This window comes from Thalia democratica, chromosome 4, assembly GCF_965202585.1.
Source record: "Thalia democratica chromosome 4, ktThaDemo2.hap1.1, whole genome shotgun sequence".
In the NCBI taxonomy this organism is placed as follows: Eukaryota; Metazoa; Chordata; class Thaliacea; order Salpida; family Salpidae; genus Thalia; species Thalia democratica.
In genome coordinates this window covers 1,179,403-1,251,491 of record NC_139168.1, presented here as the reverse complement: position 1 = coordinate 1,251,491, position 72,089 = coordinate 1,179,403, and the positions used below count along the sequence as shown (strand labels likewise).

The following is a 72,089-nucleotide window of genomic DNA, read 5'->3' as shown; positions in this document are numbered from 1 at the left end:
AAAATATGTCCCTGTTCTAAACAAAAAAATCTGTTTTAGTATAATTTATCACATAATTAATTTTGAAAACAAGTGTTAATATTTTTTCTAAAAAAAGTCTTGTAATATTCGTTAAGTTCCCTTTTTGTGTATCAAAATATAATTCTTTAGGATTGTTTACGATCAGCAACTAAAATAACTTAAACATAATTTGTGTCAAAACCATAACTATGCGTCTTCGTGGTTTAAATCCTTATAAGTCTAAATAAAGTTTTTTTACTTGTTTAAATCATTAATTACTTCAAATTATAAAATTAACTTTCAAAAGCATAAGAAACAATTTTAAGTAATTTATTTTTTGATAAAATGACATAATATTTGTAATCATTTCAAATTTTTCAAATTGTAAATAATTACTTAGTTTTGTACATACAAAATCTAGAATATTCACAACCTGTCATTTTTGTAACTTCAAAATTTTGGATGTACAAAACCAAGTTATTACTAACAATCTGTTTTGCAATTTAGAAGCTATGTTTAAGTAAACTTAAGGATTTTATTTTGTATAACTGTTTAAGAAAGTCATGGAAAAAGTAGGTTAAAAAATTAATTTGCATTTTGAATTTAAATAAAGTCTAAATAGTTTTCCATCAATTTTGCTTAAAATTAAAAATAAGTTAATTATGAATAAATATTTTAAAGTTAAAGTAAAATTTTTTTTTTTCTTTTACATAACAATTTTACTTTTTATTTTGTACTGTAAAGTTTTAATATTGTTATTAAAATTTACCTAAACCTCTTACAAATTTCTGTATACATAAAAATACTTAACATTTAATATTTAAAATATTATTCTATATAGTAAATATACGTTATTAAGCTTCTTGCTGTAGATAAAACACTTTTTATTTCGTGTTCGCTGTTTTAGTTTCTTTATCCGCCTGAGTTTTTTGTATAATTAATTTAAAAGTAAGTAATTAATAATAAGTTAAGTAATTTCTTGGGTAGCAACTGGTAGGGTGTTTTTTAAGTCAGTAGTTTAGTGTTATATATTCAACATAACTTAAATTTGATATCTGATATAACAAAATTATCGTATTTTAGTTTTTTTTTTTTGCATTAATATCTTTCAACCCCTTTTATCCTTACCAAAGGTTGTCGCTACGTCATTCCCTAACCCTTCATTCGTTTTCTCTAGAGCATAAGTGACAAACTAATCCAGTGTAGTTTTGCTTGATAACATGAAGCTAACTTTTTTTAATTAGCAGTCTTCGGTTTCTTTTAGGTGTTACAAGACTATTCGAATTCTTGAAAGACTAATAGGTCTTGGACCTCCAGGTGATACCTAAAACAATTTTTTGATAAATTACAGAGCTTCAAAACATACTTTAACGAGTAGCTGTCAAAATTGCACGGAAACAGTTTTAAACGGGTCGAATTATTTTTGTTATACTGTCACTCCGTAGCCTCAGTTATTACTTTATAATAATTTTTACGTTCACTGTTATTCTTACCCTCAGTCAAAAACATTTTATTGTTTTTTACTCTCGTTCAACAATTTAACTTGACCAAATTTGTCATCGTACAATTTTTCCCACTTTAACGATGTCTCCAAAACAATTAATAGTTTCGAAGAAAACACAGTAAGCATTTTTAATATACAGGTTTTTTTAATATATATATTAAACACTTAGTTGTAGCAGTTAAAAGAGTTATGTTAGTCGTGTACCTTTTATTATGAAATTCAATAGTTTTGAGTTCTTTTCAGTTTAGCTTAAGCAATTGTCATTATTTCTTTTAAAAACCAAATAACTTATAATTTTCATAATGCTGATGAATGCTTCAGTTTAAACACGAGCAAATTAGAATATTGTACATCAGTTTTAGATTGACTAGCTGTGAAATCAAGCACAAGTCTATTCATACCTAAACAAAAACAGATAGATATGTGTTTGCAGCCGATACCTAAACAAAAGTGTTTGCTAGAGTTTAGTAAAGCTTGTTAAATTGTTGATAATTATACTCCCAAAATAGCATGAGAAGTATGATGTCAAGGAAATTAATAAAAAGTTTCATATTCAAAAATTTATTAACTAAACTATTTCTGATAACTGTAAGTTAAACGCAAGACAACTTTGATTAGTAAGATTAAAACACAATTACAGTGAAACAATATACTCGTTGGTGGTAAAACCTCATTTACATGGCAAGGTACAAAATTCTTATATTGGCAGTAAACTAGGTTAAAACTAACGGGACACGTTCATAATCCACCCAGTCGAATTCGGTAACCGCTTACCGATTGACGGTTAGGGGTGATAGTGAAAGCTAATAAACAAAATTTGGGTGGATTCTGATAGTAAACCGAACTAAATAGAGTAATTAAATCTACGGATTTTAATTTTACAATACTTGTATATATCTCACTACAACTAATGTGATATACATATCTTTAGTAGGGTGGTTATTTTCTAAACTAAAATTTACTATTTTTACAACTCCAAAAATATGCTTACGTGATAGTTTTTCTAACTAGAACTTAGTGAGGACAAATAACAAACATCTGATAAGCGTTTGGTGAGAATTAGCTCTCAGATTATCAGCTCCGTTTCTTTTTATGAAAATAATAATGTTGATGTGAGAATTGAAAACAAAATGTATATTTCTATCATACAGTAAAAATTTAACAAGAATATGGATTTGGTAAGTTGTACATAAGTAGATTGTTTAAATAAGCGTCTTCAGCTCCAAACTTTCTATCTATTTTTCCTCGACATAACCAGTAGCATGGTTATTCTGTTAACTATTTACAGATTACAATGAAGATTAATCAATTTCTACTGAGTTTTTTAAATTCCATTTAAATATTTCAAGCATAAAATTTTACTCCTAGACTTTAAACATGTGTATCGTAGATGTTCTTCTTTACATGTAGAGAATATAAATAGTTTAGTTTCTTGAAGCATGTATATGTGTAACTTATCAGCTGGCGTGCCAAATAGAAAATTACTTGTCGACTAGTCACGACAGCCCATTAAAAATTATTAGCATTGTGAAGTGGTTATTTAACATGCCGATATATTGCACCAAATGTTAAGTACAAAATATTTCTTGTGGATTAGCTCAATTTTCATTGTTTGGTCGGGCATTTCCTTATTTACAGTATGATTAATTTTTACAATATGGTACTAAAATATATTAGAGAGAAAGAAAACTTTTTTATGCTTACTATATCAATCTTCAGTAAAGTAAAAAACTTTAAAAAATACTTGGTTGTTTAAATACTTAATAATAAGTTAATGTTTTTAAATAGTTTTCAGTTTTAATGTACTTAAAATTTAGTTAGTAGCTACTAAAAAAAGTTCTGAAATTGCACTGAATTTTCTAGTTCGTGATAAATTATTGCGTATTTTATAAAAAAAAAATTAAATTCTAAACGTAATCGTTTTATCTTTGTAGTACAGTGTTCCTCGATTATTACGTTCCTCGCTAATCCAGCTGAGTCTAGTCGAGAAGTAGATATGTTAATTCATAAAAAATCAGTCCTTGATTATATTTGATTACAACAACTAAGCAAAGCAGTTCAAAGTAACGTGATAGTTCTCAAAAAAAATGTTGTTATAATTTATGTTTTTGGCACTGTAGAAATACAACAATCTATACTAAACTGAAGGCATACATTATTTATTAATTACGATGAAACGAAGTTGTATTTTAAAATGTTTATCTTTAATTAAAAAAAAATCCATTGGATTGGGGTTTGACTTTTAGTGTGGGACCCCTTAATAAAATAAGTTTTGTTATCAACTTTCACTAAGCTCGAATTTAATAAAAAAATAAGAAATTTTTTTATTATCTATATTTATTTGCTAATAAATGCCGTACAAAATTTTTTTCAGCTGTGAATATTTTGTACTGTTTGGCCTTTTTACAGAATTTCTTATCCCGGAATAAGGCCAAATAAAACGAAATATTAACAGTTTGAAAAAAAATGTTGTACGGCATTTATTCACTAACAAATATTAAAAAAACAATTTTTTTTTTTTTATAAATTCGAGCTTAATAAAAGTTGATAACAAAACTCATTTTTTTCTAAAGGGTTCCACAATAAAAGTCAAACCCCAATCCAATAGAATTCTTTTAATTAAAGACGAAGAACCGTTCTTCAGAATAAAAAAATTGTTATAAATTAGCTATTAAGATAAGGAAAATGATGGGGTCTAAAGTTATGACATTTTTTTTAATTCTTGAAAAACGTTACCAAGCTAAGTTCACACTCGTCTTATTGTTCTTCTCAATTTTTTCTATTACGTTGTTGCCAAAATTTTAACATGTAGCTTAACGTTATTTTGAACTTTTTTATGAATGATATTTAGTTTTAACCAAATTTAACAAATAGATATTACATAAAACTTACTATCATTTTGAAACAAATAAAATTCTGTTTTTGACATTTGAAATTCTTTTGATATGCTTAAGTTTAGCTTTAATTTTTTGTAAAAAAACAGTCCTGATACGTTTTAAAATAGAGTATTCGCTCTACTAAAAATTTAAACTATAATCCTAACAATGTATTTTCGTATTCAAATATATACAAAAGAGTTTTTATAATATAACTTTCCAGCTCTGATAAAAATAAAATATTTAAAAGATATCTATAAGATATTACAAAGGAAACACTTAACATTAAATTTTGATAACCTTAATTTGATTTTATCTTAACAGTTTGTTTTATTGGTACATTTATTAATAACCATACATTCTTTTTACAAAATATTTTTTGTAAAATAATTTGAAATTTACAGTTTAAAACGCTGGTAACTTTTATGAGTTAATTAAAAGTTAAGCAAATTAAAATAAAAGAAAAAGAGAAAAACTAATATAGAAAATTAAAAAAGTACAGCTGAAATAGTAAAAAGTATTTTAGTTTGTATTTAAAGCATTAAGGATTTCTTACATAAAAAATAACTTTTTTTTAAATTTTGAAACTTTTTGTTGATTCTTACTTTTTGTCTAATTGGTTTACAAAAAGAAAAAAAAAACATTAAAAGCGAATGAATACAAACATTTTTATTTTCAGTTGATTTTTCTTTGTAGCTTGTAAATTATTTTTTACGTTTAAAATAATATACACTCTTTAGATATTTTTTTAAAAAAATGTTACTAAACTGTTTTAAGCACAAATTAACAAACACTTCTTTAGCAAATTAGTTTGCATAGCAATAAATAGTTTAAAAGAAATTATTCACTGTAAATTAGCTTTATTTGCAACGCTAAGTATTGTTGGTAACTTATAAGCATTTAATTTGTATTTGGCTGACACTGCTACGTTTTCGATTATAGATTACTTGAAATACGATTAGTTAAAATTTTAGTTTTTTTTTTTGTATGTGATATTTTTTTGTTTTTGCTAAGCTAACAATTTTATTAGATTTCTTAAGTAACTTAAAACTTTATTATATAGAATCACTTTAATTCTGTTAACAGTTAACAAAAAACTTCGTTTTTTTGAAAGAAGTTAATGCTTTTTTTTGCAGGTTAAAATAGTGAAAAACTTACATAGTTTATATATATTGTATTAAAATAATTAAAGAATTAGTATGTCTTGTTTTGGAATGTTTAGTAATTCAAGAGAAGAACTAATAAAAACGCTTTCTGAAATTGGGGTTAGTTTATTGTTGTGATAATAAGAATTAAAACTTTTTAATTAATTTTAAAAAATCTGAAACTTTCTGTTTGTTTTACTTCTTAAGAAACTCAACAAAAGTAAAATTAAATTTTATAAGCATACATAAATTAAACTTAAAAAATTTTAACGTCAAAATGTATATGATAAGTAATTTTCTTAAATACCTTTTTTATTACATTATTTAAAGATTTTGTGCTTTATATTTTAACTAAGCTAATCTGCGTATTAATTAAAACAAAACAAGAGTTTTTTCGAGCATTGTAAAAAGTTTCTTTCATTTTATACAGTTATTTTTAAACTTTATTCACAGAAAGCATTAGTCATATATGGAGTTTCAGAAATTTCAACTTCAGTAATTTGTTTTTCATTTTACTTCTTTGGAGTAATTTCAGACTATCATTATTTTTACATACTAGTAGTTTGTGGTGCTTATGTAAGTTAATTAGTGTTATTTCGAATGTGGCAGTAAATTTTTTATATTATTAAACAATTTATAGTTGTTCTTATAAGTATCAAACTTTTAAAACGGAACTAACAATATGATGTTCATTAAAAATTATTAAAGGTTTTGATATGGCATCATTTTAAAACTAATTTTTATTATGAAAGTATTTTAACAAGTAAAACAATTTTTTTGAATAGTTTTTGTATTATAATAACTTTTTTAACAACACTAAATATACTTATAATAAAAATTAATAAAACTAACAATTCATTTACAACGTACAACAAAAAAGTTGCCATTTGAAAACTAGTTGCACATTTAAGTGACGTTTTTATAATAGATCATATAGGTTTACTAAACACAACAAACAGATAATTACACATTTATATATATAAGCTAATAAATGTTACAACCACAGATGATTTTTACTGGATATTTGGTTTGTAAAGAGCAAAATCATCTGTCTAAAAGAAAGGTATTTAATTTTTATTAGAACAACTTATCTAAATTAAAATATATTATACGTTTAAGCATTTATTTTATCAAAAAAATATATCATGTTTATTTTTCTCTCTTTTTATGAATTAAATTATATTACTTAGTTTAAACATTAGGCTAACAAGATTTTTTATATTTTTTTAAAAAAGAAACTTTACAAAACCAGAAATAAAAAGTATACCTTAACACATTTTATAAATACAAATTGTCAGGCATAAAATTTGTTATACTTTTAGTTTTTATAAAACAAACACGTAAAAATGATTACTAAAACGCCTATAATTATGAATAAATCGACAATATTTTTTTTTTAATGATATTGAGTTAACAGAAGACTAACGTATTTGTTTGTAATATATATCAAACACATTGTTGTATTTTATTTTTTATTTTTCACCCAAGTGTTTAATGATACTGAAAGCAAAAATATTAAATAAACTTCTGAAATCTAAGTTTGTGACATGCTTAAATGTTTTACTTAACAAAAACAAAGAACTTTTGAAATATAATCGTTTCAAAACAATATTTATTCTAGATCATTCTTCATTTAGTTTTGTCGCTTGCTGCTCTAGGAGGTAACATTTATTTCATGAGAACTTTTATAAATGGATACGACATGACTCGCTCCTTTTTTAGAGTAAGTCTAATTTTATATTAAAAAGTTTATAAAATAAACTAGCAAAGCAATTTCTTAAAAAAAAACTAAAGAAATTAAGTTGTTAAAGTTCAAAATCAGTATAGTTTCTTTATAATTGTATTTTTGTTAAAATTGTGTTGATTAAAACACTAGAGTTAAAAAAAATTTCGTTCATACTTGTATTTCATTTGGACAATTTGTTTTCTCAAACTTCTTTTCAGATCATATTTTTTTAATTTCATTTATATGAAGTGTTTTTAAATGTTTCGGAGAATAGAGCATGTTTTTCATATCTTAAAAAAAACCTATTATAAGTAAAGTACGTTTTACACCTTTTTCTAACATCCTCCTGACAAATTTTAATTTGTTTAGGAATGGCACACAATAATAGCTGGCACTTGGTGGTTATTTAATCTTACAAGATTCAGCTTGTATTTGGCAAGTGTAACTTTGACATTACTTATTCTATTTTCATCTGAAAAAGTGAGTTATTTTTAACAGAGTTCAGTTGTATAACACAAAGCGATTGAGATTAATTAAAGTTTCAGTTTGTGTAGTTTTCTTCAAACTGTAAACAATCAACTTGTACTAAAAAATTTTTTAACACTTTTAATATGGTTTAAGTATTAAAAGTCAAAAAACTTTTTCTTCTATATTTTAAAGGTTTTTAGTTATATTTACTATAACATGTGACAAAATATATTTTAAGTAAAATATTTTAATAAGTTTTAAACTTTTACAAGTTATTGTGAAACTTGGTTCTCAGGTAAATTTTTAAGTACTAATTTTTGCTGTTTGCTAACACTTTGAATGTAAAACAGACTCTAATGGCTTTACAAAAGTTATAAAAGAAATATACAGAAAAAAATTGGTCGATTTAGATATAGAAAATTTTATAGCAGATATAAAAGTTTACTAACATTAGTTTTAACTAAAAAACTCATTGTTTACAAAAACTTTTACAATAAAAGTTATAATTAGCAGTAGATTAGAAGCTTACAATAAGCAAGTTAAAAACAAAAAATAAAATTTTCAACAGAAAACTGTTGATAATTACAAAGTGGAAGCAAAATTTAAGTCTGGAGATTACATAATAGAAATCAAAAGAGCTACAAAGAACAATGGTAAGTTATTAATGTCTTGATAAAATAACTAAGTAAAAATATTATTTATAGCTATAACTTAAGTTGTGTTTAACTTTAAAATACAATTAAAACTGAAACTATAATAAGTCACGGTTACAAACAAACATATACATGCTGTATAGTTGTTTTTCTTCACATAATTTGTTTAGTTTACATTTAACTTTTTTGTAATAACATTTCAAAATTTTCAGATGGAAACAGTAACATGCACTAACAACATTATTATGGTTCATGAACAATTTTTTTTTTTGATTTATAAGAAATATTTTTTACTGATCTAAGTTTGTCAGTTTTTCAATACAAAAACTTTACTTTGCTACATAGAATTTTATGTGTAAAAAATTTTAATGATATTAAATTCTTTTTTGTGATCAAGAAACTGTTAATATGCAAAGCACAGTTGATCGCTGTAAAAACTTGCTTTATATTATTGTTTCTTAATTTTAACTCAATTTTAAATCATTATTTAACAACTTCTTTTTTTTTTGAGTTCAAAGTGTTTTACACAGGTATTTAAGATGTTTCACAACTATTTATTTTTAAAAAACAAACTTTTATGAATAAGTTTTTTTGTACGAATGATGAATCTTACCATTTATTAACAGATAATGAACTAAGTATATTTTCATCAATATATTTTTTTTTATTAAATGACCGACTTATGTTAAACTTAATAAAAATATAATTTATACAAATATAGAACTTTTCAAGTATTTTCACAAATCTAAAACTAGTAGTGGACGAGTGTTTTTAACTAAAATAGAGTTTATTTAACTAAGCTAAAGTTTTAGATTTCAGAAACTTGTTATATTTTAACTGTAAAACCATAAAAGGATAAAATTACTTTATTTATTTCACATAACGAAGTTATTAAATTAATAACACAATTCGACGGAGTCTGAAACAAAATTACTTTAAAAACTCAAGATAAATATATATAAATTGTCTAATGTTATTTTAATTGTATTAACTTAACATTTAGTTATAGTTCTACTATAAAGAGCTCAACTGAAAAGGAGCAAATAAACACTAATTAGAAAATTTCAAATTGAGAGTTTTTATTCTACACAGTGTTCCACGCAAACGCAATGACCGCGACCTAAAACTCTGTAAAGTACGACAGACAAAGCCATATATACTACTATTGGATGCTACAAATCAACACTTATTATATTCTTATTAAAACTGATTAAATTAAATGAGCTTGCTAAATTAACAAAAGATTCCAAAATGCTTAATGGCCAATTATGTAGAAAAACTTATTGGGTGAAAAACTAAATAGATAAATAAATAACTAGAAAACACAAACACAAGAATTATACAATAAAAATAAAAATGCAAGCACGAATGTAACATACTTATCAAACTTGTAAATACGGACATGGCAATGATATGATTTTAAATAAAATTTAGCGAAGTGTCTGCATTTGCCAATTAACTCAGTTCTGGAGTTGAGGGATGATTTTTTGTCCGCAAATGCTATTTCCATTCTTTCTACATTGCACAGGGAGCAAATTTTGCTCGGTTTGCTTTGATTAATTTTATGCATTATCTTCCACTTGACGTTTTTCTTAATCATTTCTTTACTGAATTTGGCGGCCTGAATGAAAGAGCTAAGTTTCGTCGATTCTCTCAGATTTTTGTTTTTGAAGCTATGCATATGCTCGTTGTATCTTGTTTTAAAGTTTCTTGCGGTGGATCCAATATTATGGTGTTCTTTGTTATTGTGTGTTACCGTGGCTTTGTATAACACTTCTGGAAAGGAATTTACCTTCCACTGGGCATGATGTTTTAACTCTGCAATTGCAAGTTGTTTTATTTTTCTTCTGGTTTTTGCTTTCCTCTATGACTTTAAGATTTCATTTGCTAATTTCGGATTCTATGCTGTGCATACATGAGTAACTAATTTTGATTGTATTTCTGTTCAGAATTTTATTGAGTGTTCCGTTTTTAGGGAATTGTTTGTCTACTAACTTTAGAAATTCTTTTCCCAATTTGGTTTTTAAAGTTGAGCTAAATGGAGGGTTGTAGTATAGAATTCTTTTTTCTTCTTGTTTTTCTTTTTTTACCGGCTATGTCATCTTTTTGGTTTGAGTATTCTTGAACCTTATTAAAGCGATTGTTTTTTAACGCTTCCTCTTACGGTTCTTCGTATTTGTTAAAAATAAAATTGTTTTTTGATAGAGCAGATAATATATTTTGTATCAATTAGGTAGTTTTCTTTTGACGTTTGGTAGGTGATTAGAGTTTATATTTATGTATTTTTCTTTTGCGTTAGATTTTCTGTGGGGATGGTATATATCATTTTGAAAATCAAGTGAAATATCCAGAAAGTCTATCTTGCTGCTGTCTAATTCAATCTTAATTTTTAAGTTTTGTTCTGAAAAAACTGCTTTGGTATCCTTTCTTGTCTTTTCTATGATTCTTTTTGAACGTTCTTTAATTAACAAAAGTCCATCATCGCGGTATAACCCGAAGTTTTCTTTAGAGAAAAATTGGTTCGGTTGTTTAATAGGAACAAACCGATTAACTCGCAATCTTCAGCGCCATGGTAACTTCCTATTGGCACGTCGAATAAGTCTTCTTTTGCATTCTTTTTGATCCAAACTTCGTTGTCATGTATAAGAACTGTCTTACAAGAGTGCAGTATAATTTCTATATCTGAGTTGGTTATTTTGTGTATTTTTTTGCAAATTCGATAGATTTCAGTAACAGGTTTTTTGATATACTTGGATAGAATTCCTTTATATTAAATTTTGTAAACGTGTAACTACTTTTGTTGGTGATTTTTTTAAACCATGTTATAATATTACCGGTCTTTTTCCATTGTTGCAATTTAGTCTTTTCTTTAATTTTAGAAAACAATTTGTCTAAAATATTTTTACTGTTTACTCCAATACTTGATTTTGCTGGATTTAGGAGTCTGTATTTTAGGTTATAAGGAAAGTTTTCCTTGTGGTCCTTAAAGTAACTAATGCATTATTGTCAGTAAATTTGGTTTTAATAAAGCACAGTTTCTAATTTATAAAAAACTGTTTTTTTAAGCCTATGTACTTTGGCCAGCAATGTAGTTTTAAGCTAAAAACAGACTTTAATAAATTAGTTAATAAAAAAGATTTATAAAACAATTCACAACTAAATTCTTTTATCAAATTATTAATAATGAAAATAAATTTTTTTACAAGAAGTTAAAGGTATCCTATTCGTTCCCGTTGTGTGCGACTCGATATCCAACAAAGTCAAGTAAGTTACAATATATTAAAAAATGCAGGTCAAATACGGTTTTTTGTTAATTATACATTGAATAAAAAGAATACTAAATTTAAAAGTACACTAAACTGTATCCGTGGTGTAAGGTCGATAAAAAAAAGTTTTTTTGATACACCAGCTGTTTTTTATAGTTCAATAAACAACCATTTATCAATAAATATCCCTGGTTTTTGACATATAAGTGCTGTAAAAGTCACTTTCGTGTTAAAAGTTTGGGCGACTAGGATAAACAAGCTATCAGCTATTCAAAAATGTTAACTTACTACAGTTTAATCCACTAGTGTATTTAGTTTAATTATTAATAATTAAAAACAATAATTGTGCTTATGCAACTTAAATTTGTTACTTATTCTTTATTAGATTATAAATTCTCATTGAATATATTTAATCTAAAAACGAATAAAATTAATTAAGTTTATATGATTTTAGATGTTTTAAATAAATTAAGATTTAATTTATACTAAAATTATTTTGAATATCTATGAAATATTAAGTAGTTATAAGTCCAATTAATTTAATAGTCTTTTAACAAACCTTTTTTTAATACTTTCTTTTTGATTGTTAGAAATTAAGTTAGATGTGTCTATTTCAAGGAGAATAAATAATTATATAATTATATATATATATTAACTTTATGAAAGCTTTAGAAGTTTGATGAGTTGTTTTATAGGGATTGTGCGCATTAGGCTAAACCAGGCTAATTCAGTATTTTTTTGTAACAAGTGGCAAAATGACATAATACTTGAAAAAATACTTAAAAACTCCTAAGTGTCAGTTTTTTTCCAGTAAAAACTTTAAAATTTTGAATTCATTTTATTACATTTTAAAGTTTTGTTTTCATTTTTATGGCTTTTGAAAGTTTCTTTAAAAATGCGTGAAAAATTCTGAATTTCAAAAAAGTTAAAATTAATCTTGTTTGCTCTTGAGTAGATTTTATAAAGATGTGAATTCATTTTATAATACAATTTAAGGTTTTAAAGGCTTAATTACTGTTTGCAAAGAGGTAAATAAATTTATCAGTGAGATAGGGTTGCAAAAAACTTTGAATCCTGGAAAACCTAGAATTTAAAATTCAGGCTAAAAATAATCCAGGAAAAACCTGGAACTTTGGAAATTTTTAAAAAAACCTGGAGTTTTGAACAACTGTTACATCAGGGTTTCCCAAACTTTTTTTGCCCCCTTTTAAGAAATTTAAAAAGTCATGGCCCCCTTCAACAAGATTACTCAAAAAGTACCATTGAAAAACTTAAGACTTTTTTTTTGCTCTTCATCTGCAACTCGAGAACATCTAGTCTAAGTTTCTATCACTATCATTATAACTTTTTTTTTGTATGCTCTTCATCTGCAACTCAAGAATATCTAGTGTAAGTTTCAAATTATGACCTCATGGCCCCCTGTGGCTCCTTTACTTCATGGCCCCCTGAGTATCTGTCATGGCCCCCAAGGTTACATGTTTAGTAGTAAAATTTTAATTTGACACTAAAATCTATCATATAGTTAAACATTTTCTATCCTCATCAAAAGTTTTTTTTTACTAAAAAGCACATTTTCAAAAATTTTGAGATATCTTTTTGATGTTGCTATGCTGTTTAACACAGTTTTTTATGTTTAACTTGATTAAAATTTAAACTAAAAGTAGACACTAAAACATGTAATTTTAAAAACCTGTATAGAATTTTGAAAACTTGGAGAAAATTTTCCAAAAACATTTGGCAAGCCTGGTGAGAGGAAATTGTCTTTAATTGAATGTATCAGTGGTGGTGTAGTTAAGGTTATCATAAAGATTAAACAATAAGTGAGATTGAAAATGTTAAATATATCTGCAACAGTTACACAACAATTCAAGTTCTGAAAACTGAAAGTTTTATGATATTTTTAGGGAAAGATTCATTTTAAATAGTTTGAAGTTGAAAAATGAAAAAATGTAACAATGAGTTCTATTATTTATAAGCTACACAACTACAAATTATCTAGTATGTTATGTTGTTTCATCTGATTATAAGACCAACTGAGTGCCCCAATAAAGGTTGTCAAAAATTGTTCTCATAAATGCCCCCTTGGCAGAAGATGAAAAATAAAAACTCTTATTTTCTAGATATTGCCTCATTACTAGTTAAACACCAAATTACTACACCCCTGGTAGCCAAAATTGCTTACTATAGGAAAATGTCAGTATAAGTAGGTCTAAATTGAGAAATTTCAGCTAAAATAGTAAAATTTGACAGCTTCTGTGTATTGTTGTTAAATTATGACGTAAATCTAGTTATATAGTTTTTGTAAACTACATTATAACAGAGTCTTACCACTAACAGTTTTACCCAAATAAGTTATTAAACTAGTTTGCTAAATGTAATACTTGACAAGTTTTTTTTACATAAAAAAGGACTAGTTTTTAGTTTGACCACTTCAAAAACTGAAATACTTTAAAAGTTGATTATTTTTTGGTAAGTTAATACTTTATTATACTTATTATATTATTTTACTTATTAAGCTTTATACACTATGGTATTTTAATTGTAAGCAAAATTTGATATAGTTTTCAATCGATGACAGCTAGATTGCAGTTCTTGTTAAAAACCTTTTTTTACAAATTTACTACACATTTATTGCATATTTATGAATAATTGTAAATATACAATTGAAGATAATGTGTTAATTATCTAAATTTTAACCCAATTTATATAAAAATATAGTTTGTTGATATTTTACAATTTTGAATATTTTTAGTTGAGTCATAGTTATTGAATTAGTTATTAAGTAATATACAGGGTGGCTATTGTTGTTTTTTCACTGGAAAAAGTCAGACTGGATCAAGCACTTAAGCCTATAATTTTTTTATAAAATCTCTTCAAGATTTGCAGACATGTTGTTAAATTTCCAGTAGAGTGCTTGTAAAAAATGTGACGTCTTCAGCTGGAATTTTTTACATTGGTAATTTTCAAAAAAAAACACCTTGTGCAAAATTTAAGCTGATTCTGTAAAACCAACATAAAGCTTATTTTTGATTTTCTAAAACAACACCTGTATGGTGTTTTTGAGAAAATTGCCACAAGTAAAGCACTTTTCAACTGAAAACTTAAAGGTCACACTTTTTATAAAAATCCTAATGTACAGTTGTGAACTTGTTGTTTTTATTGTTCTAATTAAATGTATTAACAATTTTACAACCATTTGAAACTTAACCTTAAAAATCACATATATTTGTTGGGTAGGGTCTAATAACCACAAAGGAACACTTTTACACAAAGACACTTTTGCACAAACAGTCAATTTTTCACAAAGACACTTTTGCACTGGTTGAAATTTTTTAAACTTTTTTATTTATTTAACTTTTCATATTTTTTTTACATTCACTATTACCCCTAACCCTTACCCTCAAAGGGTAATTATTTTTTTTTATAATTTTTTATTTATTTAAAAAAAATCCTTTTTTTTTTTGATTAATAATTTTTATAAGGTTTTTTTTTTTATTTCTGTTACCCCTAACCCTTACCCTAGGTTGGTAACTTTTTTTAAATAATTTAATATATTATTTTTTTTTTTTGTTGTTTTTTTTTTAGAATATTATTTAGTTAATTATATTTTTTGTTATTTATTTTTACTATCACTGTTACCTTTAACCTTTACCCTCAGTCGGTATTTTTATTATTATTATTTTTTAAATGTATTGTTTTTTACTGTTATAATTTAATTAAGTTTTTTACTTTTGTGTAAAAGTGCAAAAACGTCTTTGTGCAAATTTTTTTCTGCAAAAATATCTTTATGTGCAAAATTGTATATTTGTGCATATTTGACTGGTTCCCATATTTGTCAAGTCTGTTTTTCAGGGGTAGGTGTTAAATGTACACAAAGGGACACTTTTGCACAAAGACAACTTTGTATGAAAAATCACAAAGACATTTTTGCACAAAGGGTCATTTATGCACAAAGACACTTTTGCACTGGTTAAAATTTTTTAATTTTAATTTATTTATTTATTTTAAAACTTTATTTTATTTTATTTTTACTATCACTGTCACCCCTAGCCTATCCTTACCCTTGGTCAAAAGCTTTTTTTCTTTTTTTTTTAACTAGTTAGTTTGTTTTAATATTTTCTAGTTTTTTCATTAAAGTTTTTTATTAGTTATTTTTGTTTTAGGTAATCACTATACCCCTAACCCTTACCCTTGGTTGTCAACTTTTTTTTTTTTTTCTTTTTTAATTTATCTTTTTTTTTCAATATATATATATTTTTATTTTTACTTTTGTGCAAAAATGACCTTTTGTGCAAAAGTGTCTTTGTGCATGTTTGACCTGTTGCCGTTTTTCAGAGTTGCCAAAAGTCCTGGATTTTGACAATTTAGTAAAAATAACTTTCAAAACTTGGAACTTTGATTAAAATCACTAAAATCCTGGAAAAATCTTGAATTTTATAATATTTTTACATGTAAAGTAATGAAAGTTTGATTAGGTATCAAATTCTAAGTATTTCCTATTTTTAATTGCAAGAATTTTCAAAATCCAGGTTATTCCATTATATTCCAGGATTCCAGGTTAAGTAGCCACCCTGATTATAACATAAAAGTTAAGAACTTAATAAAAGTTTCTAAAGTATAACAACAAATAAAAAACTGCAACAGATAAAACAAAGTTAGCAACAGTTTAAACAAAGGTTATGAATTAATGTACTTATAAATCATTTTTATGTTAAGTTTAAGTGACATGTTTGCCCTTTTCAAAGAGTACCTTTTTTTGTATAGTTAAATGTTTTTATGGATTGTAACTTTTGCTCAATTAGTCTTTTTTAGCTAATAACTATTACCTTAAGACCTCAACATAAAGTCCCAAAATGTAAATTTAAAACTAGATAATTTATAACAAAACTAGTATAAGTTTATCAACTTGTTTAAAATGTTAATAGTTAAAAGTGTAATATTGTAATAATTATCATATGTTTTTTAAATGATTAGTAACGTTTGAATATTTTGAACCAGTAGTTTCTTGATTTTCATGTAAGTGGTGATTTTCATGTGACTATTTAGAGATTCTACCAAGCTACACCTCATATTTAATTTATTGTGCATATTCAAAATGTCAAAGTGACCTAACGTGCAAAAGTGATGTCATTTAATTTTGAGCTAACAAGATTTGTCACACTTCTGGAAAAATATCTCTTATAGGAATTGTTAAGTTTCTAACTAAAAACACATTAAAATAATAAACAAAAAAGTAAAAACATTTTAAGTATTGGCTGTAAAGATTTTGTTTTGAAATTTAAAAAAAATCATTGCAAGAATCATTACTTTAAAATTTATGTTTTTTTTTTCAAAAAACGTAGGAGGAGATAGAATTTTAGTTAAATAGTTTTTGTTAGTTTGCTCCTCCTTCAAGGACTCTATTGTACTCTCCAACTTTGACTGGTTGTATCTCAAAAATTTGTTTGAGTATAAACATCTGTAAAAATCAACTTGTAGCATATTTAAAACTCAAGAATAAGATCAAGTTTACTCCCCTTTGCCCTTAAGAAACCTGATTTTCTCTTATGATTGTTATGTTGTTTATTGTGCAATGTTGGACTCAGGCATCAAAACCTGAGCCACTTAAACAGGACACACAAAAAGAGAAAAAGAAAATAAACTTATTTTCAAAACTTTAAGATAAATTATAGATATATATATATATATAAACATAATTTAAATATATTATATTATAATATATAAATACAATTATAACATATTAAATTGAAAAAGTATGAAATAAAATGTAATTAAAAGTATCTGTACTGTTTTAAAAATTATGAAAAGTTAAGTTGTATAAAATTTTATCATCACTAAACTTTTCAAGCTAAGTTTTATCTGTTAATTTAATAAACACTTAAACATAACTTCTTAAGGATAACAAATTGTTCACAAAAGTTTTAAGCTTTTTAACATAAAATGTCAACACGCCACAATCCAAAACGTAGGAGTGGAAGACCTCAGAATATGGAGGATGAAACCCTCAATCAGATTGCTAAAGAGGTATAAAATATTAATATTAATTGAAAATTTATTTGGGTATTGTCTATTGTTTTTCACAAAGGCTTTTGGTATAAACTTTATAATCTTATTAAGTGATAAATTATGTTGAAGTGATAATCAAAGTTTTTTGTTCTAATTGTGATGTATTAGTTTTTTTTTTACTTTTTGGCTTTGACTTGTTTACTAAAATGCGTTTAAGTTCAAAGGTTGTTTACTTGTTTACAGCTTAGAACATATACACTGTTTACTGGTTTAATTTTGACAAGTAGTTTATCGAAGTAGCCTGAATTCAGTTAAAAAGATGAATATTTTATTAAATAATGTTTAAAAACCTTATTCTTATAAAGATGGTCAAATTGTTTTTGTAACACAGGTATAATTTTGAACTTAAAAATTATCAAAATGTTTTTAATTTTGAATAAAATGTTCATGATATGTTGGTCAGTTAAAACATAAAGTACATTAATTTGCACTCAATTAAAGTATATTTAATATTTTTTATTGGAATTTTTTTTAAGGTGGGTCATCCTTACTTTTTAAATGAAGATATTCTACACAATATGTTTTTTTTATATATTTTGCTTAAATTTAGTACAAGTTTCACAATTATTGACAGCTTGGTTTCATGAAAAATTTGTTTTATCTGGTAAAAGTTAGGTGCAGCTTAGCAAAGATTTAAATGTTTAAAAAAGTTTAAGACTATATTTATAATTTTGTTCACTTTAAAAAAAATTTATTAGTAGTACAATATACTACTAGCTTGTCTTAAGTCTAGGTAAATTATAAAAAACAAGTTGTATGTTTGATAACAATATAAGTTTGTGAACATATTTTTTGGACTGTAGTTTTACTGTTAAAAAACTCTAAATAGTTTCTTAAGGTATTTATTTTAATTTGATAGATATATATGTATATAGTTGTGGAACTAATTCAGTATGTTTAAACTCATTATCAAGAAAGATTGCATTTTTTCACATTTTGTTGCTATCATTTTTCAAAACTGTTATTGAAGTATATTATTTAACTCATGCTGAAGCATGACTTGCAATCAAACGTGCAGCAAGAGTTACATAATAAATTAATAAATAACATTAATAAGTTAGTACACCTAATATAAGTAAAAGTTAATTAAATTAATATAACGTTATTTATTACACACAGGCCGAAGCGCGACTTGCAATGAAAAGAGCAGCGCGAATTGAAGCAAGAGAAATCAGAATGAGGGAGTTGGAAAGACAACAGAGAGAGGTAATAAATAAATAATAATGATAAAATGTAGTATTGTAGTATATGACAGAATTATGTATACAAAATGAAATATAATCTTGACAAGGTTATATTATGTTGTATCTAGAACATATACTAAAACATATACAGTAATCATATTGCATTTTTAAAAGGCAACCGTAAGAGTTTGTTGTTTATTATTGGTAATACAATGTAAGTATATTAAAGTGCAGAATACCAATCTTATTGTGTAGTATTATTAAGTAGTTTATTGATAGTAAATAGGTAGTATGCTTGAACGTTTAAACTAACCGTCAAAAGAAAAATACAACGAAAAATGATAGATTCTTAAAAGTTTATTAGTTATTGTTCATATTAAGTAGTTGAATGTTTCTTTTCCAATTCATCAGCACTAGTTTGATGTTACTAGTCCGTTTATTTTTATCAATACAATTACTATGTAGTAAATATGATTTATATTTATTTTCTAAGAATATGATGTTTATTACTTTCTAAAACTACTATTTTTAAATATCTAATGTGTTATTTATGGAATTATTAGCGCTAATTAGATATATAAGTCTTGTTAATTTTTTTTATAATATGTAAAAAGCGAAACTCAGTTATTTGCTAATAGATTGTAGTAAATACTTGTATATCTACATGGCATAAAGTAAAATGTAATATAATACTTCCTAAAACAAAAATGATTTAATTGATGTGTATTAAAGTTCTGATATTTTTTATTGTATGTTATTCAAAAATTTAAGTTTATTAATACAAAGGCTTTTATTGTAAGGATAAACTTATAAGAAATTTAGTATATAAACTAGGGAGTCAAAATTCTATATTGTTTATTTATTTTCAATTTTTATACTTTATAAACGCTCACAAACCTTTTATAAGTTGTATATTTGTGTGATAAGCGCATAAAAAATTGATGAAAAGTAGAATGTTCCAAGATATTTTAGAATCTCTGTTAAGAAAGTTTACTTTTTTGTGGAATTATAAGGTTAGAATTAACTTTAAAAATATTTTTAAATAGTATTTTATATTATTAAAACTTTTTGCTTTAAGATTAAGTTTAGTTCTTATCCTCATTAATAATTTTGATATAGTTTTTATTGAACTTAAAAAGTGATTTATATATTTTTGTATGCTACTAAATTCAGCCACATGACAAACAAAAGTTGGTTAATTGTTTCAATTTGTAAGCTTACTTTTCAAATTGTTTCGACTAACTTATGAATACAGATGTCTTATTCAATTTTGAAACAAAACAAAACTTAATAAAATTTATTTATCAGGCAATAATCTATATATTAAGCCTCATTAGTGCTATTTAAATTAAGCTTGTTTGAAAAATATTTTAACTCCCACGGTATTTATTAATTAGTTTTGAGAAAAACAATTTAAATCAGTCATTAATAAAGAAGTTTAAATTAAAAAAATAATATAGGTTAGTAGTGTTATACAAAGTTTTCTTTTGAAGTAAATTTGTTCACTTTTATTTTACAAGTTTTTAGATACAAGTATGTAAAAATAAAATAACAGCTTAAAACTTATTAAATTTTTTTCAATTAAATGCTTTTGTGGTTTTCAAGTGTTGGAATAAAAAAGTACTTCAAGTTTAATTTAGGACTTTAGGAATTTTATTTGATTAGTCTTCATCAAAATTATCAATTATATAAAAAATAACTCAAAAAAAAAAAGGATAATACAACAGTGTAAAATTCTTTATGAATTAATTTCTGTATAAATCTTTTAATATTTGAGAGCTTCAATTTATTTTATTCAGTACTTTTATTTTAGTAACTTGCATATCTATAAAAGCTTGCTTTGTTATTTTTGAAATAACAACCATTATGCTATTATTTTAAAGAATTTATTTTTAATTTAGATATTTTTAATAAAATCAAACGTTGATTTAAATTTAATTAATTCCTTAACCAACAAAATCTTTAAATTTTCAGTAAAAATAGAAATAACTTGTATGATAAATTATATGTAAATAGTAAAATTTTTATGAAGTAATTAGTAACATTTTGATTTTTTTCAGGATGTTTGAATATAGATTAAATTTATAAAACGTTTTTGAATTACTTAAAAGATTATTTAGTTTTTCATATGTATGTTTTATTTATATGCAAATATTTTAAATATTTTGTTAAATCTGACAAAAATAATAAATAACTGCTTTCACAATATTTTTAAGTTCTTAAAAATAGGAGATTTAATTTTAAGCACAAATTTAAAATTGCTACATTACACTTCATTATGGTACCACAAACTACTTTTGATTTCATTAGCTAGGTCATAAAGTATTGGAAAAATTTAAGTTACCTTTAAGAAATACTATAAGTGAGTGCATTTAAAGGTGATCAAGTGTTTTTATTAAAAGTTCTTTGTATTTTAAACTTTTTTTTTACTTTTAGTAGTTTACAGTAACAATATTGTAATATGTAAATTGTTTTTTTGTGATTCTTTTTTGTTTTATCTTAATACTATACATATCAAAATTATATTTCAAAAAAATTTACAAGGTTTTTATTTTATAGTTATATTGTTTGGAGTACTATCAAGTTCTTTTAGTAGTTTTAAATAAAAAACTAATACTTTACTTTAATTACTTTTTTTGCTCAAGTTTCATACTTTACAATACTTTTCAAATTTTATAATTTATCAGCGTTGTTAGATTTTATCACCATCAAATATTTATTCAACATTTTGCTTAATCATAAAGTTTAATCCATATATAAATACCTTTACTTTTGTAACATTGTTTAAAAATATAGATAAGGATAGTCATTTACAAAACGTTTAAGTTAGTAGTTTTATTTGCAAGTAAAGTTAATTAATGAAACAAACATGAATGTAATGTTGCAGTAGTTATAAAAACTAGAAAAAAAGTTTATAACTATTAGATTTTAAATAAATAATTTTCATTAAACAAAACTTTTAAAAATCGGCTTTATTTATACAACAACTTTATTTAGGTTTCAAAATTTTAAGGTCCTAAATAATTTTTTAGTATCATTTAAAACTTTAATGGTAACGAATTACTTAATATAATGTTTACTTAGTATTTACTTTATGAACAGCCTTTTGAGATAAATAACTTATTTTAAAGTTTCAAACAGTTTTATAAAAGCAAATAATACTATAAATGATACATAAATACAAAGATGATAAGAGTTTTAAACTAGCAACCAAATGTTTTTGTTTGTTTAAGCACTCTCCTTTCGAAAGCTGAGATAAATGATATCTTTGTTTTGAAATATTTGAACACCTTTGTATTGGAGATGTTGTACAAATAAAAGTTGCTTTTGATTTCAACAATTTGTTGTTTTGTTTACTTTTACTTACGTGATAAAGGAGCTTTATGTGTGTGTTAAACTTTTGACATCATTTTAAAGATTTAAACATTCTTAATTTAATTATCAGCTAAGGAATTTTTATGTGCTGGTTGTAAATTTTTCACAATTTTGTTATAAAATAATAAATACAAACTCGTGATTTATACACTGTTTGATTTTTGTGTTTTTGAAATGAAATAAAGTTTTAAATAAAAATATATCCAGTTAATGTACTTAAAATTTCGGGAGTTAAAAAAAAGAGTATTTTATTAGACTGCACTTAGTATACATTTTACTATCATTCTTTTTTGTTTCATATCTTTTAATAGTTTGTTTTAGGACTGTTGTGAATGTTTGATAATTGAAATAAATTTTTGTCATTTAATTATGATACTGTAAAAATAATTAAAAAAAACATAAAATATTTATGTTGTGTTTATTTAAATAAGTTTTCATGTACTAAGTCTGGCTTGTAAATTTAAAAATACTCTTTTTTGCTTATACCTTTTATCTATTTGCTTTCCAACAATTCTTAAGTCAATATACATAAATAATGCACATACATAAATCAATAAAAATTATGTTTATTTTTCTTACTTTGTGACTGTTTAAACATTTTACGACATTTTTTTATACATAGGTCACGTTGAAAAATTTATGTGTTTATTTTTACACTTGATAAATAGTTATAATGAAAAGAAGTTTTTGTCCATATTTAAATTGCATTAATCAATGTTGTTTTATAAACAACTAAAGTATTATATACAAGTTATACTTGTAGACAAAAAATATTTATGTTATTTATCTGCAATAGTTACAATGCTCAAAGTTCAGACGGTTAATCTATTTTCAGACAAAATAATTTAAATCTAATCAGAAAAAAAAATCAATAACCCTTAAAGTATCTACTAAATAATAATATATATTTTTATCATAGTTAACAACTATGAACTATGAATGTTCTTTTGACTTAGCAAAAAGTTCACAATTCTTCAGATGTTAGTTCCAGAATAAATTGCTTTTTACAATATTATGACTTTTCATTGTAAATTTATGCTTGTTCATGTTCTTACACGTATTTAAAACAAAACTGACATTATCTTGTTTTGAAAGTATGATTTTTTGTTTGCTGAAAAGAAACACGATTAAGTTGTAAATTAAAACGTGAAAGTTTATATGTTTAAACATTTCTTATTATTGATAATACTTTATAATTTATTTTTGTGAAAAAAAATACACTAAATTTATACATTTAGTTTGAAAATGTTTTCTTATTACTACGAGTTTATATAATTACATGCAATTAAATATTTTTAACAGCAATAAATTTGACATAATTTCAAGTTTTGTGTAAAAATTATTAAACCTTTATATGAAACTGCCCATGGCAAAATGTGTTCAAATTACAAGAAACATTTCTCATTTTATTATTACATCATCTTGTGATTACTTCAGACAAAACACTAAGAATTTCTGCTGTTGTTGTGAAAAATTTATCACAAAAACTTGTACCTTGAATGGGTTTAGAAAAATTAGATAATAAAAAAGAAAGTGAAATTTAATTAAATCTTTAAAAGTTTGTTTTCCATTAGCAAACTTATCTATACTGAGCTCTACTATTTAAGTTTTGATTCTAAAATTGCTGCTCGTATTTTAAATTGATAAATTTTCTAGTTTTATAAATTCCTTTTTTTTATGTTACACTACTCTACTGTCATAAATTACTTAGCGTCACAAATTTTGTGACTTTAGGAATAAATGTTAAACTATTTCTGAATTTAAGTCATTACTTTTGGGTTGTGTCCAAAAGCGTAAAAATTACTGAAAAATTTAAACAATTTGTGATACAATAGGTCGAAGAAGTTACTTTTAGAACAAAAATAGTTTTATTTGCAATAAGTGTTTAATGTATAAAGCTTTATTTTAGAAGTTTTTTTTTAGCTAAAAAGTTTGTAAATTTTGAATTAAACCTAGATAAAAATTTTATATCAAATATATAACTGAATTTTATAATTTAACGGTTTTTAATTAAATTTAATAGGTTTTTTTCAAGTCATTTATTATACTCATATGCTAAAAGCTTTTAATCTGAATTCAAAAACAAAGTTGTGCATAATAAATACCGATACTTATAAAATATTTACTGCTCAATAAATCAATAATTTTAAGTAGATTGAGTGTTTTATAAGAGGATTTCCGCATTAAAATGTATCTCGAAAGTCTATTACGATATCATGTCATTGATGAAGTTTTTTACATCAAAAAATATGTATATTTCATTCGACTTAATATGCAGACTATAAAATCTTTTTAAAGAAAAAAAAAACTTAATTAAATCGTTCAGTTGGCATTGATAAGCTTTTAAAGTTTTATTTCTGTAAACTTTATCACAAAAAAAAAATTGGCAACAAAATTTTAAAGTCCGTTTTTTTCTACAGTTAAGTTTAAATGCAGTGTTGAAAATGACCAATGCAGTTTTAATAAGGTCATTTTAAATGTTATCGTGATTGAATGAAAATTATCGATAAATTCGTGACATTAATTTCGAACGATACAATGTAGCACTAATACCTACACGATTTTACAAACATTATGTTTTAGTAATAAAAAAATAGAAAGTTAGATTAAGATTATTATTGTATTTAGCATTATAATGTTGATACAAAACTGTTCATTGTGTATGTACACTTGTACAGTTTTGTATTACATATCTGTTGTTGTATTTTAAAGATTTAGTTTTATTATATCAAAAAACGTTAAAGCGCTAATTAGATTTTATGTTAATTAGTTTATTTATAATATAAATACTAATAGAAATATTTTACTTAAATTGGAACTAAATAACTTGAAATAGTTTGTTTAAAAAAACCTTTATGTACTTATCATATTTTTTGCTACAAAAAAACACTAATCGGGTACCCACGTTTATAAAACTATTTTATAATTTCCAACTGGTTATTCATGTAAGCTTAAAAACAGTATTCAAATTGTAATTATTAAACTATTAACTTTTTTTTTTTTAAATTATTTATCTTGTAAAAGTATTATGTTTAATTTAAATTTTTTGTAACGTAGTACCAATTAAAATTCCTTGTAAGTTTTTCTTGATATATATTTAGTTTATTATTCAAATTTTGAGCTTATCACAATACTTACATTGCTACATAGTTTAACTTTTATACCATTTTGCAAGTCATAATAAATTATGCGTAAATCGAAAATGCATCTTTCATTTACAAACTTTTACTGTATTGTAATCCTTACAAGTCAAATGTGGTATACTAGTAAGCTCAAAAAGATTTCAAATAAAATATAGAAAATATTGTTTATTATATTGTTGATCATGTCTTGATATTAAAACTAGTATAGGAAACTTGTTTCTTTAAAATAAAAGCTTCTAGAATTGCAAATTAGTTTCAAATTCTTAAAAATCACAAATTAAAATGTTAAACAAAGTATGAATGTCTTACTTGGTAGTTAATCTTAGATAAAATTGTTTCAATTCTTCGTAAAGAAGACTTGATTTGTCTATTCAGATATGATTTATATGTTTGTAATGCTACTGAAAGCTTACAAATGTAAAGAAGCTTATAAAAAATTAATCTCACAATTGAAGCTTAATAAGCCTATCTGTTGTAATATGATATTTTTCAAAAATATATAGTTTGAATTACATTGTTTATAAGTTGTATTATATTATGTCACATTATGTACTTATGTAAAAATTGTCTTTTTGTAAACAACAAATTGTTATTACTGACATAACTAGGTTCTAAGCGTTTTTAAAAACCAGTTTTAACCTTGCAATTGATACCGGATAAGCTGGTATGATAGTATTGAAATACAAGTTTGTATAAACACATTATATTGTATAAAAATCCGAATTTTGACGTAATTATATGCTGTATGTTTAGGGAGGGATTTTTGTACGTTTAAATTATGTAGTAAAAAAACGTAAGAAAAAATTATAGTTTGTATACCCTATTTATTATCATTAGTATTTTATATGCTTGTTTGACAACTGATATGAACTCATTATATTGAGTAGTATTTTCCTACACATTATACATTGTATAGAAAAATATGCGTTCATATTGCGTAGTATGGATGTATTTATACAAACTCATTGTATTTCGTTTACTGTGTGTAAGTTAAGGGGAAGAATTTCATAATCATAAAGTAAGTAATACAAATACAAATTTCGAACATAATACTTAGACTAATAATTCATGTTTACTATTAGTTTGTAATATCAAAATTAAAGTTTTTAAATTTTTCTTAAATTTATTATAAAAAGTGAACCTATTATATGAGGTAAACTGTATATTTAAGATTGAACAAAGTAATTTGGGTTATAAATTATGCGTAAGTAGGTTAAAATGTAAGTTAACTTATATTTAGCTCAGTTAACGTAAAGTTTATGTTGTAAACCTATAATATAAATTTATTATATTGAAACAAATATTTGTTTCTGCTGCATTTTCAATGTTTGCCTGTCAATTTTTAAACAGCCTGTCAGTATTTTAAAGCATAAAAATGAATTAAAGATGTTTGTGTATTTTTTGCTTTGAGTATTTTAAAAAGCGTCTCACACTTTGAATGTTTAAGCAAGTACACAATTTTTTTTTATAGAGAGAGATTATAAAAATCTATGTGACATTTAAAAAAATTAAAGTGCAGTCAAAGTTTTCTGTAAATTAGGGTGTTGAAATATTTTATAAAGCTGAATTTTTAGTATGACGTCAACTAAATACCAGTATCTTAATGCCATGGCTTGATGCTACAAATTTAAGTGTATTTTATTTCAAATAGTTTATAAAGCATTAAAAGCTGTAATTTCAGTTTTAAGTTTACAGAATTTGCAATTATAAACCTTAAATTATTATAGACAAAACATTATAATTTATATTGACATCATTTTAAGTTTACAAGTGAAAAAAAATCAATTTTAGATATAACCCTTAGATACCAACATATTAGATTTAATATTTTATCTATATAAGTTAAACTTTTGCATAGATATAAGTTAAACTAAGAAAGTTTCTCAAAAACTTTTATCTATACTGCTTAAAAAAATATTAAAGTCTGACGTAAAAATTATACTAACTAACTATAACACTTTTAAAAAATTCCTAATACTTACTTTTTACATAATTATTACATTATTGTTGCAATTGTTATGTACAAATTTTCACTTTGTAACTAGAAAAATAAAATATATTAGCATTGACTTAATTTATCAACTACATTTTGTTGGTTTAAATAACTAGTTTTGATAATTATACATATGTAGAAATTTATGCTCATTTAAACTTTGTTCTGGTCATAAAAAATGCAATTTTTCTTGAAATGCTTAATTTAAGAACAGATACTTTTAAGTTTTTATAGTATGTTGTCTTTATAAAATTAAGGTGTTATAAATATTTTAATTTTCAAAAATCTCACAATAATTATTAGTTAAAGTTATTACGTCACATAAGTAACAAAGTTAACAAGTTCAAGTAGTTTTAATTATATAGTTTATGAGTTTATATTAATCATTAATTTATATAGTATAACAAATATTTTCACTCTATTTTTAAAGGAGTATCATCCTTAAAAGACAAAAAACAATGTACATAGAAATTAACAACATATTTATAGACAAATATTAGTTACTTTATTTTAAAGCATATAATATTAAAATAAATTTTAACAAAAACATATACTTTGCAGTTTGACAGGAAGGTAAGTATAAATGTTGTGGTTTTTATTTTATTTTTTGTTTATACACTTTTTTTTGCTTATTTTTGTGATTTTTGCTGTCTTTAGTTCCACCTTATGTATTTAGCTTCCAAATGCTATTTTACTATGGTTATTTATAAATTTAAGTTTATATCTTCTTAAGTTAATTTAGTTTACATGATTTAGATTTATACTATTTAATATATTTTCTTATATGTCTTTGATGTTAATTAAAATTATAGCTTCTACCTGTATTTTAATATTGTCAAATTTTCTTTTAGTTCAAGAAATTATAAATATGATTATGTTACATATATTTTTATCAAAAGCACAAACAAAATATTTCTTGTAAAATAAAAAAAATATTGTATATGTTTTACTTGTGTAATGTTGTTGTATGTTTTGATACTCTAGCTTTTTGTACAATTAAGATAGCTGAATTATTTAATTAAAAAAATGTTATTTTACAGTTTGTGATAGCTAATGGTAGGTTTTGAAACTCACAGAATTGTATATATTCAGTTATTTATTAACAAATACTGCATGTATGTTCATGTGAATAGTAAATAATATTATTTGTTTTTCAGCTAAATATTATGTAAATATAAACAGTTTATTCTAGTATCTAAAATAAGGATTTTGTTAGTTTTTGAAGAGCATCATAGGAATTTATAAATAAAATTACTTTTAATACAGAACTAAGTTAAAATTTAAACATAAACATACATTATGTTTAAACTTTTTCTCCACTTAGTTCTATAAGCCGACTGCTAATCTTTCAACTAGCATCATGTTTTTTATAAAAGATTAAATTATTTATTACATAAGGTAAATTTATTTTAAAATCCTCAACAAGACAGATGTATCATAGTAACCTGATGTCACCAGCTAATTAATTATTAATTTCCCACTAAGTAACGTCTGGAAATCTTTTGTAATGAGAATTAAAAAAAATCTGAAATTTTATCCAGTGGTTTTTAAGTGGCCATTAAAATAAGTTTTGATTAATTGTTGCTATTTTTAACATAAGTTTTATGTGGCTTTTGTGTGACAATTTATCATTTAAAAAGAATATTTATTGAAAATTTATAGTTACATCTACATGAACAAGTATAAAACACAAACAATTATGATATAAACTAAAAAACTTTTCCATTAAGCTCGTTTTCAATTGTAAAAACTCCAAATAAAATTTTTTCACAAAATTTATATTTTAAACGAGTTTTTAATACTCTTTCAAGCCCACTTATGAAAACAATTTTTTATTGTTGTTATTTCCCACAAAAATAAATAATTAGCTATATCAACAAAATTTTAAATGTTTTCCGAGCCAACTTGACAACTTTTAAGTTAAAATATTTTACCTTAAGTGTATTTATATCCGAATATAATAAAAGCTATAAAAAATTATTAAAAAAAAAAGTTTTAAACAAACCCCAACTAGTATTTAAGTTACACTAAAAAACTAACGTTTTAATTTTTTTCAACAAACCTTTTTTCCATATATAATCCACTTTTATCTTTAAATTGCCGTTGGACTGACTTAATTTAACATAATTTTATCCTATAATTGTTCTACAGGAAATTTTACATAAGCTAAATTTTAATATTTATGTTTGTTTTTACATTATAGTTTTTATCCTACTAACACTGAAATATTCTACACTATCAGTAAGTTATTTTTTTACATTATGTTTACTAAAATGTATATAACTAAAGCATACTTTATTTGCTTGCTTTAATATTTTGTTTATTTTTTATTAAAAATATGAACATATCTAGTATAGTGTCATAAATTTATAATATTTTGTCGAATTTATTAATACATAGTTAAATAACATAAACTTATAACAAGTTATAAGTAAGATATCCTAATTAATATAAAAAACTCGTTACATTTTTTAAATAAGGAAGCTTTCATTATATGCAAAACTAAATTTTTACTAGTTTACTCACTAAATATTATAGTATGCCTAGTTTAATACCTTTGAGTAGTTATTTTTGATAATTCTGTATAATTTTTTAACTTTTCCTTTTGACTTATTTTTAGCTTAGAATTAAAAGAAGACAGGTTTGTTTAAAAAAAAAACCACTTAATAGATTTATTTTAGTTTCATGATTAATGCTTCTGAGTTAATTTTTGGTTTATCTAATCTTTCAATTATGATACTTTTTCTTAAATGGTTTATATGCTTTTGGTTTTGTTAATTAAGTACTATTTTTGTTTTTAATCACTTTAAAATTGTGTTGCATTTAAATTTTTAGCATTGCCTTTTGAATATATAAAAATCCAGGTATTTGTTTCTTTACTTATGCTTGATTCCATGTGTAATTTTTATTTTAAATACACCAATTTACATTTATCTAGATTTTATTTAAATTTTTTTATCCAGAACGAAGTTGAACATTTGAACTGTTTTTTAAATTAAGAGTTTGATGATATTAGCTTTAACTCAAGCTTTAGGTGAATCCTAAGTAATTTGTTTAGTATAAGTTGTATTTTTCTTAATTAAGAGTTTTTTTGCTCTTGTATTTTGCAACGTGTATTGAAGATTATGGTATTATAATATATGTTATAAAGGTAAATTATTGATCTTAAATGTTGATATAGAAGGTAAAAAGTTTTCTTTAATCTAAATTATCTATTTTTTACTCTTTTCCAAACAAAAGATTATTTGTGAAAAATTTATACCGTATTTTTTTCAAGTGTATTGTCGTTTACTGAATGAAAACTAAAAAATATTTTGCAAAATACAACGGCAGTTATTTCCTTTACAAGCATATAAAACTCTTTGATGAATAATCTCTTTTGTTTTATATTTTATTGTTTGTTGGAAACTTTACAAAGTTTTAATCCCACTCGTATTAGTTTATATGTAAAAGTTGTTCTCACTATTGTGACTTTCTCCATTGCTTAATACTTAACCGTTGTTTTAATATGATTGTTTGATATAAGTTTAATGTTTCAGTATAAAAAGTTATTGAAATGTTTAACATAATAACTATTTTAAGTAAAAAGTGGATTAGTTTTATAAAATTGTATAAAAAGGCTTTAAGCTTATCAGTTTTTTAGATGATAGACTAAATATAAAAAACCATATATAATACAAAAACTCATTTGAAATAAATTTCTATGTAAGTTCTCAATATACTTAATTTTTAGTTTTTTGATAAAACAAAGTCAACTGATTTAATTTCATTTAGAATTAAAAAGTAATGAAAACATTTTATACCTTAGTTTGATCTAGCAATTTTAACTTATTTCAAAAAAAACTGTTTTCTAACATGTTTTAATTACTGAATCACAGTTTGTTAAATATATAAAAACTATTTTAAGCTAATTAAATAGTTTTTTTTATTTTGTAAATAGTTATTTTAATTTCCAGAACTGATTAAGGGCATAGGGGGGGTCCACCTTGATTTTTACAAATTGATCTTACTTTGTAGAGTTTTATCTGAGCTATCAGTCATCTTTAACCGCTTGAAAAAACTCAAAGTATTTTTTGAGATATGAGCGATCAAAGTCGGTGACCTCAATAAGTCCCTAATGGAAGGCGCAAACTAAAAATGCGAAAAAAGACCATTTCACTAAAAATCTATCTCCTCTTTCATTTAAAAGCAATCTTCTTCAAATTTTCACAGAAAGTGTATTATAAAATTTTAAAAAGATTGAATGCAATTTTTTTAATTTTGAAAAATAAATTTTTTATTAAAAAAAAACCACCTATTTTTTTGTTTTTTTTATCTAAAATTTTTATTTTAAATATTTTTAAAATTCCAACATTCAAAGTTTTCTAAATTACAAAAGGAACATTTCCTGAAAGTTTGAGGTCTCTAGCTCAAAAAATGAAGGAGAAGATAGATTTTTAGTGATTTTTAAAATTTTTGAGAAAATTGACGTTGAAAAATTTGCGGTCCATACATTTGTATCGGAGGCTTTTGATAAAAATTACAATATCTCCAAAGTTAAATAATATTTTCTAATTCTATAAAAACTGAATTGTAGTTTGTACTTTAAGCTTTCATATAAGATACAATGTCATTTTTAGTAAAAAAATGTCGGACCTCCCCCCTATGCCTTAATCTTTCTAATATGATTAAATGTTTCAATAATTCGTTATTAGATTTTACTTAAGTCAAAAAGTATTAAAATTGCAGTTTTTCTAGCATTTTTGTAATTATAATTAATGTTACGTCGTATAATCGAACATATTTTTCCTTGTCTTTCTAACTATGTGGAGATTAAACATACTCAGGTGAGAATATTTGTAAATTCATTGTACACGATTGTTTTTGTAAAAAATGCACTTTTACACTTTGCGTTGATGTTGTATTAGAAGTTTTTGTTTATTTTTATTGGTTACAATTTATCTTATTCAACAAAATTATCATTTTGTTGTTTTAATTTACCTTTTTTCTTTTTAAGGTTTGCACATTGTATTTTGTATAACAGCACTTAGTGTTATGTTTGTTTTAATGTAATCCTTTATTTTTTAATTATTTTTTAATTATTTTTTATTGTTGATTTTTATTTACTACCTGAGTTTTTCATTACTGACAAAACTACCTAAAAAATTATTTTTTTTTGGCAAAAATAAAATTTTGACTTTTGTTTTATGTGATTTTAATAACTTATTTTTTATACAACTAGTTTTTGTTGTTGTATTTGTGTTGTTGTATATGTGTTTTTAGATCGATTTGAAACACCTTTGTATTTTTTTCTAAATTTGTTGTTTTTGATTGTTTTTTTACATAGTTAAATTAAAATATTATTACAAGCTCTTTTTTAATTTAAGCTGTCTTTATAATTTGAAAAAAATAACTTTGATACATAACATATTTGATAGTTAGGTCATACATTCATTGACAATAATTTAAAAGTATTATTAAGTAACAGAAGAATATACTAATAAATAGTATTTTAAAGCTTTTATTTTTCTTTTGTTTACTTAAAAATGGAACGATTTTGAACATTTTTAAATATGTTTCCAATTCACTTTTTATGATATAGATAATATTTGTTGTAATTTATTATATACACTTGTATTAGTTGTATTCCCTTCTAATATAAAAAGAATATATTTATACACCACTTTTTTTTTGTTGCTTATTTTCAGAATACTAGATTAGATAATATCTTCACAATTGAAATGAATGTTAAAATTCCTGGATAAAATAATTTTCAAACCACTTTTATTTTGGTTTCTAATTAATTTATTTTAATTTATTTTGTTTTTACACAAGGCTTAAGTTTCACATGAACTAACTACTAACCACTTATGAGTTATTTCTATCTGAGTAAATTGCCTTTGTAAATTTATTATTGTTTATCATTAAAATTAGTTCATAAAGTAGTAATAATATCTTTTAGCTAAACTATATATGATTTTAATTAAGAGATTGAAAAATAAAATATTTTTTGTAATTTAAATTGAGTGTACTAATTTCTTATTAAATATTATTAATTTTCTAGAGTCAAGAAAACCAGAACACATTTACAGAAATAAAAACTGCAAGTCTTTCTAAAGCGGTTTGTTTGCTTCTATAATTATATTAATATAAAATAACAAGTAGTAGTTTTAAATTTACAAAATTAGCTTATAGTATACATTCTAAGATTGAAAAAAAAAAGAATTAGTAACTTTAAATAGTTCAGTGTCTCCAATGATAGTACGTAATTTTACTTTTGTAATTGTCTTCTAATTTGTTCGTGCTTAAAATAAAAACAATTTACAAACAATTTTTCTTAGCATTTTGAAGTTATGTATAGTCTTGTTGATTTGTACGTTGTGTCTATCGATGATTATATTTCCTTGATAGTTGTTGTTTAGTTGTTAGAGTAACTTTCTTTTTATTTTCAAAAGAGGACTTGTTAATACTTCTTTCACAAAAGGGATTATGGTAAGATTAGTATTGTTTTATTAGTCTAACGAACTTGATTTTTTATAAATGTATATCTGTGTATTTTATTTATTGTTCTTATTATACGTTAAAATATTACGTCAATGCTATTTGCATAAGTATTTTAAAGACATCAATAGAAAAGTTACAAATAAGTTTTGTATATATAAACAGGCTTTTAACATTAAAATTTGTATAATTAGAATGTAAAGCATTCCTTACTTTTATAGTCATACTAATTATGTATGATATATGAGACGTCGATGTTTTATTGATCTCATTTAAAAAAGAATTATGTGTAAATAAATCTCAATAAACTTAATCAAACTTATTTAATACATTAAAATACAACAATTAATATGTGAAATAAAATATCCGCTAGAAGTCAGCAGAGAGGTTCACTAAACCAAATCTTAAATAAAACATGAGACAAATTTGCGATGAAAAAATTCATAATTCATCGCGTTTCTACAAAAAATTGGAAAAAAAAGCTCGACAAATACTTGTCTTTGTTTGTTTTTGTTATAACAAGTGTTGTTGAAAAAAAGGTGTTTTGTGTGCACATTATTAACTAAATTAAAAAAAAATCACGTTTTTTTATTAGCTTGAGTTTGCTTTAGTATTGAAATCAAGTTTATATCAATATTATAAATAGTTTCAGTGAGGTTTTTAAGCTGAAGATAAATAAATCTATTTATTACTTTAGAAATATAAGCTTTATTTATGTTTTTTTCTGTCAGAAAAATAGTTCAGTCCAATTTTTACTGAACTTATTACTGATAGTCAAATTTGTTTTGTTTATAAGTTCAAAAAAAATTTAGTTCTTATCTAAAAATAGTAAAAAGTTAAAACAAATGTTATTTAACACATTTAAAAAAAATATTTTTTGTTTAAGACTTGAAAGCAAATTGAGTGCTGTGCTTGAAAAATAATTATTTCTAAGTACCAAATTTTAAGTATCGAGTTTGATATTTACGATAAACAAAGTTTTAAGTATCAAGTTTATCATATTAGTTTTGTCACTTTTCAGTCAAAGAATAAATTTACTCAATAAATTTTCCCCTTATGCGTCAGTATTGTTAGTTTAGATTGAATATATATTTGTTTTTGTTATGCTTAGTAGTACAAGCACATGTTAAGTATAAAGTAAATGCTGACACTAAAAAGTGTGACATTTTAGATAAAATAAAGTCACAAGATTTTATTTGCAGAACTTTTAAAAAGTCCTTGCAACGTTGTTGCTTATTGAGAAATATAGATTTGTATAAGTAACTTACGCAGAATTTATATTAGGTTAATATCTGGATAGTTAAACATCAAATAAAAAATATAAAACTATTAACGGTTTTAACACTTTTCACAAACTTTAACTTTTCTGACAATAAATCATTCTGATATGAAAATTTAAAAAGTTAAATTATAGTTCTTCTAGTCAAATAAGTACTTAAAAATCTAATTTTCAAATAAACACTTGAACGAGTTTTATTGAAAAGTATTTTTTCGCGAGTTCAATTTAACTCTCAAGATTTAATTTGAACAGTTTAGTTCAAGAGAAAAACTCACAAGTTGAAGTATTTAATTTAAACTGTAAACCAAATTCTCCGAAATAAAACTTCTCTGAATGAAACGTCACAACTAACTTGGTTTATTTGATTTATTTAAATTTCTGCCTGTGTCACTTGTTTACAAACATTTAAAATTGATAAGTAAGCTGATTTCAAAATACATATTATATTCAAATACCAAAGCATGATAAATAATCCATAATCAACTTGATCTATTCAATTTAATTGAATTTATATAAACTCGTGTTATTCTTGTTTATAAACATGTCTGGATAAATAAGCTAAATTTTGAAAAGCTTTTTGTGTTTATTCACCAAAACATCATGGATAAGTCACAAACAGAATCAAGTTTAATGTATTTAATATCGCAAGGGAAAAGCAGAGTATCCACTGGCTTAAAGTCTGATGTTTATATTGAAAAGTTTTTGAAATATAAGATAATTGAAAAATCTACGCTTTAAGTTTTTAAATCAATTATTTATGTTGTGACTAGAACTTCATGCCAACAAATGCAATTTTTTTTCTTGAAGTTTATCCAACATAATTTTCACTTCAAGTAGTAAACTTTTTCTTACTTGCTAGAAAAATGCACCCATTTTAAATTCACCAAAATATATTTTGTTCTTAAAATTTTTACTTACAAATAAAAGTATAAAAGCTTTATCTTATACAGTGTTTGAAAGAAGTACCTTAAATACAATTAAATCTGTATGTTATTTTTCAAATTTTAATTTTAAGCGAAAATGTGATTGTGACGTCGTAGGAAATGACGTATTTTTATAGCATGTTGTCAGGGAAAGTATATTCAAAAAGTTTATATGATTAGTTTGGAAAAGTTAAGTTATATGAGAAAATAGTTGGTATTTAGTTTGAGTTTTAGAATATAAAAGTTGTTTATGCTAGCTTGGACATCTTTATGCAAGTAATATCTAAGAAGAAATAAAAAGTGAAAATAAACTTTACACATAAGTTTTATTATTTATGATAAAACTTATTTATAATTGTATTTTTTAATGTATTTAAAAGTAATATAATTATAGTTGGAAGTTTTCAAAAATCAGAATGGTATTAGAATATAAAAATATATATCATACTTAACAGCTTCAGTTTCATATTTTTTGTTAAAGTTTATTTATTATTGAAATTTTAGTTTATTGCTGTATATTTAATAAGAATTGTAATTAATACAAATTAAGTTTTATAATTTTTATATCTAGGTTGAAAAGTTATGGATTTTTATTTTTAGTTTTCATTAGTTATTAGTACTTATTTTTAAGTTTTGTGTTCAATTTTTGTAAAAAAAGTATGTTTAGAAAGATAAGCAAATTAAATTACATTGCGAAAAACTTATTGACCCCTCAAAGTTAATAATATATATAATTGCTGTCTAGTAACATTCCTTTTTTCCTGCATTCAAACATTTCACCGATGCGCTTGAACGATTTTTCACTTACCTATGTACAGTGCTACATTTGAGTTTTATTTGAAATAAATTTCTTTGTGCTGTATAATATGAGTACTTTTTGTTACCATTGTTTATTGTGGTTTTATTAAGCTTTTTTATGATAGTATTGTTTAAATAATTTTTGGTAAGCTGTATTTCCGATTATTTTATTAGTTAGTTTTAAGATGAGGTTTGTTAAAATATTTTTTTTGGTTTTTTGTTAATATAACAGTTTGTATTATTTTCATATGTAAGTTTTGCATTTATTTAGGTTATTTTTATTTTTTAAACATAAAGAATAAGTAAACATTTTAGCCAATGTAAGTTATATAATATTAAAGTTAAGATAATGTTTGAATACATACTTTGTGTGCTAATTTGTGTAAAGTACAACAAGATTAGTTGATATATACAACAAAGAAGTTGTTTTCTAAGTTTAAGTATTTACAAAAAAAAAATGTATTTAGTTGTAAGTAAAAAAAATATCATTATTTATCAGATTAAGCAGAACATACACTCAATGCTAATTTGTGTAAGAAAATAATATATTTTGTACAATATTTACAATATAATAATAATACAAGGTAATTGTTTGACTTATATGTTTTATAGTTACTGTTTTTTATATAAAACAAAAATTAAAGTGTTTTTTATATCGTTACTAACTAAGTAAATTTTCGCTATTTATCTGTTTAAATTGAAATTATTGAATTTCAAACAATAACTAAATGTAATTATATACGGTAGTTAAGCACAGTAAATGTTTAGTAATTAAGATGAGTCAGTTTAACTTTTAGTAATTTGAAACACTAATCTGTTTTTATTAAGTTGTTTTAAACATTTTAGTTTTAAAGCTAATTTATAGCAACATTACAGAAAATTTTAGCCAAAATTTTTTATTTGAGTATAATTAAAGTCAGTTAATTTTATAGTTATTTTAACAAACAGTTGTTTATGCTGGTTAGGTATTTTAAATTTTTAAAGTAAAAAAAAAACATCTGGCTAGCAGGCAGTAGCAAATTAGAAACATCTTGTTCAAACAGTTTATTTGAAACTTGTGCTTTTAGTCGAACTTAATTTAGCTATTTAGTATATAACTGTTGACCACATTTTAATGGGTTATACTACTTGAATAAGATAAATAGTTTAACGTATTAAAATAATTTGAGTATATTATAAAAGCTCAAACATAAACATAATAGGTAAATATTAAAAAAAACTGTAGTGTCAGCAAAGTTGCCTCAATAAGGAAATTTAACAATTGTTTGTTTACGAAAAACAATATTTTTTTATTCATTAAGGAATGTGCTCACATTGAAAGTATTTAAATTCAAAGTATAGTGAGAAACGATATTCAAATTAGAACCTTTAGCAAACAATTGTTTAAACTAAGTTGAACATAACAGCTTTTAAAAATAAAATACTTGTAAAATATAGCTTAAATTTACAAATATTTATTTTTAACATTTTCCTTGAGCATAAAAATAAAACTTTATTTTATCAAAATACATATAAGGTGTATATATTACTATGAATAATTATAACTTATATATATTTTTCTGAAGAATTTTAAAAAAGTTGTAGTTTTATTTCTCTCAAAGCTTTTATCTATAAGCTAGTTATTCCATTTTAATAAAAATAAACTTTTTCTTATATTTTTATGTCTTACACATTAGTTCTTCTACTGAAATTTGAACAAAAGTATTATAACAGAGCATGTTTTATTAGCGATTTGTTAAGCCGACGTCAACTAAATAAAAAGTTACAAAAGGAAATAAAAGCGTATTAAGGTCTCCTAGTTGTTCAATATAAATAACACCAACAAAAACGTAAGTTATATAAACAAAACTAGAGTTAAAAAATTTCAATATATCGTCAGCTATAATAAAAGTAACAAATGGGAAACGAGAACAGCAGACACAACAGCAGCTCGTCACTGAAACAAAACAACAAAAAGAAGAAAAACAACAAGAACCACGACAGTAAGCAGGACACCCAGTCGCTTCACACCTACGGGGAATTCCCCAGACGAAACCTGCGAACTATCAGGAGGAACCAGAGCTTCGGCAGGGTGGAGCAGCAGAAGCGGGACGAGCTTTTGAGGAGGATCAGGATAAGCAGGAACAGGAGTTTGAACAACCTGGTCGAGGAAACGGGTTGCAATCAGGAGGTTTTGGGTGAGAAAAGCAGGAAGCTGAGCAGGAGTGAGGGTGACGTCATCGGGTGTGATCATGAGAGCGATCAAAATATTTTCGGGTTGTATCGGAATGTGGGTGATGATTCTGAAGTTTTGAATTCGTTGCAGACTCCCGAATACACTGAAGATTCGTTGCTGAGTGGTAATATCAACACCGAAGAGAACACACTGGATCTTGAAGGTGATGAGAATGAGGTGCAAGATCTACCTGAGGATGTGAGTGATGCACAAATTGAAAGCTCTGTAAAAGAAACTCTGCCAATGGAAATTCCAGTACCTTCAGCTTTGAACGAGGAAGAAAAACAAGCCATAAAAAGTCTTTCGAACTCCCTGGACAAACTGAAAGCGGAACTTGATGACAGTTTTGAAAATTTCGCACCAACTGAATCTCTGAGCTTGTTGAAAGAAACTAGAAATGATGGGAGTTTTGATGAAGATCCTAAAACTGAGCAAGTTTCTAAAGATTTGTCGAAAGATGAAAATATGTCCGTGTGCAAGTTAGAAGATGTTAAAACTAATGATGAAAGTTTACACGAATATAAAAGCCATTCAGAAGAAAATTTGTCTTTGAATAAACTAGAAGAAGTTGAAACAGAAGAAAAAAGCAAAAGTTCCGATGAAAATACGAGCAATGAAGATTTTTGTGAAGGTGTAGGAGAAAATACAGAAAATAAGTTCACTGTTTGCAAGTTGGGAGAAAACTTGATGCGCACCTCTCTTGCGACACCCAGCGAGTGTTGGTCCACCGATGCTCTTTGTGACGTCACCAGTTGCAAAAGCGAACCGAATTGTGATGTCACATCAAACTGCGACCTGCAGGACAAATCCCCCTTTGAAACAAACCATTTATTTGAAAAATATTCTGATTTCGCTGACAAGTTGCTGTCACAATGCTTCGATGACGCAATAAAGCAATTCGAAAGCACACCCGACTGTGACGTAACAAAGGAGATAGGCTCCGGTGTTTGCCCAGCAAACAATTTGAACATGAAGTTAAACATTAATCCGAGCTTCCACCAACAAGTAGTAGCAGCAGCAGAGTGTAATTCAAGCGAAGGCAGCTTCAACACTTGCAACAATTTTGTCAGTTGCAAGTCAACTCCAGACGCTGAGTTCAGGTTGCTGGTTGGAAGTAGCAAGGAGTTTGTTGACAGCAGTTGCTCGAGTTCAGTGAGCAACAGTTACGTTTTGAGCGATAATTTCGATGACAGCGATTCGGAGTATAAGGACGCGTTACTTGAAACTGAGGTTGAAGTAAAGTGCGTTATTGAAGAAATTATTGAAGAAATTGTTAGAAAGCCCAGTGTTGAAGTGATTGCAGAGGATATTATCAAGAAAGGTTTGAACGAAGCAGCAGTGATTATGAGCAATCACAGGAACACTGATGAGAAGTCGGTTCAAACTTCTAGCTGTACTGAAGATAAAGGAGTTCAGTCTTATTACGAATACGAGATGTACAGTGAAAATATCGTGAAGAAGGCTTTGCAGACAGCTCTTGAAAGTACTAAGATGTTAAGCGGCGTGGAAACTATGAATAGTTCTAAAATTCAGTCTCAAGTTGAAACTAATAGTGGTGGTTTCACTAAAGTTATACCAACTGTGCTTCAACAAAATGTTGAAGTTGTTAATGATTGCACAAATATTGATTTCTATTCAGAGGCAAACTTGAACAGTTCTGATGCTCAAAATGATCCAAGTCCAGTTGCAACAGATACTTGTAAAGAAATTGTAGAACAACCACGGAAAGCTGTAGAAGAACGACTGACTCCCATGATTGAAACCCCACCGGACAGCACTAAAGAATTTCACACTGAAGACAGTTCGACACCTAGCAAAACTGGTGTCAATTTACCAGGTGACACAACAGAAGGTTTGGAAGGTGAAAAAATAGACACAGAAAGCGATAATAGTCACATTGATGACAAAACTTCAGTGGAAAAAGACACAAGCGACAATTCTACAGATGAATGTGACACTAAAGACAAAGTGTCGCTGATAAGAGCTCGGTTGAGGTACGAGCAAGCGTTGGAGGAAATTGTGGAGGAGAGGAGGAACATGTTGAATGTCATGAGGGGTTTTATGCTGGCTAATAAGAGGGAGGAGGAAATTAGGAAGGGTAAAAAGTGGGCCGCTAAACAGAGGGTTAGTTTGTAATTGAATATATTATATAAATGTTTATTATTATTAAACAAGAAACTAGAAAGGATTAAAAATGGGCTGTTAAAAAGAGTTTGTTTGTAAAGTTAAATGGTTAGTTTCAAATACTTTACCAAAGTTAATAAAAATTGGATTAAATTCAGATATTTGTTATAGTTAGATAACTAATCAATAATAAATTTTAAATCTTATTAAACAAAAAAAATTTTCACTCGTTTAAAGACGAGATCTTCAGTTGTTTAAATTCTTATTCAAATAGAATAATAATTAAAATTTAAAATTTATTATTGATCAATCTCCTTTTATTTTATTCAAGTTGAGAACTTTAATTGCCACCTTTAAAGTATAAAGTACGCAATAGTTAGATAACAAATAATTTTAAAAAGTTTTGAAATAACATACTATGTTACATAGAAAGTTCATAAATGTAAATAAGACTAGTTATAACTAAAAATATAGAACTAAGAGTTATTACACATTGTTGAAAATAGTGTACACAAGTATAAAGTTCAAAATAAAATACTAATGTAAGTAAATTGTTGTCAGAAACTAAGCAACTAAGTAGATTTTAGTAAGTGAAACTGTAGTTTTTTAAGTAAATAATATAGATATGATCTCATTGATAATTAATTTCAGAGTACTTAGGTTTTTGAAAGAAAAGCTTAAAAGTATTATTTGGTACAAAGCTTGAAAAATCAAATGGTGTGATGAATATGTTTTTCATCATTGTTATTACAAACAAATATTACTTTTATTTTATTATAATTCTTTGATAAAAAGAGAGTCAATAGAAAATTGTAAATCTATGATTAAATAAGTTATGGTTTTTGTTTATGTAAAATTATTTGTTTTGTTGAAAATTTCAACAAAAATAAATTGAATACTTTTGAAATGTCGTAAATATTTAACTAGTTAATTGATATGTATGTTGTGTTATTTGTCATTGAACTTTCAGATTATTAGTAAATATTTACAAATTAGTAAACAATTACTTTGCTTTGTGTACTTATTGCATTCTTTTCAAAATGAATAAATAGTTTTTTCTTACAGAAGTTTGTTGTTATTTTTTCGTTTCTTTATATTTGTTCTTAATACTTATGCAATACATTATCTGTAGTGTGCAGTGAAATGTGACTGTAATTAAGGTTTTGGTATTTTCGTTTTATAATACTACTTATAGCATTTTGAACTTGTTTTGTATTTATAAAATAATTTATCCAACTTAGTGGAATATACATGTTCAGTACATATGTTTACATGTGTAATACATGAATTACGTACACATTAAATTTACTTCAAATTTGTTTTGTTAATAATATACAACTTTGTTATTTACACTTTATTATATTTATATTACGTTCAATTTACTAAATATTTTTATTTTGCGCTTTTTGCACGATATTCAATACTTAATTTACAATATTAATAAATTTTGCAATATTTTGAGGTTTTACCTTGAAAAAAACCAATGACATCACAAAACTTTTTATAACTTCAGCTCTCGATAAATTATTAAAAGCAAAATTACTGAACGCAAGTTCGCCAGATGCTACTTTAGAATACCAGTTTTCGGTTGCTTAGAGTTGTTTTATTAATGTTTATGAAATTATTCTTTCAATAATTTATTTTACAAACTAAGTTTTGGTCAAAGACCTCGTCAGTGCAAAAATAAATCTTATTCAAATAGAATGTTTATATGAACTTTAAATTGACATAGCGTCTTTAGAAAACATTTTAATGAGATACAGAAAAAAAATATGTTTTTTTGCAACAATCTATGTATATTACAAGTATAGATTCATTTTGACCTAGCTTTTAAAAAATACTGTTTTAATACGATATAAAAGATTATGATTTCATAATTAACAACAGAGCTCAATAAAGTCGACATCATCAATCCAGCATTCAATCAGTTCTTCAAATTCTTACAAAATTGACGGGAACATCTCGAATATCAACACTGACAATGCCACAGAGAGCGAACTCAGGGTTGGTTGTTTTTAAAAGTATTTAAAAATATTAAAAAGTAAAAAAAAATTAAAAATGGTAAGAAGTATCTGAGACTAAGCTTAGAGCTGGCAGTTTTTAAATATTTAAGTGTATATTAGTAGTTGGTTAAAAACTTGTACAAAGTTAAATAAAATAAAATAAATTTGTAAAGTAAGTTAACTTACCCATGTAAAATAATCTTTAAGTAGTTTAAGTTTAAATTAGCAAGTGTGAATTGATTTTTGGAGTGTTTTTAATCTGTTGGAGTTCCTCAAGTTATGAAACACTCAAAGATCAAGTTTAAATTATAATTTCTGATAGATTTAATAGTTGTCATTATTATATCGTCTGAAATTTTATTATACAGCTTTAGTCTTAGCCGCAGTTTTCTTAATTATTTTAACAGTTAACTTTATGATTGCTATTGTTATACAAAATAATTAAATACTTTCTTTATTCATGTTGATAAACTTAGTTATTTTATAAAATGTTTTAATTTTTTGTAAGTAATTTTCAAGTGTGATCTTGACCTTTACGTAAAATAAAAGATGTAAACAATATCTACCACGTACTATGAAAACACACCTTGAAATAATAAAACGACCTTTTATAATGTCACTTTTGCATTTTACTACTGTATTTGTTTTTAGTGCTGAAAAATGTGTGTTAAAAATTAGTTAAAGTTAAAAAACTGCTTACACATTCAAACATTTGACTTACAGCTATAACCTGCTAGTTATTTTAAATATTAACGTTTTGAATACAACGAAACAATCGCTTCTAATAAAAGTAAAGTTTATATTTTTAGTTTTATGACACTTAAATTTCTTCTATTGAAACGGCATCATTCCAAAATTAAAAGAAAAGTTTATTTTTAAATATAAATTGGGAGTTACTAAAATGAATATAAGGTATATTTGAAGAGTATTCCTTTAAAACAAAAATTGTTTCGGAGACAATACTAATACTAATTAATTTAGTACTAAAATTAATATACAACAATTTCTTTCAATGTAAAACTAAAACTTCATACTTTGTTTAAGTTTATTTTATCAAAGTACGTCATTGAAAACTAATTGTGTTTTTATTCAAACTCGGTGAGTAATTTTTATAATGGAAAAACTGAGCAAAGTGGTTTTGAATTATTTATAAATTTCAGATTTAAAATAAAATCGTTTTTACGTTCAAAGTTTTACGTTTAAAGGTTTAAAAAAAAGCTGTTTTTCAAGTTAAAATCTTCTAAAGCAAATATATAAATGATTTATAGTGTTCCTAGTTGTTTATTTTAGATTTAACTTTTATAATAATTGGTGTTTTTACTTTTAACGCGTCTATTAAAACTATAAAAGCTTATAAAATTATACACAATGATCTTTTATTTATAGTTTTTACAATATAACATGGTTATATTGTCAAGGTTTTGTGTTTTATAGTTTTTGTAAAAACTATAAATTTACAATGTTTTTATATCTGCCATAATTTTTCTTAAATTTTCACAAAAAAAAAACTGTTGTTTAACATTAAAAAGGCAGACTTGTTTTTATTTCTTACATGGTTGTTATTTCCATTAATATTTAATTTGTTTTCAGCTTGGCAAAAAGAATATTAAAAATTCTTGATCAAACTAAGGTCTTGTCTTTTCTAGAATATTTATAACATTTTTACATTTGGTGAACTATTTTGTTTTTTAGTGTTAACATAACGAATTTAACATATCATTATTTTACTATTATAAAAAATAATTTCCTAAAACCAGTATAATATTTGTAAATTTTGATGAGTATATATTTATAGCTTTAAAATAGTTGAAAGTTTAAGTTTTTCATAAACAACATGTATAAAATAATCCCTAATCCTCTATTTGTGATATTAACTTAAAACTATTTGACTATTATAAAATACAAGTGGTTTCGTTTTGTTAATTACAAAAATATTTTGCTATGATTTTAATTTTTTACAGAAATTTAAAAAATAGTTTTGGTATATAATTTTTCGGTATTTACAGAGAACAACATTAAAAAATTGTTTTTAGATTTATATGTCGTTTATAAAGTCCATAACAACTTATCGTTAACATACAAACTATTGTTGTTTACAAATAAAAAGAAACAAAATTTTATAATACTGAACGTTTGCATTGTTTTTAAATGTCACAAAGTTTTATTTGATTTACATTGACATTTTAAAATTTGACGCAGTAGATAAACAAACAGTAGATTTATTGTTTCAATTTCAGTAAATTCGTTTAATATAATGTCACGTCATATAAAAACAGGAGGTTTTTACGTGAAATATTGTTAAACTGTTTTTAGTAAGTTAATGCAGAATTTAAAACTTAAACATTTTAAAATTAATAAATGATTTAACTATGGTTATTTTTATAATGACTTAGGAATTTTAATTTGTTTTATTTTAATGTTTTGTTTACTTATTTTTAATTGTAGTTGTTTAATTTAAATAATCAAACAAAAAATGTTAACTTTAATATAATATATACTGGTAAAATTATAAAATGTTATAGAAGTAATTAGCTTTTGTAAATTGTTGTTTTAAGTATTTTTGTTTTAAGTACAGAACTGAACAAGATAAACTGAGATAAAACCACAAATAAATATCATAACTTATTGCTTCAAACATTATATTGATAGTTATTAAATAAAGCTGTTTATTTTTAATTTAGTAAAAAATTTCAAGTAAAATGTTTTCATTAAATTTGTTGAATACAAACGTAATAGTTTGTCATATAAAAGTTACCTTCATGTTAGACCAGCTTAAATAAAACCCTTAAATTACTCAATATATTTTCAAAACTATATTTTTAAATCACAAATCAAAGTTATATAAGTGTAGTTTGTTTTTCTTGTTGAGAGCTTTTTGCGGCTTTGTTCGTAATATAAACGTCATTGTATAATTCTGCTGTATTAAATAATTTATACTTGTTTAAACAACAGTTTATTCAAAAAAAAAAACTCCTAGGTTATATTGATGTGGAACGTCTAATTTTTTTGTTATTAGTTTCTAATTTTACAAAATAACTATTCAGCATTTAAGGGTTTTAAAATTTGTTTGATTAATTTTTATTTTAAAATATTAAATTGTTATAACCAAAAAAAAAAAATGCAGAAAAAAATAAAACTGTGTACCAAAATGAATCAATTGATTTAAAATAAAATATTTTATTATTATTTTGTTATTACTTTTGATTTAAAAATTAAATCAATAGTCTGTAAAATTTCCTAATAATTTTTTTAATTTGTTTTACGTTGCATAGTCTTGCCTATTAGCTTAAATATGTTAATTCAGTTTGCTGTACTGTACTGTAGATATGTTAATTATTTATTTTCAAATTGTTAAACGATTTCTTGATCTTAACTGGTTACGATTATAAGTGACTTATGCAATTGGATACAAAGTGTATTTTGATTTTTTTAAAACTTGTTTATTGTATTTGTAAAAGTATAACCTATAAAAATTGTTGTAAGTTGTTACAAAAAATCTTTAAGTATTTTTTTTAGGTTTTCTTTACTTAAGTTTCTATGTAAATTTATATTAAAAGCTATTAGCAAATATTAGTAAAAGGTTTTTAAAGCATAAAACATTGTTTGCGGCTATTATATTCCATTAATAGACACACTCTTTGAAAATATAATTAATTTTACGCTTTGATTTTCAAGCTTTTACATTTTCTGTATGAAAGTAGTTATCAAAATGATTTTTTTAAACAGTGTCTACAACTTAACTGTATTAACCATGTGCATAAGACTAAGAAACACTGACATATATTTTTTTCACATAAATTTATCATTACTTTATATAAATTAAATAACATATTAAGTTGTTATGTTAGTTGTCAAAAAGTAATTTAATTTATTAGTAATATAGAAAAACATAAATTATACCATCTTCATAAATTAGCATTATTTACAAAATTTCGTTGGGCTGAAGAATAGTTCAAGTATATCAATTGTTGTTTTACATAAGTATGGAATTCACTACTGGTAAAGCGGTCTGGCACTAATACATAAATGTCTGGTAAGATAATATATAGATTTTTAAGTTAATTGAAATAACTGTTTAACTAGATGCATATATCACTATTCAACCGCTTACCTTTAGGGCTGTATGCTAGTTACAAAGTATAAAGGCTAAAAACATAATTTAATAAAAAATGGCACAATTTTAATGTAAGACAAACTAAACTAATTATTTACAAAATTTATGGAATAATTTTTTTTTTTAATAATTTTTTTGCTTTTGATGTAGTCGTTTACACTGACTTTTTTTTAAACTTTTATGTGTTTGTTACTATATAACATATTGCACAAAAAATAAAATAAGTTTTGTATAAATTCAAAACACAAATGTATAGTCGGTGGTTTGGCGGCTTTGTAATCACGTGTATTGTCTGGGAAGTTTTTAGAAGTTTGTTAATTGTTTTACTTTGATATAATGTGGAATTTCCGCGTTTCTATATATAGACGTCTGCTATATTTGATTTTACTTTATTGAGAGAAAAAGTTGCTACCATAAAAATTAAAATTGTAGTTTTCATTATCTTATTTGAGTACAAATAACTGTTTTTTTTAAGTTTTTTAATTTTAATTACTTGTATAATATTAATGATGATAAATAATTTTTATGTTTACTTTTACTATATTTAATTATATTGATATTAAATTTCAAAAAAATAAACAAAGTTTAAACTGAAACGATTTGGTTATTAATAAATCTGCCTAAAACTCTGAATGAAAGTTAGGTCCAGTTTGTTAATAAATAAAATTATCTTTTTAAATATTGTGATATAAAGTATTTCTTAAACTTTCCCTCAAAAATAATATTCTCATGTGAACTTACAAAAGTTATATAAAAGTTTAATAGATCAATTCAATAACAATATATAAGTTAATAAGTCTCACAATATTCCAATGTGTGAAAATATAGTAAGTTTTTAATAAGGGAGTTTTTTACTTCATATTCTGTTTGAATATTATTAAGCATATAAAAAGAAGTTTGTTTAGAATTTTTTTTATTTAACTTTAAAAACAATGTTTGTCCATGAACTAAATAAGTTTTATTATATTTCCTTTAAAGATGTTTTTATTATTTTAGTCAAATAATAACTTTAAATATTAAAAAAATGTTTTTGTAAAGTTTTGTATAGTTAAATGCATTTTTAGTTTAATGTAATGTTATTACTTATGTAAGAATTTTCATCTAGTTGTCTAAATAAACACGATTTATGAAAATAAAACATGTTATTTTTAGTATACTTTACGTTATTCAAGCTGAAAAATTATTAATTTATTTTTGTAATGTATAAAATACTGCCAGCTCAGCAAAATATAAAAAATATGTTTGGTAGTAAGTACTAAATATTATACTATATTCTAGGTATGTTACATTGTATTTTAAACTGAACAAAACAAAATATTATGAAATTTTTTAGCTAACCGTATCTATGATACTAAATTAAAGATTAAAATTTCAATTTTAATTATAAAGTAATTTATTCTATTGTTCTAACTTTTAGTATATTTTTTATATTTAAAAAACACAATTATATAAATAAAAATGTTTCAGTAAACTTAACTAAATCTATAAGATTTTAAGTATTCCACAACAAAAATATTTATTAATAGCTAAGATTTTAAGTATATAAACACCATCCAAAAACTATATCAGATAAATTTTAAGGGATAAAAAACACCAAACCACAGTGGGTTATTATTTTTTAGTTTTTATGATTAAAAGTAAAAGACAGAATTATGCATTTGTAGCTATCTAATAAAGATTATTGAAGTGTTAAAATAATTAAACAAGTACTTTTTTGTAAACTAATATTTTACTCTTACAGGAAGCTCTTTCCTTATTGGAGGATAAATATAAGAAATCAATGATGCAGAACGCCTCTCTTGACAACGAGAAACAGCAACTTGTTTATCAGGTTTATCTAATTAATAAAAAAAAATTAATAAAAACAATAAAAGTATTTCATATTTACAAGATAAGCTTATGTGGTTTTGTGATGATTATAGATAGTTAAAACTTTTTAAGTGTATAAATTTCATGTATTAGAATAATAAATTAAGTTTTACGATAATACATATATACAATAAATGTATTCAAAATTATTTAAAGAGGTTTTTATGGTTAGCAATAAAAAAATAAATAAAAATAATAGTTATTTAAAATAGTAAAAGTTATTCATATTTATAAGATAAGCTTAGGTGATTTTTGTGGTGAGTATAGAAGGTTAAATCTGTTTATCATAAAAATTTATTTTATAAAAGTAATTAATTATGTTTTATGATAATATATATAGAATAAATGTATTCAAAGTTATTTAAAGTGGTTCGTATGGTTAGTATGAATAATTAAATCTTTTATGTGGTGTTGTTTATAAGTGTTTTGTCAATATATTATTATGATATAAATCATTTAAAAACATAAAATTCCAATTTGTATATCAAGTTAAAAGAATAAATACAATTTTACCAAAATAATAAAGTTTATTATAACAATCCTAGTTTTAAAGCGTTGTAAGTGTACAATATAAATAAAAGTGAATTTATCTTTTTTTTAGGTGAATCAATTAAAAGATTTTATTGAAGAGCATGACGATGAAATGTACTTACTAAAAAGTGAACACAAGAAAAAATGTCATGTTAGTTTTTATTTTATTAATGTTTTATAATTTGACATCTAACTACATTTTGTTAGCTATAATGTAACACACTATAATCAAAACCCTAAGTTGTTTTAGTTTTCTAAATTAAAACAACTTTAGCTTCATTTCCTTATAATTTTCTTATTAATTAAGTTCTAAAGCTTTGTGTTTAAGTATTTTTTCTAAAATTGATATACTTTAAAAAATGTTTTCAACAAAAAAAATGTATGCTATAGTTAATTTTTTTTTTTTAATTTTATAATAATTTTCATTTTTTAGTCTAAAATAGTACTTAATTATCCTAGTTAATAAAGAATTTTTGTAACTTTCAATAAATTCATTTAAAATTCTTTGAAAATTTCCAATAAAAATTACTTGTAACACTTTATTTTAAAAGAAAAATTATTAAATACATAAGTGCCAACTTTTTCCAAAATCGTGAAGCGACTATAAAGACACGGTAGAATAGTTTTAATTAATAATTTTTTTTGTCAGTATAAATTTTTAGTAAAAATTTTGTAATTATTGTTAATTTAAAGAGTTGCCAAAAAATCTGAAATCCTGGAAAAACCTGGAATTTGACATTTTAGGGAAAAAAAGCTTGGAAAAACATGTAATTTTAGGAGTTCTGAAAAAAAAAACTTGAATTTTAGACTAAAATCAGTAAAAATTTTTAAGCTACGAAATTTTAAGCTATTTTTACATTTGAAGAATAAAATTTTGATTAGACACAAAAAAATTGTCATGTAGATGATTTATTTTATCATTAAAATTTTTTTTACTAAAAAACACATTTAAAGTAGCTTTTCAGTAATTTTTCAATGTTGTTATACTATTAAAGACAGTTATTAACCTTAAACTAATTTTGAACAAAAAGTAAACCAAAAAGCTTGTACTTAAGTAAATCTGAAAGAAATTAAGAAAACCTGGAAATAATTTATAAAAGTTCTTTGGCAACCCTGGATTGAACGCTTCCATAGTTTTTTTTCAACTTTAAGAAAAAATACGTTGTATACTAAAAACTTTTTAATAATGTAAAAACGTGTTGAAACTACTGTTAATGAAATTTAATTCTTTTTGTTGTTTCCTATGTTAACATATTTTTATTTTTCAGTTTGTGTATTGGTACAAACACAACTTTGTTATATCAATATACTAAACGTTTAAATTTTACATTATACACGTCCTCAATAAATATACAGTGTAAACTTAAAAAAATATCGGTTTATTTTGTGTTGGTATTTTAGTAAGACGTGATAGTAATTTGTTAAGTTGTATCAATATTTCAAATTTTTATATTCAATAAATACAACATTTTTTAAAATTATATATAACCTTTTTTGTATTTAGTTTGTGTATTTAAAATTTTTTAAAGCTCATAGACGTGATGTTTCTTGAATATATATAAATTTAATTTTAATTTGTTCATTCTGTTATTATACTAAACCTCAAAGATTTTAATAAAAAGTTTTTTTGTTGAACTTGTCAAAACATGGTGTGTATTGGAAAATTTATTTTCACATAATTGAATATTTTAACAATTTTTATTCAACAATTTTGATTGTTTTAAAATTCTCAAAATTTCTTAAGTGAAAGTATATATTATACTTCAGGATTTATGCAAAAATAAGATTTATTTTCAGACAGTCTATATTTTCAAACATAAAAATTTTGTACATCTAATTTCCAATAGTTTTATTGTTTTGTTTATATTTAACTCTGAAAATAGTACTACATAATTTTTTATTTTTATATTTTTTGTTAACAACATGTGGTTATTTTGCGACAATTTATATGTGATGTAAAAATAAGATAATTAAAATGACTTTCTCTTTAGAACTATTACTGCTTTTTATTTGTTGTTGTAAAATTTATAAAGTTAACGCCTGAAGTTTAAACATTTATTGAAAATGTTTTATTTGTTTGCTGTTAAAATATTATCTTATCAAACAATTTTTTTTTAATTTTAAGGTTTTGAAATAAGTTAACTTTATCAACTTACAGTCAGAAGTTTATTTTTTTTTAATGAGGTGTCATTATTACCAAACAAAAACTATAATCTATTCAGGTAATGCAAAACGCATGATTTTTTCAATTTATTTTTTTCTTAAACTATTTGTTAGTATACAATCAGTTTACAGCAAAAAAAGATCTGTTCAGTAATACATAGCTTAAAAGTTTAATATTATGTTTTAAAATTAATTGGATAAGCAAACAATTAAATTGTACCACAACTTTATGTTTTAATTCTTTTTTGATATGATATACAATAAAATTGTTTACGATTGTAAATGAATATTTAATTGGCTATGTAATCACCTGAAATTAAATGAAAATTTAATTTTCTGAGCAATTATCTGTCATAGGGTGTTATGATAAAAAATAGTTCTTATCTTTTATTTCACACGCGTTTGTTTATTGATAACCTTTTTTACATTTAAAACATTACGTTATTGATTTAAAAGATTTATATGTCTTATGTTTTTAACCTTAAAATCAGATTTAGTTGGTTTTAGTATACAAAGTATGTGTTTTCCTCTTTTATTTTTGTTGTGACTATATTTGAATATAATTTTTCTTGTAATAAATTTGGTAATTTAAATTAAAAATTGTTTAAGTTATTTCTCTGGGGAAACAAAACAATAAGTGAATTAGTTTGAATGTAAATTCTGTTACCAAATAGTCATGCTGGGAAATTTTTTAGTTTTTTCGTATTTGTATAGTTTATTTAGATTTAAAATTATAGAAATAGTTTACACAGTTATGAGTTTTATTACAGACATGTTTTTTTTGATGAGATAAATTCGATCAAACTGTATCATACAATGTAATATATTTATAAAATTATTCGCTCAAAACTACTACTGATGTTTTATAATATAATTTGAAAAAAATTCCTTAAAAGGTTTTTGATTATTTAGTTATTAAGTACTCACTTTAGATAATTGTATTTTATGTAATTTAGGAATTAGAAAAACAAAAGAGAATGGTTGGTACATTGAGGAAAAGAAATGCTGATTTGAAACATGCTCTTCAACAAAGAGACGAAATTATTCAGGTGTTTATTATATATATACAAATTTTTAACAAATTTAATGTGTGTTAAACAGTAATTATATTACTGTTTCACAATAGTTTAATGTTAAACTGGTATCATAGTGTTGAACAAGTAGTAAATAAAGTATATTTAGAAATGTAGATGCATTCTTCAATAAAAAGCTTAAATCATTGACAGTTGTAGGATTAAATCTAAATTAAAAAAATTCAGTAAAAATGATTAGTTTAAAATAATAAAATAAGTTTAAATTCTAAACTTGAACTCCAAATAGTCTTAACACATTAAAACGTATAAAGTTTTGTAAAAAATTGTATAGAAAAAAAAAACATATTATTTCTGTGTATTAAAAAATTCTATTTATAAAAGTTAAACAAATTAAGTTTTCACTTCATATTTGATTTTTAAGAAACAAACTATTATATAAGTTGTTTTGTTTTCACACTACAAACAAAACTTGGCGTGAAAAATTACATCTCAAATATCACAACTTTTCACAAAAACATCAAAGCGAAAAAGTTTTCATTTTCAAAACTTCGATATTTCTTTTTTACGTCACAAGTAAAACAGAACGAATTTGTTTGAAATTTGTTTAATCAATTTCTTCCGAGCGTTTAATTTAATTTTTTAACGTTTTTTTGTAAATTTTTAAAAGTTTTTAAAAATTCTTATTTAGTTTAGAAAATTTAAATTAGATCAATTACCTTTAACGTTGTTTTTTAATTTGTTTTATTTTTAGAAGTAAGTTTATTAGTCTTAAAACTTAAGCATATAATGAAATTAAAAATGATTCGTATACAAATAGAAGTCTCTACATTAATTATTTTTTGAATTTTTTTTTCAGTACGTTAACTAAGTTGCTTTATATTCATTGCTTATAGTTTCATCCTAAGACTTTTTGCTGTGCACATATAACATTGTGTTAAATATTCAATTAGTATTAATTGTTCTCAAATAATTTAGCTCAAGTTATAGCTGAAATTACTATGTATATCGAATATTTTTTCTATAAAACATTTTGTCATTAACAAAAAAAATTTAAGAGGTTATATAGTATTAAATAAATACATTTAAATTCAATCAAATTTTAACTAAGATATTTTTTTACATAATTTAGCTTAATCTCATGTATGAATTAATTTTTAACATTTATTAAAATGAAAGACTATGCACTCTCCTTTTTTTTAATAAAACATGTTGATTTTGAAAACCATATTGTTATTACATGTTGACATAAACTCAATAAATTTCCAGACAACGTTTTATTTCTCATCTGAATTTTCACACATGATAATGTCAGTATGTCGTCATAATGCTATAAATGCACCAGACACAACAAAAATATAAAATTTGACGTTTGCTTTTCATTTTTAAGTCTCATTTTTTTGTTTTTTTATATGTCTTATCTTATTTAAAGGGAGTTTTTATTTTTAATGCCAACTTGAAATATTGAATTGAAAATTGGATGCCCAAGAAAATGAAAAATTGCAACCGAAAAATATATACAAAAAAACCTTACACAAACAGTTATGATGAAAGTTTTTCAAAAGATGTATTAAACATTAAAATACTTTTTAAGTAGATGGCTTAAAAACTTATTTATTACAAAGTATACCTGTGGACCAAAGTTATAATCATAATTAAACAGTAGTGAACAAACTCAAAACAGCAACAAGGAATCAAGATGATAGGACAGGACGAAATAACTGAGGAAAATGAAAATGCTCAGGAAAACAATCAGAACAGTCAGGAATTATCGGAGAGGACCACGTACGCTATTGTCAACCACAAAGCTGCTAGACTGTTGGAACACGCTGGTGATGGACCATTAGGTTTGTGTTGAATAGTAATAAATATTATAAAACAATATAAAGTTTCCAAAATGCTAGAACACGCTGGAGATGGTTCTTTAGGTAAAAATTATTGTTGAGATGCATTTCAATAATGTTTTTTTTGAAAGTATCGTATTAATTAAATTGTGGTTATTATAACTGTAAATGGCGTGAAAAATTGTTGAAAAATATTCAAAGGGCTTTAGATGGGCTAAAAAGGTGTAAATTATTAATATTAAGTATTTTAGAATTATTTTTCACTTGAAAACCACAGGTCGTTGTGAGTGTTTATTATTCTAATTTATAACTTTTTATATAAAAATGTTAAATGTTTTTTTAAGCTGTCACTTTATTATCATATGTGCTCGTAATATTTTTTTTTTTTAAGAAGCCAAGTATAATTAAAAACTGATTAACATTTTTTTTTTGTTTTATTAAAAAGGTAATAAAGTATGATTAATTTTAAATTATTTTCAGGATGTTAAAATTCTTTTAAAAACTCTACCAAAATAGTTTTGTAAGTTTCAAGTGTTTTGCTAAATCAACTTTATTTTTAAATTATTTACAGTTTTTAAAAATAAAATCATGCTATAGAATACTTACATATGACTAAACATTAAAAATTTAATAAACAGATGAACGTTTACAGAATATTGCAAAAGAAAAAGACAATCTAATTGATCAAGTTTGTTTGTTTTAATTAAGTTTTTTTTTTACTTTAACGCAAGAAATTATAAAAAAAATATTTATTAGCTTACATTATTTTACTTTATACTATTAAAAAGTATGTAAAGTTTTACCTTAGTATTAAACATAATTGTGTTTTTAAATAATTAAATAATAGTATGTGAAACATACTCGTATGGAATTTTTTAAATTGTCATTGAAATTTAATATAGTAATCAAAAATAAATCACTTTATCAGTAAAGTTGTATAAAAATGTTTAATGTTAAAATCTGCCGCACTTAGTTTAACAAAACACTTTATAAAAACAATTTGAGAGTTCATTATCTAACCTAAAACAAAACTTGTGATAAAGTTTAAATGTAACATGATATAGTACATTGTTAATTTGAAGTATTGTTACCACAGAATTGATTATATTGGCAATAAATTTATATTAAAAAAGCAACAAATCAAACTTAATTAAAAAATTTTTTACTTATTTTCCCAGATTTTTTGTAATTGCGTTTTCTTAAGCAAAAATTTGCAAAATTATAAAAGCAACCTATAATGTTAAACTGCGAAAAAATGTTTAAACTAAATTTTTGCAAAAGCTATTATCACAAAGTAAGTATCAATTATTTTTAGTTGTATTAAAATTAAAGCAAATAAATATGTTTACTTTGCTACCATTAAAAACAGCTAAATCTTTTCTCAAAAGAACCCAAAAGTATGAAAATAATATTATATATAATTAAAAAATTTTAGCAACTAATTTTATTCTAAAATTGTATATCGACGTGACAGACAGAGTAAATTAATTTAAAGTGTATGTTGAATAAACATTAAAATTATTTTTTTCACAATAAATTAATGTCAATAATTATATAAACAGATAAAACAACTGAGAAGAGACTTGAATGAAAAAGAAAGAAGTGAACTTTTGGTGAATGGAGGTAAAAATGAACATCAAATTGAAATGGAAATTATCGAAATTCAGCGTTAGTTTGAAACTTTTGATGTTTATAAGTTATTGTAAAATTAATTGATACATTATTAGTTTATTAGTGTTTTAATTAATGGAGAAACTTTCAATGTTTATACATTATGGTTTCACAAACTTTTTCAAAAGGCCCCCTCCTAAAAGATTTCTCAAAAAATTACAATTAAAAACACCTAAAACCTTTTTTTTGCTCTTCTTCATCAAATCCAGAATATCTGAGATAAGTTTCAATTTATGACCTCATGCCCCCTGTGGCCCCTTTACTGCTCATGGCCCCCTAAAATTCTGTGATGGACCCCAAGGGGTCCTGTTTGGGAAACCCTGTTATACATTTGTTAAATTATTCAGCACATCATTAGCTTATTAGTATTTGAATCAATGCAGAGTAGTAGGTTGTTTTTTTTTTGGAATAAATTATTTAGTGTATTTTTAGTTATATCATTAAGTAAAAGAATTCAGATATACTTTTTGTACAGTTGTAAGTAAAAAAGTATTTAACAATTTGATTTGCTATTTTAAAGATAGTAAACTTTTTGATGTTTTTGTAAGTAAATTGTATGAGGTTCAAAATATAAATTTATCTTTTTAAACTTTTTAATAAAATAAGTTTTACGTAACAAAAATGACTTTGAAAATGTCTTATAAACAGAATTTTCACGCTGTTTATTAACAGGATTACTTGATAGGATTTAAATTATAATTTAAAATAAATTGAGTGTGCTCTTTACTGTTGACTAGCGAATGTTTTTATTCAAATTTTTAGTAGTTGTTTTTTAAGAAGTCAAACTGTATATTTGTTATAAATTGTTCACTGCAATGCTGTTACTTTTCAGTATTATCTGTTGATACTTTTTGAAACAAGCAATTTATTTTTTTTTGTTTTATGTTTTAATAGTACATTTTCAAACGTATTTTGTACACATATTCTGTATAACTTTGTCTTAGTATAATTTAAATACGGCCATATAAGTTGGTGTGAAGGGTTTTACAAAGCAATTGTTGATTTTTCATGTTAGATAAAATCAAAAGCCATTTTCTGTTTTAAATTTTTAAAACTTCAAAAGCGTACATTCAACTGTATAAAGTCTATATCAGAGTTTCCCAAAATGGTTCGTTTCAGAAATTTAGGGGACCATAAGCTGCCAAGGGGGTGTGGCGTGATTAATAAAGGGGCCTAAATAGGGGAGGGGGCTTAAAGCCATAATTTGAAGCTTACACTAGATGTTCTGAAGAGCAAAATAATTGGGCTTCGGCGTGTTTAAGATTAGTTTTTTGTGAACTACTTAGAGGGTGTCATAGCTTTTTAATTTTTTTAAAGGGTCGTTTTGCAAAACTTTGAGAAACCCTGTTTTGAATAAAAAGCTAATTTTTGTCTAAATTTTTTGACTTGAAATTGTAAATACTTACTAATATGTGTGATTTTTACAAACAGGCGAAGCAAATAAAACAATTGGTGAATACAAAATAAAGTTACAAAATTGCGAACAAACCCAACATGTTCTACAAACCAGTGTTAGTTTATTTTTTATATATACAACAATCTACATTCTAAAAACAAATTAATACATTTATATCTAATTTAAAATATATCTTATTTTAGAATTAAAACTCAGTTATGTTAACTTTAATTATTTGTATTGTTGCTTTAAGTGTTATGAAAATGAAACTGTTATAAACTTCAAGGTTTTTAATTTACACGATACAGAATTGCCACTCCTTGAAGCTAGCTTATTTATTTAAATTTAAAATTGAATAAAAATAGTCTAAAACATAGTTTATCAATTATATCATTCCCTAAATTTGAACTAAACTTTTAATCTTTTTTAGTGTTGTTTTTCTTGCACCTAATGTAGCAATTTCTAAGAAAAACTATATACAAAAAATAAGAGGCATATAATTAATTAAAAGCTTTATACTGTTTTTTTTTTTGTTACAGAAATTTTTGTTTTTTAGCAATTTTCAAGGCTACCCAGAAATTCAGACCAATAACTAAAAGAATGGCAACTCAAATAATAATTGGGGTATGCAGGGTTGTCTCACATTCAGGCTGACTCGGAAAAGTTTTTTTTTTAATTTCAGGACAGCTTATTTATATACTTTAAATCAGATTTGATTCATTCAGCTTTAATATTTTATTATTTTATATCCAAATCTGTTTAAGGACTTGAATTTATTAATTTTTTGAAAATTTGAAAAAACTCAGGATAACTCGGGGCAGTTTTGGTTCTTCTGGATTGTTTTCTCACTCAAAGAGTGGCAACCCTGCATCTGAACGTTTTATACAGTATCTTACTTTTTTTATATGAATCAATGTTTGATTTCAAACAAAACACACTAGGAGATTGTTTTAGTACATCAAATGATACCACTAACTCAGTGTTATGCTATGAAAGTTAGTTATCAAATGTGGAGTTTTTTATCACTGATTTTAAATTATAATAATTTGATATAGTTGTCAAGATGTGAGGTGCAATTAGCAAGAAACAAACAAATTTGTGAAAATCTCGAAAAAAATGAAGATGAAATGCGTGCTGAAAAGAGAAGACTTCAGAGAGATGTAATTAAAAATAAATATTTTACTAAAAAAATAAATAACATTGAAAAACTATTGTAATACTAAGCTTGTCATACAGTCTTTGATAAAGTGTTTTTTTTTTAAGTATTACATGACCAGCATTTTTTAAAGCTTGAACTAAACTCGAAATTAGTATAACTTATTGAATAAGTCTTTAGTAGTTAATCTTACTGTGTGCTTTCATATATTTTTTTTTAACTTTTACATTTTGTAAGATTTTTTGTAAATTTATTTTATTCAAACAGCTGAGAACAGCTCTTGATCGAATTGAAGAAAACGAGCTACAAATCAACCATCTCGAAAAAAGACTGAATAGAGCCAGGGCCAACAGATAACAACTGATTGGAATATTTTACAGCTTGCTAGCTACGTCTAGCGGATAAAGTTTACAAGCGATTGTTGCAAACTAGTATATAGACAATTTTATAAGGGCTACACTTTTTTATAAATTATTTAGTTTTGTGGCTGATTTTTTTTTTTGGTTTGCTTTTTTAACAGCGATAAAATAGCAAATATGACTAATTTTTTTATAAGTTATTTAGTTTTTATAATAACTTTCTTTTATGAAGTTTTTGTCAAAATATCTTTTTTACCTTTTTTTTACTTCAGCCTTATTTAAAAGGTTTTGGTATTTGTTTCAAGAAGACTTTCTGACTAACTAATGTTTACTTTTTAAATATTGTGATTTTGATTATTTAAATCAAAAACTTATTCCATAACATTTGATAAAAGCTTCATATATAACTTCTACTATAAAAAAATTCAAAATATAAAATCGTACTTTTTTTTCTTTATTACTGAAATATATTCGAAGCATTTTTGGTACTTTTTATTTAATTTTCTTAATTTAGACTATTTTTATGCATTTTCATAATAATTAAGCTCTAATTGACTACTTTCTAATTTTGTTTAAATTTTTGTTAAATCTTGTTTCTTGTCTATTTTTCATCCTTAATATTCTTGTTAAAATTCGTAATATTTTTTATAAATTAAATTATCAAAATAACCTGTAGCAAGGTTTATACGACATTTAAGAGAAAAATGATTTAAAAATTTTTATAAACAATAACTTTTTGCTGATATTTTTTAGTAATGTAATGAAAAATACTTAAAGTTTATTACAACATACTTTAGTATCTAAAATACAGACAACTTATCATATAGACTGCGGCACTTAAAGAAATTTTCACTTAAAAACATACCTTTTTTTAATGACAACTTTGTAATGAAAACTAGACTCTTAAATCGATACTTACCAACTAATAGTAGTTTCTGGTTTATTAACCTTTGTGGTATAACATAGTTTTTTGACTACTGTAAGAAATTTTACTAGTAAAAGTTATCTTTGCTTGCAAAAGGCTGCCGACCCCTGATATAATCATATAACTATTTATGATTTCTGATAAAATTCTTTAGCTGCTTCACGCTAACTGAAATGTGTGCACACTAAGTTTAAATAAAATATGTGCACCCCAAGCATATAACTGACTTTTTTGCTCTCCAGAATATCTATCTCGAATTTCCCATGAAATGTACTTAAGACCTTTTTTTGCTCCAAACCATAAATTCCGGAGTATGTTATGTAAAACTCAAAATTAATTTTGGCACCTCTACAATCTCTTTACCCCTCATTTTGTTTACCCCAATCTCTTCGTACACACCGTGAAGACCTAAAATAATAAACAACGCTACAAATTTCACAAAATAGAAATTATGTTAAAAAAAACACCTCTATAGCTTAAAAATGTTTAATTCGTGGTTTATAGTATTAATTAAAAAGTGGCCCCGAAAACACACAATCTATTATTACAAGCTCATGCAAATCTTGCAAAGTATCGTTGGAAAAATCTTGAAGTATGCGAAATAGTAAAAATATAGATAAAAAAATTAACTACAACATTAATACTTTTACGGGTTCGATAAATTTTAGATTTTTAAACCAATTGGATTTGATAAAAATCATTTTTTATCTTTAAAGCTGCAGTCACTCAATAAACATATTATTATAAATCCAGTTTTTGAAGACATTAGTCAAAAAAGGTCGTTTAGTTTGTAAGTTGTACAATAAGTAAATTTTCGCAAACAGTTTATACACCTTTATGAAGTTTAATTAGTTATAATTAAATTCTACCCAATGTTCTTATTAACTATAAATTTGATACAGCAAATATGCAAAAAACTTTTTTGACAAAACTAAGCTATCTACCAAAACTAATTACTAAAAAGTTACTTAAATAATCTTAAACTGTCGTCAATGTTTAGTTTTCATTAATTTTAAAACTCCTAAAGACACGTTTAGGAACCTATTTTAAAGAAAGTTTCTGTTGTTTAGAAATATAAAGTTTAAAAACATGTAAATTTTTATAGTTATTTAAACCAAAAAAAAGTGTAATCACTAACTCTGAAACCACTACTAGAGTTTGTGAGGTTTTCAAATGTACTGAAAATTTTCGATGTTTATTAAGGCAATCGTTTTTTACCTAAGTTGATTTAAATAACAAGTTAAAATCAAGCATCGTCTTTAAAGAATTTAATCATAAATATTGTCCAAAAACAAAATATCAAAACCGACAATGAAGTTTCTACTACAAAAAATTATTGCAAAAATATACTTAAAACGACTTTGGCTTCTTGGCCTTCAAATTTTTGACTAATACTTGTTTTAAAATAAATACTTTTTAAAACCAATACTTTTGGTAAAAAAGTTATTTTTAATTTAATGATGTTATTAAAGATTTTTGCATTCACGCTACTTCGAGTTCTAAGTATTTAAATGCAGTACAGTCTTTTTGACAAAAAAATTAAAGTTTAGCTTCTTAATCTTGTTTATAAGAGAAAATATACCTACGTGAAAAAAACAGAAAATTTCCAACTATGTAGTTTTTTTTATGTAGGAAAAAAAATACAAGTTTACTATTTACAGTGACAAAGGTTAATTAAAATTTAGCAACAAACAAGTTTATAATACTTGAAAACAAAAACTGTATTAGTCAATATAAAGTATTCTGCTTTTTTTTTTGTTTGACCCTTTTAATAAATACTTTTGTTCATTTCTTGTCATGTATTTATTATTGTTTGTATGATATTTTAAGATGAACCAATCATCACTGATATACAAATTATAACTTAAAACTCAACAACTGGAGTTAGTCTCAAAAAATTAAAAATTTTCCTCTTCTTGCTACGTATTTTATATTACTTGTGCAGTTTTTTTCAATAAGTAATTACAACTTATTTTTGAAGATCTAATCTTAAAAATAATATAAGCCTTCTAAATTCAATGGTTCGTTTTTTTATGACAAGTTACTTTCTTGTAGCAAAATAAGACGGTTGAAACTTATGCAAATAACTCACTTTGTTATTTTATAATTACATAGTTCTGTTTTATTTTAGCTACATATATCATTAAAACACGAATACATTTATTATATCAGTTAAAAAATAACTAGCTTAATTGATTATTTTTTGAAACATTGACACAAAAATAAAATATATAACTTTCAAAAATAAATTAATCTGTTTTTTACATGAAATATCTCTAACAGATCAAAAACATTTTAAAACTTGTATAAAATTCAAAAACTTGTGTTAGCTTTGTTTATTTAAAATTTTGAACAAAAAGTTTATGATTCAGTTTAATAAAATGCTGTGATTTTGAAATTTTTCTAGTTGAAACTTTTAAAAACAAAAACAATAATTCTTTAAAAAGTGAAAACTAATTAGTTTAAGGAATTATAGTTTTTCTGATTGCTTGGGTCTCCGTTCTCGAAATCAACAAGGGGAACGTCATTTGAAGATCCTGAAAATGATAGAGTTTTAATAAATACAAAATAATACAAAAAATAACCTGAAAATCAAGTTAGTTATAACAAATTAAAAGGTACATTTTTGCAAACTGATATTCAAAATGTAAAAATATAAACATCAAATACAAAAACCAACTCAGTACAAACGCGAATCCAGGCTGGATTCTGTCCTCCTTGAAACTGATGCTTGGTCTGAATACCACGTGACACTTCTGCCTGACAACGTGCACGATTGCTGCCATGGCAACCAGGAAGAAGGTCCCGCTCACCACCCCTGCCGCTATGGCTGCTTGTCGCAAGTGGGCGCCATCTTACAGTAAATTGTTTGAGTTAAAAAGTGAATTTTTATTTTCATTGATGAAAATGTTTTTAGGCTATAAAATGTTCAAGTAAGTTTGTAACATTTCTACAGTCTAAAAAGAAAGAAGAATTTTATTTTCAATACATGCTTGTTGAGAACTTATCCAGCAAGTTTTATGAATACAAGTTTTAATACAAAATATAACAGTCCTTACAACGCTAAAGACTAAAAGCCCATTTTAAAAACAACGTTATAAATTTATACACACAAGTCCCCATTACAATCAAAAAGTTTAAAAAAACTTAATCAAGTTTTTCATTGTTTAAGCAACACTTAGGCTTATATATACTTCATTACATACATGATGATAAATCAGAACTTTAACTAAACTTTAACTAAACAGAGTAAAAAAATCAACCTTGTTCAGTTGAATTCAAGTTTCTGTTATATTCAAGAGTCTCTGCAATTTCCTCATCATTGTGAGATTTCACCTCGCTAAAAATCCCAGTAAGATCCAGAAAGTAGGGTCCGTACGAAAGTTGAAAATCTGAATGTTGGTACGATGTCGTGTTTGAGCACGTTTGGTTGTTCTGTAAGGATTAGTATTTTTACAAAATTTATATGCCATATTAACTCGTTTTTTTTTTCTTCAAAGTTTTTTTTTACAGAAGTTTATTTAACTTAGAGTTTGAAGATAGACTTACTTAAAAGATTCAGCAGGTTTGACTTGTTTGAATGTAAATAATCAGTTTTTAAGTATTTAAAAAATCATACTCTAATCATAGTTCTAAAATATTCCAATGGATAACGCGCATATAAGTTTGTTCTAAACAATAAAAACTTACTATAGTTTCAGCGCATTCTCCAGCGGTTTCACATGACGTCATGATACAAGTGATGTAATTGACTCTTGTGACGTAATACTTGAACTTGAACATGTCAAATTTCCATCTGTAGTGATCCTGTATATTCTCAACAAGTTCCACTGTTGCGTCATTATCGCTGGTGCAACTGGAAATATTTTAACTTATTAATTTATTGCATAGATAACTAATGATTTTTAACTTCTTTAATTTATGTTCTTAGTATGCTTATATTCCTGATATCACTAAAATTACTTCGTTAAAATCTTTGACAAGCTTGCTAAAACTGCGTTGAATTGTATTATCAGTTTAACACTTAAGAACAAAAAGTACAAAAAAAATAGGTACTTTAATAAGTGTGCTATTAGAATTAAACTTAAAAAGAAGGTTTATAGCTGTAGTTAAGAGAATTAAAATTATGCTCTTACTATGAAAAAAAAGTAGTACTGCAAACACTTATTTATTATGTAAAATATATATACCTGGTTTTTGTAAATGTTATTGCAAGTCTTTTAGTTAGTACCATGCATAAAATTAAACTTATGTATAATAAAATGTACTAGTAAACATACGTTACTTAGGTAACTATTCAAGTTTTAAAATACTGTTAATTATCAAAGCTTAGAAAATTGTTTATCCATTTGAACATAGTATTTTTATCATTTTAGAAGAAAACTAAAAATTGAATGAAACTAAACTGGTACTATTAACCAAAAACTACTAACTATGATTTTAAAGTTCTTAAATTACAAATAACATAAAACAAAAACCGCAAAAAATATTGATAATTTAGCAAGGAAGTCATACCTATTGTCAAAGAAAGTATGATTTTCAAACGGACTGGATGCATAACATTTGTCAACTCTAATCTGGTTTACAAAATCCAGTCTTGGTTCGAACTTAATTTGAACGTAGGCTGGAAATTTGTTCTGAAATTTTTCAATGTTGTTTTAGATATATTTTATTTATTTATAGTTTGTACACGTAATAATTCTTATCAGCACTATTAAGTTAGAAATATATAAGACTTTAATATTAGTGTTTAGTTTAAAGCACTGTCAAATAAATGTAAAAAATAACTAGTGTATATAACTATTCTAAATAATCTAATTAAGGTAAGAAAGTGTATTATGGAAGTATGTTTTTTAAATAGATAAATGTATTAATGTTTAAAATGTTACAAAAGTTTAACAAAAGTTAACTTAGTACAAATATAAATATCTAAACTGTTATAAATTATATAGTCTTTTACATATTTAATTTTACACAAATAGTTCAAATACTTTTATGAGTAAGTTTTTTAAAACGATATCTTATTGATAAAAGTAATACTGGTAAATCATGTAAACAAGCTCATTAAAACTAATTTTAGTTGTCAAGTTTTAGTAACAACAACAATTAAACTTTCTTTATACATGCACAAAAACCACATCTGTATTTACATAAAAAACAATACTTAATACAGGTATAAAAATATATAAACTGGTTTTACTTTTTTTTACAAAGTTACTAAGAAAAATATTATTTTGGTAACTGAAACAAATGTCTTAATATAAATTATACTGTAAGTCTTACCAACACGTAAAATTGTACAAACTTAATCTTTATTTTTGCCAAGAACAAAGATGAAAATCAACATTATTTATTAAGATTTTCAACTTTGTTTACACACATTTAATGCTTTTTGTTGTGTTTTTCAAAACTGAAGAAATTTCTAACATAAATTTGAAAATTTAAAAAGTTGTGTTACTTAAACAAAATAAGAAAACTTATGTACTAAACACACAATAGTTCAACTATTTATGCAAATTTGTAATTTTCTTTTTAGTAAAAATTTAAACTTGCTTTCAAAGATGGAAATGCCATGAGATTGATATTTGTCAAGTCTGAATAAAACGGACCCCTGAAAATCTGAAGAGACGCTTTGTGACCAGCTCGTGTTTCATGTGAACTGTATTGAAAATTGACTTTCTTTACATTAAATAAAATGTAAGCTTACGATTTTAACAACTTTTAAGATTTAAATTTTTTGCCTGACAGTAAGAAAATCTTTGTAAAAACAAACATCGCTTAAAATTATTATTTAACTTTATTTCTGTTAAAATACGGCTTGTGATATTAACATATTAATTATGTTATTCATTATATATGAAACAAATCAAGTCTTAAAATAAAACTATCATAAATCCTACATTTAAAAAATTTAACTGTAATAAATAAGTTTATTGCTTATGTATTGTAAATCTCTAAAAAATTTTTAATTTATTTACGTTTCATCATTTATTGGTTTAAGCAAAACATAACTTTATAACTAAAACTTTATCACTTTTTAAACATTCATTTGAAAAATAGTAACTATAAAAATGATAAACCAAAAACAAGTTTATAAACAGTGTTAATAACCTTTTAAAATATTTTTGTTAAAAGTAATAAAAAAAGTGTTATTTTGTAGCCACACGAGCAATTATTTTTAAACATTTTCTAAAACATTAAGTAAATAAACATTTTAAGCTTTACTACAGTTCTATTTTGATACTTTTAAGTAACAAACATATTTCATTATTTATATTTTGAGTATTAAAAAAACATCATAGGACAAATGTACGTAATTTTTGTAGAACCTTGTGATTTTATCAATTTAGATTAATTTAAAATAAATACTTTACTTGAGTTTCGTGTAAATAAAAGTTAATGACGTCAAAAAATTGTAAAGTTTATAAGAACAAACCACTATTTATTTTTTAAAACATATGTTTACACATTATATACAGTTTTTTTAACTTTAAACAAATTTAAAAAATAAAAAGTTTTTATATGTTCTTGTATAGCTTGGTTATGAATAAAATTTCTACATAGGATGTTTGATGAAGTAATAATAAATGGTTTGAACCGTTTAGTATAGCTTGAATTATCTAACCTTAAGTACCTGAGCGTAAATAAAACTTAAATCAACCTATAAATTTACTAGGATGATTTACTAGGGAGATAACAGCTTAAATATCATTCAAAAACAGGATAAAATATTATAAAATTGATCTAAACAAAACTAACAAATATGTTTCAATTTTTATCAAAATTCTAAACAAAACAGTATAATCTATTTAACAGGTTAAAGACAGTTTAAGTTTCTTAAAACTTACTTTACTTATTGTAACTAAATAGTTGGTAAAAAATTATGTTTGGGCAAAACTTTAACAAAATTAAATGTAAAAATAACACAAATGGTGAAATTATGTAAATTCATATAAAAAATTTAACTTAAATTTAAAAAAAACTATAAACTGTTTATAATAAAAGTCTTAAATGATAACCAATTGTTATTGACGGAAAATAAGTTAGAAGTTGAATTTTAAAAATCAGTTTCAAAACAATTCTATTAAACAGACAACAAAAATTACAATAATATTCTTCAAATATAAGTTTCAACTCACGATTTATGAGAAGAAATAACCTCAAAACTTTCAGCTCCATTGTACAAACAAGTTATATTTTTTATTAAAGTAATTTCATCTTTCAATGTACTATAGAAATATATTGTGTTTTCGTACTTTCTTAATTTTTCCGATGTCTGTAAAAGTTATTAATCAGAAAAAAGTTACTTTTTTAAAGTAGGAGGCCAAGACATTAAAAGGTATCCGTTGTGTACGACCCGATAACCGAAAGGTTCTTTCTTATACCATGTCCTTAGAAAACAAATTTTATAAGCGCATTTTTTGTCGTTTAATAAACCAATATACTAGACCAAGTTAGCAATAATGACTATCTTTGCACTAAAATATTAGAAGAGGTTGAAAGAAACTTGTATTAACAACAGAACTAGTAGAATTACATTAACTAGTAGAATAACTTGTCTCATGTTCTTAAAGTTTTACTTTTTACTTTAAAAATAATTAGAAGCAAAAATAATCAAGTTGAAGTTTTTTGACAACAAAACTAACATGTTTAAGAGTACCACAATCAGTTTCGCTGTCTAAAATCAAACTCATTTTGAAATCATTATATCCGCTGGGTTGCGCCACACAGGAATCCCCTGTCTTGTTACTGAAGAAGAAGTGTTTGTGGTACGGATTCTTATCGTAGTTCTTTATGACGTCATAGGGTAGTATTACGTCGATTGTTTCCGGTTTACACGTCACACATATTTCGTCGGTGGCACATTCTCCTGATAGAAAAATGTTTCTATTGTATTGATTTTAAGTGTTTGTGTAAGTTTTTAAGAAAAACAAAAACTAAAAACTTTAATCATGAAAATACTTAGAGTATTATTGTGTAATGATTATCCTGAGAAGTAAAAGACTTTTTAAATTACTGATACTATTTTACAAAGCAAAAACTAATTTAAAAGTTTTAACAGTAAAAGTAGTCAACACTATTGTATAGTTATGTTGTTTATATACTTCAACAATTTTAATACAGTAAACATTAAGAAATAATAAAATTGAGAAAATACACAGTTTATATTTTTCTCCATACCAACATATCAGCTATTATTATAACATATTATCTTTTTTTAAATAAAGCAGTTAAATTAAGACAGTTTGTGTTTTATAATAAGCTATTTATTACTAGTTGAGTCTATGCTTTTCAAAATGAGATTACAAATTTGTAATAGTTGACTTAAAAATGTTTATTTGAGTCTTTTAGTTATACAGAGTCTTATAAATGTAAACTAGCTGATTCGTTAATCCGACAAATAAAAGCATTCTTAGGTTTTGTGACTATAGTTACTCAAAAACTTAATGATAAGTTGTTTTATTATAATTGTCATTTTTAACTATTATGATTATACAGAGCTTTTTAAAAAGTTGTAAATAAACCTTCTAACAAGAATTAGTTTTCAATTAAGCATTAAACTTTTAATAAATACAATTAGAGCATTTACAATTGTACTTTAATGGACATGATAATGAAATTGGCGCTCAAAAATGGTCAAACAGTCTAAATAAGTATTTAGAATAAAGGATATTAAATAATAAAACAGATGTGTAGCTTAAAAATCAATTCTAAACTAACTTTTTCTATTTGGAATGTGAGCAGTTTTTTATTTTAAAGTTTTCAAAGTTAAAAAAGAAATGAAGTTATACTTGATTAATGTTTAAAAAAAGATAAAAATATCAAAACTATGTTTTATACTTTTTTGAAGTTAAACTTATATCACTTTTGACCAAAATCTTAACCACAAAATATTTTAATTTTAGTGTAAGTTTCAAATTTATTAAAATAAGTTATAAAATTGTAAATGCTTTTCAATAAACTCAAACGGCTATATTTTTTTAATTCTAATCGTACTCTGTAATTGTCTAAATGATCTAAATTTATAAGCAGATAGTTTTTTTTTTAAACTTTTGTATATCTTAGATAAATAAATGTTTTTTATACATCAAAATAAACAAATATAAAAATCTCAATTTTACTAAACTACATTACAGCAAATAAAATTACTAGTAAAAATATACTTTAGATAAAACTTTAAAGACTTTTCTAACTTACCTCAACTTTCAAATCTTATTAATAATTACCACAACAGCTTAAGCAACGGCTTAAAATTATATTAAAAAATATACTTACTTAGACTTAAACAAGTAAAAAAAAAACGTCTTAGCAACAAATATGTTGTAATAAAAAAAATTAGAACGTAAACAAATAACAATTTAACTAAACATAATTATTTACAAAACTAACCTTTTATAGAATCTATTCGAAAAAACAAAACAAATAAAACACACAAAAATTTTGATAAAACCTTAAGCACCATTTACTTTCTACATTCACATAACTTTCCAATAAACATCACTTTAATTTCAATTGAAACGTATACAATTCTACAGCATGTGATGTGCTTACTAAAAGCACGTTACAACTGATAAGTTTTTCTCAAATGACCTAAGGCGAAACTTGTAGATAAAATTACAGCTGACTGGAGAAACTTGTATATCATGAAGATTTCATGAATTGTGCTTTTTAATGGGAGTTTGTTTTGTTTCGGAATTTGTAAACATAAATAAAATGATTACCTAGTGTTTTTACTTATCTATGAAGTTGATAGATTAATTGTACTTAAAGAACAAAAAATGTTTAAAATATGACTAAACATGTTACTAAAAAGTGTTTAAAAGCCATAGACCAGCTCTATAAACTTATGCGTTGAAAATAAATATCTAAACTATTTTGAATCTATTTATTGCTAAATGGTCTTCAATTGAACATGTTCAAATTACGAATACGTTTAAAACAGGGTGCATAACATTTTTTATTGTTCACAAAAGTTATAGCGGTAATAAACTTAATTTTGCAACACTTGTATACTTGATTGTTATAACATATAACTTTTATCTTTACTTAGTTTTCGATTACAAACAATATACTTCTAAACTAACGATCGGATTTTAAATATAATACTAGTAGTTATTAGGTATTTACATTGTAACTGAAAAAAAATAGTTAGTTATGGTTTATTGGTGTATAAAAATAATTTTGAAAACATGATTTATTTATTTAATCTATTAGCAAATGGATATATTTAAATGAAAAATTTAGCACTAGAAATTTTAAATGTTTAAGTTTGTTTTTATAATTTGTTTTTATAGTTTTTGCTAACAATTTAAATTTAACTTTGTAAAAATGTAAAACGAAGATGAAAAACATTTATTGAACGACAAAAATTCAGCTAATAAAACTAAAAAACAATATTTTTCAAACTTTTATACACTTGTTTTTACTTGTTAAACGTGCCTAGTTTTTTTTAAGTTTTTAAAATTTCCGATACTAAAGACACGTATTAAAATATTTTAAAAAGCAAGTTTTATGTAACTATTAAAAGTTTAAAAGAACCTTAAAACTTTTTTACAAAAATCAATTGCGCTTTTAAATCGGAGAAACAAAGCAAAAAACTGTTGTAATAATTTTTAAGTATAAGTTAATTATTAGTTATTTACACTATTTAGTATAAAAATAATTAAAATCTTAAGCCTAGCTTCTATACTGTGTACACGATATGTAAAAACAAAAAAGTCTTTTTTTAATTGCACGTATTTATCTACTAATTTTTAAACCTAATAAGAAAATTTATAGGTGCATATGTTCAAATTGTTAAAGATTAAATCTAAAATGGTAAAAATACTTTTGTTATACTTAAATTATATAAAAATTTATGCTACTTAATTTCTTAATACTATTTGTATTATAACGTTTTTAAAATTTAAGAAAAAACGCTTAAAATTTGCAACGAAAAATTTAAGTTTTTTTAAATCATAAGTAACTTGTTCCAATAAATAGTTTGTGAACCTTTGTTTTAGCCAACCTTTTTGAAAATGTTACAACTTTTACAAATTATTTTTTCAGTTACATATTACAAAAAGTTTTAAATGTTTTTAAAACTAGTTTATTCAACTAATCATGTTTGCTTTAATTAAATTTGTTTGTTACATTGTACATAGCATTACAAGCAACTTTTATATTAAATACATTTTTTGTGTTTCTAGTGATACACGACTTTTTATAGCGTCTCACTATAACTTCAAGTTGTTTATATGCGTAAATACAAAACATTTCAAAACCAAACAAACGATTTGTTTATTTTTAGTTAATTTTTTTAACAATTTACGAAAATAAAACTTGTATCAGTATTATTGCTCAAATTAGTTTTACAATGTGTATTTTTAGAAAGTATAAAATTTTTAGAGCAGAAATATTTTTTACGAGTACTAATGCATATAAAACCTTTAGCAGACACATTTATATTTAGTTTCAAAATAAATTTGACGCCTATCATAAGTTTGTGTTATAAAAGTTATAGTAAGCTAGCTTAAGGTTTGTTTGAAAGTTTGGTTTGTTACAAAGTACAAACACATATTTATTTAAAATTGAAACATAGTTTAACTAACAGTTAAGGTTTATATTGAAATTAAACTTAAGTGTTATAGTCACCAATTCATTATTTGAATATAATTTCAGTGTTCTAGGATTAACTAGTTGTTAATCTTAAAATAAATAAAAAAAGACTTTTTTACATTGGGTTATTTTTTTTTAATTCTCTATACATGTATGATTACTTTTTATGTTCAAGTTGTATAGTTTGTCTCGTTACAATAATGTCATTAAC

The 72,089-nt window shown here is 24.1% G+C and overlaps 2 protein-coding genes across 2 annotated transcripts; one reads left to right on the top strand and one right to left on the bottom strand.

Annotated features, from left to right (window-relative positions):
- Positions 1-38,762: 38,762 nt before the first annotated feature.
- On the top strand, positions 38,763-59,872 carry LOC145833894 (uncharacterized). Its single transcript, XM_082941144.1, has 11 exons — positions 38,763-41,218; positions 43,106-43,222; positions 49,077-49,166; positions 49,806-49,886; positions 52,855-52,947; positions 54,614-54,776; positions 55,412-55,461; positions 56,336-56,441; positions 57,876-57,955; positions 58,896-59,000; positions 59,264-59,872. Exons 1-11 carry the CDS (start codon positions 38,777-38,779, stop codon positions 59,351-59,353), a joined length of 3,417 nt encoding a protein of 1,138 aa, XP_082797270.1. The 5' UTR covers positions 38,763-38,776; the 3' UTR covers positions 59,354-59,872.
- A 2,557-nt stretch (positions 59,873-62,429) lies between these two features.
- Positions 62,430-69,813, bottom strand: LOC145834725 (uncharacterized). Its single transcript, XM_082942229.1, has 9 exons — positions 69,671-69,813; positions 67,927-68,150; positions 67,420-67,556; positions 65,834-65,939; positions 64,796-64,917; positions 63,971-64,136; positions 63,544-63,715; positions 62,961-63,134; positions 62,430-62,817 (listed from the first exon to the last, which is right to left on the bottom strand). The coding sequence occupies exons 1-9, from the start codon at positions 69,741-69,743 to the stop codon at positions 62,738-62,740; spliced, it is 1,254 nt and encodes a 417-aa protein (XP_082798355.1). The 5' UTR covers positions 69,744-69,813; the 3' UTR covers positions 62,430-62,737.
- Positions 69,814-72,089: the final 2,276 nt, after the last annotated feature.

What these genes read in the sequence shown, in the direction of transcription:
- LOC145833894 (XM_082941144.1), top strand. Translation starts at nt 38,777, where the DNA reads ATGGGAAACGAGAACAGCAGACACAACAGCAGCTCGTCACTGAAACAA. An exon ending in AACACAAGAAAAAATGTCAT is followed by an intron (nt 49,887 to 52,854) that starts GTTAGTTTTTAT and finishes TATGTAATTTAG; the next exon opens with GAATTAGAAAAACAAAAGAG. An exon ending in CGCTGGTGATGGACCATTAG is followed by an intron (nt 54,777 to 55,411) that starts GTTTGTGTTGAA and finishes TTTAATAAACAG; the next exon opens with ATGAACGTTTACAGAATATT.
- LOC145834725 (XM_082942229.1), bottom strand. Translation starts at nt 69,743, where the DNA reads ATGGTGCTTAAGGTTTTATCAAAATTTTTGTGTGTTTTATTTGTTTTG. An exon ending in TGGCATTTCCATCTTTGAAA is followed by an intron (nt 64,918 to 65,833) that starts GCAAGTTTAAAT and finishes GAAAAATTTCAG; the next exon opens with AACAAATTTCCAGCCTACGT. An exon ending in CTTGAATTCAACTGAACAAG is followed by an intron (nt 63,135 to 63,543) that starts GTTGATTTTTTT and finishes ATTTACTGTAAG; the next exon opens with ATGGCGCCCACTTGCGACAA.